This window comes from Euprymna scolopes, chromosome 10 (assembly GCF_053919585.1).
Source record: "Euprymna scolopes isolate OS-2025 chromosome 10, ASM5391958v1, whole genome shotgun sequence".
Classification (NCBI taxonomy): Eukaryota; Metazoa; Mollusca; class Cephalopoda; order Sepiida; family Sepiolidae; genus Euprymna; species Euprymna scolopes.
This window is the reverse complement of record NC_136491.1, coordinates 158220833-158292921: the sequence shown is the minus strand read 5'-3', so window position 1 is coordinate 158292921 and position 72089 is coordinate 158220833.

The following is a 72089-nucleotide window of genomic DNA, read 5'->3' as shown; positions in this document are numbered from 1 at the left end:
TACAGATATCGCGTTGATTTATGGGACACTGTCTTGTGTGATATGATCATGGCCCGGGAAATCACTCCACCCTCGCTGTATTGAAAGATCCACGAAACTTTGGTGTATTCAGCTATTGATTTTTATCTTAGAAACACAACTAATTCCAGGTTTTAGTTTTTTGACTATCAGCTGTTATTGTAACCCGTGTAGAATCTTAACTTGGCCTTTTAATCCGTTGAATTACGGCAATGGTCTTCAGTGTCACCCAGTGCGAAAGATGACCTTTTAAAATCAAGTCGTCACAAAAAATATTTTGTATGACAAATCTTAATTAATTTTCAATTAGATTTATTTTATAATTGAATTGAACTCATTTAATTTAAACAAGAGTTTCCCAACGTTTTTCGGCAAACGCCCCCACCCAAGAACACTCGGACACCTACTACTGTCTCTTCCCTACATGCGTCTTTAAATAATAATGCTAGTAGTGGTAGTAGAATATAATTAAATTGAAAATAAATAAATGAATATTCATACAGTTTATTCAACAAAATTGTACACTATCGATCGAATGGGAAGAGTAACAAGTATAAATCAAGTGCGTCTATTAATATATCACACCATTCCTAATACAAAATAAAAATCAATAATAATCACAGGAATCACCAATCAATGTAAAGATTGTTGTTGATGATCGGCAAGAGGTTGAAAAACACCTAGTACTAGCTCTCAGTCTTTTACCGCCCTCCAAAGTATCACAGGGACCCACTATACGATAAATTTGGCCTACGTTCATCTGAAGTCTTCTAACGCCATCTGGTGAGTGGTATGGACATTTGTGGCTATTAGTATATATATATATATATATATATATATATATATATATATATATATATATATATATCAAGGCCCGAAGGCCACTTAGGGATTAGGGTTATTGCGTGTACAGTAATCAATGAGATAGTATTGTAGTAATCATTAGTATTGGGGGTTTTGGTAGAGTGTCTTACTTAAGAGCGTTGTTTGTCAGGAGTTTGTTTATGTTGGACTTAAAGACGTCCAAGTTATAGTCAGTTGGGAAACAGGCAAGAGGCAGAGAATTCCACTGGCGTGCAGTTCTAAGAAAGAAGCTTTGCTCATGGAATCTATGCACACACACATACATATATATATACATACACACACATATATATATAACTACTTCATTTATTCACATAAATTTAACATACGAAAGTATAGATTTATGCGTAAACTTTAAGTATTTACTTCAAAAGTGCTCAATACGTAGGTAGAGCTAGTTAGTAATTTATAAAATATATATGGCGATTAAGCTACACTGAATATTCTGCGTTTCATCCAACTATAGGATTCGTCAGGCTTATGCGCGAATTCTGTGGTTGCTTCTTATTTTTATATATGTTGAGGATTTCTAGTTGGCCAATCAGCTTTCTAGTATCCACCGAGCCCCTTCCTATCAGCTAATGGGCATGCATTTTATCAAACAAAGGATCTGTTTTAGAACTAGGTTAGTGGTTTTAGGTAGACGTTCTCCTTTTTTTATACATATAAATATACCTATGTATACACATATACATTCACATATATATACATATATATACATATATATGTGTGATCGTTTATGTATATTCATGTTTATTTAATTTATTTATTTGTTTGTTTTCTATTGTTATTGTTAGTTTTAAAGCTATTTTGTATCGCTATCCTAGAGTAAGTTTTATTTTGTGAACACAGTTGTTTGCTATTTCCCGCCTACAGTTTAATAGATTTTGAGGTTCTTTAAATGATAGAAAATTTTTCATGGAGGCATAATTTACATGGGTCGTCTAAATGTCTGCATGTGGTAGCTTGTCTCATTATTTTCCATTCGACTACCGGCGAATGTCCGCTTTCTTTTAGTTCCCAGTATTTATTCGCTAGTGTTGTTTTTATACGGTGTTTTTTATTTTTGAATGTGCTTTTATGGTCATAGTATCGGGTTTTGAAATCTAAGGAAGTCATGCCTATGTAATATTTCTTGTTATTCGGGTTTTCTTTCGCAAATATTGTTGCTTGATAAACTACGCTTTTTGTTAGACATTTATTTTGGACTGGGCAAAGTATGCGGTGTCTACAATTGCATTTATCTTGTTCGTTATTAGTATTTTTATTTATGGTATGGTTGTTCTTGTCCGGGGTTGGTTTGTTATTATTATTATTATTATTATTATTATTATTATTATTATTATTATTATTATTATTATTATTTCTGCTAGTGTTGGTTTTATTTCTGTCATGGTGTCTACTTTTTTATTGTTTATTTTGTTGTTGTTTACATTGTTTTCATTTAGTATTTTGCTATTATGTGCCTTAATTATCATCTCTAAATTTTCGCAACAACTGTAAGATAACTTCAAGGTATTTTTATTGAAGATTTTGTGTAAGGGGTTGGTTGCGGGAAAGTGTTTTTCAATAAGGTCTAGAAATTTATTGCCAAGTTTTGTTTTTAACATTTGATTCTATGGGGCCGTATACCAAATTATAGTTCTTTTTCTTCTATTTTTAATTTTATTATAGTTGTTGGTGTTTTGTTGCTTATATTTGATATCGATATTTTTGTATCCACTCTTTTTTTTAGGGCTGTTTCGTAAATATTGGATGACCTGTTAAATGCATTTTCATCGCTTGAGTTATTACTGAGTCTACTTACGATCGAGTTAGGAATATGTTTTATAATTAATGGCGGGTGGTTGGACTTAGGGTTTACGTAAATTGGAGTAGCGTTATCTTTTAAGTATGGTTCATATGTGTTTTTATCTAAGTTTAACGTGACGTCCAGGAAGTTTGTTATTTTTATGTTAGCTGATACGTCCGCTTTTAGGCCTAATTTTTTCATTTCTTTGTGTATGATTTTCTTAAAGTTTTCTCCCTTGACTTTGTTGGAGTTTTTTTATTATAGCTAGTTCGTCATCTCTATATAGGCCGATATCCGTAGTATCGAATATGCTTGTGAGGGTATATAGAATAAAACTTACTCTAGGATAGCGATACAAAATAGCTTTAAAACTAACAATAACAATAGAAAACAAACAAATAAATAAATTAAATAAACATGAATATACATAAACGATCACACATATATATGTATATGTATATATGTATATATATGTGAATGTATATGTGTATACATAGGTATATTTATATGTATAAAAAAAAGGAGAACGTCTACCTAAAACCACTAACCTAGTTCTAAAACAGATCCTTTGTTTGATAAAATGCATGCCCATTAGCTGATAGGAAGGGGCGCGGTGGATACTAGAAAGCTGATTGGCCAACTAGAAATCCTCAACATATATAAAAACAAGAAGCAACCACAGAATTCGCGCATAAGCCTGACGAATCCTATAGTTGGATGAAACGCAGAATATTCAGTGTAGCTTAATCGCAATATATATTTTATAAATTACTATATATATATATATATATATATATATATATATATATATATATATATATATAAAGTTCGGTATACATATGTATAGCAATAAAGTATATTCAATTAAATAACAGTTTTACTAGATTCCGAAGTTCAGAATTCCATTTATCTTATCAATCAATTTTTCTAATCCCCGGACAATGACAGATGGACAACTGACATTTGAATGCAAATCCCGGATAATTTCTGCTTAGACTCATCACAAAAAACAGGAAGTTCTCTGACAGAAAAATACATAGCGATGCTATAAATTAAAACGCAAAAATCAAAACCACTTACATCGAATCGATTTCTTGTTAGCAATCGTTACGTGTAGAGACAAGCTATATTGTATGATGCAGTCTGCTGTCTAATACAATTCTTATAATAGTGTTTATTTAACTAGAAGTGCGCCCGGCGTTGTCCGGTCATAAAAATACGCTTAACAATGATACATTAGTTCAAATTTATTATTGTCAGGCCAATGTTTCCTCAATTATTTATTAAATCATTTCTCTCCAATAGGCTCATAAGAGTAGTTGATTATGGGCAGAAATTAGAGGCCCACAGTATTAATCCTGGGCCCAACTCTCTTCCTGATCTACATCAATGATCTCCCAAAACACATACATAAATCATTTGTCGACATCTATGCTGATGACACGACCATCTATATATGGCTATAAATGACAAAGTTATCTCTAATTCTCTCTCTCCTCTGATCTTGCGCGCGTGGTACAATGGGGGAAGAGGTTGCTGGTTCCTTTTAATGTATCTAGAACCAAGCTCATATCTTTACATCATCAACACTCTGATCCCCATCTGGCATCAATTGAAATGGGTGGCTCGCGTCTTGGGGAGGCTTTATGTTTTTACAAGCTTCTGGGATTGATCTTTACTCCTGATCTGAAATGGAACATGTACATCAAGTCTGTTGGCAAGGTCGCTGGAAAAATTGTGAGATCCTTCTACCGCTCCAGAAGATATCTCACTGCTGATGCAATTCTCTATCTATATAAAAGCCAAGTACGTCCAAGGATGGAGTACTGCTGCCACATCTGGACAGGAGCTGCTAAAAACAGCGTATCCTGCATTGACAGAGTACAAAATAGAATTCGAAGCTTAGTGGGGGATGCCCCTTTCTATTCCCTGCAACCTCTCTCCTACGGAAGAGGTTGCGAGCCTGTTTCAGTTTTATCGTTATTTCAATAGCAAGTGCTCGTCTGAGCTCCAATCTCTGGTTCCCCCTCGTCAATGTTTCACGAAAAACACCCGTCTAGCTGAAACCATTGTCAATAATTTTCCCCACTTTTTATCTGTGCCTACATCAAAACGTAGATTCCATGAACAAAGTTTCTTTCTTAGAAGTCCACACCTGTGGATCGATCTTCCGTTTGCCTGTTTCCCGCCTGACTACAACTTGGATGTCTTCAAGTCCAACATAAACAAATTCCTGATAAACTGCCCCCTTAGTAAGACACTTTATCAAATCTCCATTACTAACGATTACTTAAATTCGAAGCTGTCTCTTTGCAAACATTCCTTTTCATAACCTATCATACTTTAATAAATCAGAGTCCATTTTCTGTAGGCTGTTTTTGAACCCAGTCAACGACGGGTACTTTTGCTAGTATATATATATATATATATATATATATATATATATATATATATACAAAATTAGCTTTTTTATACCTACAGACACTAATGTTTCATTCTTTGCACGGTGACACGATTACTACTTCACAAGCAATCTCAATCACGAGCATATGTAAAAAATTAAACATTCAATGTAGCAGCAAGTCCTGGGAACATCAACCTGAAAGAACAGTTGAAAATTACTTATATACCATACATTACGACCCTACAGCCACCTACCTTGAAAATGCTGCTGTGAAACCTGACATAGTTATATGGAATAAGTCAGAGAGAGTTGCAAACTTGATTGAAGTGATTGTTCCTAATGATGGCGGTCTTAACAGAGCTGAAAGAGAGATACGGACCAAATATCAAGGTCTCGTGTATGATATGAAAAGAAACTGGAATCTTAAGGAGATATCAATCATACCAGTTATCATAGGTGCCACAAGGCTTATGAAGAAGAAGCTGAAGTCCTACCTAACTAATATTCCTGGTGAACCAAGTGCAAAAGACATTCAGACAATTGCACTTAAGGGAACAGCGAGGATACTAAAAAGAGCTCTCGGTTGGTTTCAATAAAAAAGCGGGGCAATGTTGGCAGCTAATTTGGCTGCCCCATACCCAGCATTACAATCTTCAAAGGAAGAAAAAAAAGAAGAATTATCGTTGAAATTAAATCTTTCTTTTTTAAAATGTCGTAACGTCCAGCCACAGTGGTCTAATGATTATAACATCATGATCCAGGCATGCGAGCTTAGGTGACAGACTTTCTGTTTCAAGTTTAAAGTTTTATATATATACTAGACTACCCGTGACCCGTTGGGTCAGTATGTTAATTAGCTATGGAATTTATGTGTTAGCGTGACACTTGTGACGTAAAGAAAATAGTTTTTGTGACATAACAGAAACATTCCTATGAAAATGAAAAAAAGAATATAGATAGATTTCTATGATTCGTTCTGTTTATAATTGTTTATTTTTGAAAAAAAATAACTTACAGTCATTGAATTATAAGTGGTTTGCCATACTTATAGGTAAATCTGCACTACTCAAATTTTGATATATCGTTTAATTTAAACGCGAAAAAAAAATTGGGACGCTGAAAACGTACACAGTAAAACAATACGTTGTAAAATGCTCTTATGTTTGTCAAAGGTTAAAGTAGATTTATTTGTAAGAAAATTGCGTTAAAATAACTTAAACGTAATATGGAAATGAACGATGTAAAAAAAATTGCGTTAAAATAACTTAAACGTAATATGGAAATGAACGATGTAAAAAAAATTGCGTTAAAATAACTTAAACGTAATATGGAAATGAACGATGTAAAAAAAATTGCGTTAAAATAACTTAAACGTAATATGGAAATGAACGATGTAAAAAAAATTGCGTTAAAATAACTTAAACGTAATATGGAAATGAACGATGTAAAAAAAATTGCGTTAAAATAACTTAAACGTAATATGGAAATGAACGATGTAAAAAAAATTGCGTTAAAATAACTTAAACGTAATATGGAAATGAACGATGTAAAAAAAATTGCGTTAAAATAACTTAAACATAATATGGAAATGAACGATGTAAAAAAAATTGCGTTAAAATAACTTAAACGTAATATGGAAATGAACGATGTAAAAAAAATTGCGTTAAAATAACTTAAACGTAATATGGAAATGAACGATGTAAAAAAAATTGCGTTAAAATAACTTAAACGTAATATGGAAATGAACGATGTAAAAAAAATTGCGTTAAAATAACTTAAACGTAATATGGAAATGAACGATGTAAAAAAAATTGCGTTAAAATAACTTAAACGTAATATGGAAATGAACGATGTAAAAAAAATTGCGTTAAAATAACTTAAACGTAATATGGAAATGAACGATGTAAAAAAAATTGCGTTAAAATAACTTAAACGTAATATGGAAATGAACGATGTAAAAAAAATTGCGTTAAAATAACTTAAACGTAATATGGAAATGAACGATGTAAAAAAAATTGCGTTAAAATAACTTAAACGTAATATGGAAATGAACGATGTAAAAAAAATTGTGTTAAAATAACTTAAACGTAATATGGAAATGAACGATGTAAAAAAAATTGCGTTAAAATAACTTAAACGTAATATGGAAATGAACGATGTAAAAAAAATTGCGTTAAAATAACTTAAACGTAATATGGAAATGAACGATGTAAAAAAAATTGCGTTAAAATAACTTAAACGTAATATGGAAATGAACGATGTAAAAAAAATTGCGTTAAAATAACTTAAACGTAATATGGAAATGAACGATGTAAAAAAAATTGCGTTAAAATAACTTAAACGTAATATGGAAATGAACGATGTAAAAAAAATTGCTTTAAAATAACTTAAACGTAATATGGAAATGAACGATGTAAAAAGAATTGCGTTAAAATAACTTAAACGTAATATGGAAATGAACGATGTAAAAAGAATTGCGTTAAAATAACTTAAACGTAATATGGAAATGAACGATGTAAAAAAACTTGCGTTAAAATAACTTAAACGTAATATGGAAATGAACGATGTAAAAAAAATTGCGTTAAAATAACTTAAACGTAATATGGAAATGAACGATGTAAAAAAAATTGCGTTAAAATAACTTAAACGTTATATGGAAATGAACGATGTAAAAAAATTGCGTTAAAATAACTTAAACGTAATATGGAAATGAACGATGTAAAAAAATTGCGTTAAAATAACTTAAACGTAATATGGAAATGAACGATGTAAAAAAAATTGCGTTAAAATAACTTAAACGTAATATGGAAATGAACGATGTAAAAAAAATTGCGTTAAAATAACTTAAACGTAATATGGAAATGAACGATGTAAAAAAATTGCGTTAAAATAACTTAAACGTAATATGGAAATGAACGATGTAAAAAAAATTGCGTTAAAATAACTTAAACGTAATATGGAAATGAACGATGTAAAAAAAATTGCGTTTAAAATAACTTAAACGTAATATGGAAATGAACGATGTAAAAAAAATTGCGTTAAAATAACTTAAACGTAATATGGAAATGAACGATGTAAAAAAAATTGCGTTAAAATAACTTAAACGTAATATGGAAATGAACGATGTAAAAAAAATTGCGTTAAAATAACTTAAACGTAATATGGAAATGAACGATGTAAAAAAAATTGCGTTAAAATAACTTAAACGTAATATGGAAATGAACGATGTAAAAAAAATTGCGTTAAAATAACTTAAACGTAATATGGAAATGAACGATGTAAAAAAAATTGCGTTAAAATAACTTAAACGTAATATGGAAATGAACGATGTAAAAAAAATTGCGTTAAAATAACTTAAACGTAATATGGAAATGAACGATGTAAAAAAAATTGCGTTAAAATAACTTAAACGTAATATGGAAATGAACGATGTAAAAAAAAATTGCGTTAAAATAACTTAAACGTAATATGGAAATGAACGATGTAAAAAAAATTGCGTTAAAATAACTTAAACGTAATATGGAAATGAACGATGTAAAAAAAATTGCGTTAAAATAACTTAAACGTAATATGGAAATGAACGATGTAAAAAAAATTGCGTTAAAATAACTTAAACGTAATATGGAAATGAACGATGTAAAAAAAATTGCGTTAAAATAACTTAAACGTAATATGGAAATGAACGATGTAAAAAAAATTGCGTTAAAATAACTTAAACGTAATATGGAAATGAACGATGTAAAAAAAATTGCGTTTAAAATAACTTAAACGTAATATGGAAATGAACGATGTAAAAAAAATTGCGTTAAAATAACTTAAACGTAATATGGAAATGAACGATGTAAAAAAAATTGCGTTAAAATAACTTAAACGTAATATGGAAATGAACGATGTAAAAAAAATTGCGTTAAAATAACTTAAACGTAATATGGAAATGAACGATGTAAAAAAAATTGCGTTAAAATAACTTAAACGTAATATGGAAATGAACGATGTAAAAAAAATTGCGTTAAAATAACTTAAACGTAATATGGAAATGAACGATGTAAAAAAAATTGCGTTAAAATAACTTAAACGTAATATGGAAATGAACGATGTAAAAAAAATTGCGTTAAAATAACTTAAACGTAATATGGAAATGAACGATGTAAAAAAAATTGCGTTTAAAATAACTTAAACGTAATATGGAAATGAACGATGTAAAAAAAATTGCTTTAAAATAACTTAAACGTAATATGGAAATGAACGATGTAAAAAGAATTGCGTTAAAATAACTTAAACGTAATATGGAAATGAACGATGTAAAAAGAATTACGTTAAAATAACTTAAACGTAATATGGAAATGAACGATGTAAAAAAAATTGCGTTAAAATAACTTAAACGTAATATGGAAATGAACGATGTAAAAAAAATTGCGTTAAAATAACTTAAACGTAATATGGAAATGAACGATGTAAAAAAAAATTGCGTTAAAATAACTTAAACGTAATATGGAAATGAACGATGTAAAAAAATTGCGTTAAAATAACTTAAACGTAATATGGAAATGAACGATGTAAAAAAATTGCGTTAAAATAACTTAAACGTAATATGGAAATGAACGATGTAAAAAAAATGCGTTAAAATAACTTAAACGTAATATGGAAATGAACGATGTAAAAAAAATTGCGTTAAAATAACTTAAACGTAATATGGAAATGAACGATGTAAAAATAATTGCGTTAAAATAACTTAAACGTAATATGGAAATGAACGATGTAAAAAAAATTGCGTTAAAATAACTTAAACGTAATATGGAAATGAACGATGTAAAAAAAATTGCGTTAAAATAACTTAAACGTAATATGGAAATGAACGATGTAAAAAAAATTGCGTTAAAATAACTTAAACGTAATATGGAAATGAACGATGTAAAAAAAATTGCGTTAAAATAACTTAAACGTAATATGGAAATGAACGATGTAAAAAAAATTGCGTTAAAATAACTTAAACGTAATATGGAAATGAACGATGTAAAAAAAATTGCGTTAAAATAACTTAAACGTAATATGGAAATGAACGATGTAAAAAAAATTGCGTTAAAATAACTTAAACGTAATATGGAAATGAACGATGTAAAAAAAATTGCGTTAAAATAACTTAAACGTAATATGGAAATGAACGATGTAAAAAAAATTGCGTTAAAATAACTTAAACGTAATATGGAAATGAACGATGTAAAAAAAATTGCGTTAAAATAACTTAAACGTAATATGGAAATGAACGATGTAAAAAAAATTGCGTTAAAATAACTTAAACGTAATATGGAAATGAACGATGTAAAAAAAAATTGCGTTAAAATAACTTAAACGTAATATGGAAATGAACGATGTAAAAAAAATTGCGTTAAAATAACTTAAACGTAATATGGAAATGAACGATGTAAAAAAAATTGCGTTAAAATAACTTAAACGTAATATGGAAATGAACGATGTAAAAAAAATTGCTTTAAAATAACTTAAACGTAATATGGAAATGAACGATGTAAAAAGAATTGCGTTAAAATAACTTAAACGTAATATGGAAATGAACGATGTAAAAAGAATTGCGTTAAAATAACTTAAACGTAATATGGAAATGAACGATGTAAAAAAAATTGCGTTAAAATAACTTAAACGTAATATGGAAATGAACGATGTAAAAAAAATTGCGTTAAAATAACTTAAACGTAATATGGAAATGAACGATGTAAAAAAAATTGCGTTAAAATAACTTAAACGTAATATGGAAATGAACGATGTAAAAAAAATTGCGTTAAAATAACTTAAACGTAATATGGAAATGAACGATGTAAAAAAAATTGCGTTAAAATAACTTAAACGTAATATGGAAATGAACGATGTAAAAAAAATTGCGTTAAAATAACTTAAACGTAATATGGAAATGAACGATGTAAAAAAAATTGCGTTAAAATAACTTAAACGTAATATGGAAATGAACGATGTAAAAAAAATTGCGTTAAAATAACTTAAACGTAATATGGAAATGAACGATGTAAAAAAACTTGCGTTAAAATAACTTAAACGTAATATGGAAATGAACGATGTAAAAAAACTTGCGTTAAAATAACTTAAACGTAATATGGAAATGAACGATGTAAAAAAAATTGCGTTAAAATAACTTAAACGTAATATGGAAATGAACGATGTAAAAAAAATTGCGTTAAAATAACTTAAACGTTATATGGAAATGAACGATGTAAAAAAAATTGCGTTAAAATAACTTAAACGTCATATGGAAATGAACGATGTAAAAAAATTGCGTTAAAATAACTTAAACGTAATATGGAAATGAACGATGTAAAAAAAATTGCGTTAAAATAACTTAAACGTAATATGGAAATGAACGATGTAAAAAAAATTGCGTTAAAATAACTTAAACGTAATATGGAAATGAACGATGTAAAAAAAATTGCGTTAAAATAACTTAAACGTAATATGGAAATGAACGATGTAAAAATAATTGCGTTAAAATAACTTAAACGTAATATGGAAATGAACGATGTAAAAAAAATTGCGTTTAAATAACTTAAACGTAATATGGAAATGAACGATGTAAAAAAAATTGCGTTAAAATAACTTAAACGTAATATGGAAATGAACGATGTAAAAAAAATTGCGTTAAAATAACTTAAACGTAATATGGAAATGAACGATGTAAAAAAAATTGCGTTAAAATAACTTAAACGTAATATGGAAATGAACGATGTAAAAAAAATTGCGTTAAAATAACTCAAACGTAATATGGAAATGAACGATGTAAAAAAAATTGCGTTAAAATAACTTAAACGTAATATGGAAATGAACGATGTAAAAAAATTGCGTTAAAATAACTTAAACGTAATATGGAAATGAACGATGTAAAAAAAAATGCGTTAAAATAACTTAAACGTAATATGGAAATGAACGATGTAAAAAAAATTGCGTTAAAATAACTTAAACGTAATATGGAAATGAACGATGTAAAAAAAATTGCGTTAAAATAACTTAAACGTAATATGGAAATGAACGATGTAAAAAAAATTGCGTTAAAATAACTTAAACGTAATATGGAAATGAACGATGTAAAAAAATTGCGTTAAAATAACTTAAACGTAATATGGAAATGAACGATGTAAAAAAAATTGCGTTAAAATAACTTAAACGTAATATGGAAATGAACGATGTAAAAAAAAATGCGTTAAAATAACTTAAACGTAATATGGAAATGAACGATGTAAAAAAAATTGCGTTAAAATAACTTAAACGTAATATGGAAATGAACGATGTAAAAAAATTGCGTTAAAATAACTTAAACGTAATATGGAAATGAACGATGTAAAAAAAATTGCGTTAAAATAACTTAAACGTAATATGGAAATGAACGATGTAAAAAAATTGCGTTAAAATAACTTAAACGTAATATGGAAATGAACGATGTAAAAAAAATTGCGTTAAAATAACTTAAACGTAATATGGAAATGAACGATGTAAAAAAAATTGCGTTAAAATAACTTAAACGTAATATGGAAATGAACGATGTAAAAAAAATTGCGTTAAAATAACTTAAACGTAATATGGAAATGAACGATGTAAAAAAATTGCGTTAAAATAACTTAAACGTAATATGGAAATGAACGATGTAAAAAAAATTGCGTTAAAATAACTTAAACGTAATATGGAAATGAACGATGTAAAAAAAATTGCGTTAAAATAACTTAAACGTAATATGGAAATGAACGATGTAAAAAAATTGCGTTAAAATAACTTAAACGTAATATGGAAATGAACGATGTAAAAAAATTGCGTTAAAATAACTTAAACGTAATATGGAAATGAACGATGTAAAAAAAATTGCGTTAAAATAACTTAAACGTAATATGGAAATGAACGATGTAAAAAAATTGCGTTAAAATAACTTAAACGTAATATGGAAATGAACGATGTAAAAAAAATTGCGTTAAAATAACTTAAACGTAATATGGAAATGAACGATGTAAAAAAAATTGCGTTAAAATAACTTAAACGTAATACGGAAATGAACGATGTGAAAAAAATTGCGTTAAAATAACTTAAACGTAATATGGAAATGAACGATGTAAAAAAATTGCGTTAAAATAACTTAAACGTAATATGGAAATGAACGATGTAAAAAAAATTGCGTTAAAATAACTTAAACGTAATATGGAAATGAACGATGTAAAAAAATTGCGTTAAAATAACTTAAACGTAATATGGAAATGAACGATGTAAAAAAAATTGCGTTAAAATAACTTAAACGTAATATGGAAATGAACGATGTAAAAAAAATTGCGTTAAAATAACTTAAACGTAATATGGAAATAAACGATGTAAAAAAAATTGCGTTAAAATAACTTAAACGTAATATGGAAATGAACGATGTAAAAAAAATTGCGTTAAAATAACTTAAACGTAATATGGAAATGAACGATGTAAAAAAAATTGCGTTAAAATAACTTAAACGTAATACGGAAATGAACGATGTAAAAAAAATGCAGAACGTATTAACAATTATTTAGATAATTTAAATGTGAACCAAAAACAATTGGGACGCTGAAAACGTACACAGTAAAATAATACGTTGTCAACGGGTCAAAGTTGATTTATTTGTAAGAAAATTGCGACAGTATAGTTGTAACACAGAATAGTTGCAAAACAACCCCACCCTTCCCATGTTAAATAATAATTTCTAAATAATAACATTAATATTTCAGTGCGTAGGTCAATTCGCATGCGCAACCGGAAGTCGTACACCGGATGTTGGGTTACTACACTCGTTACAAGGTCATTTGAGTTTTATAATTATATATATATATCTATAATATAAAGCTGAATGTCTGTGTGTGTGTCTGGTAACGAATAGGCTCCTATATGGTTGACTATTTTAAAAAACTGATTACATATAATGATAGAAGATGTATCGCGACACAAGAATGGGTATTCTTGATCTGGAAGAACGGTGGTTCATTAAAAGTGTGTGGTCTGCGTTTGCGCCTGGTCCGCAAAGTATGAAAATAAAAATTTTAAAAATTAAAAAAAAATGTTTACAAGTGTTTTTGATATAGATGTACATAAGAATACTTTGATAAGTATGTTTTAACGTAAATAAAATTGTGGGGTCTGCGTTCGCGCCTGGCCTCCACAGAATGGAAATAGGCACAAACTTTAATAAAGACTTTTCATATCTATCACGTAAGCATACTTTGATAATTATGTTTCAGTTTGAAGAAATATGATATAATAAAATTATGGGATGTTTGTTCGCACGTAACCTCCATAAAATGGAAATATGTCACAAAGTTTAACAAGGTTTTTTAATATAGATCCACAGAATATTGTGATAAGTGTTTCAGTGTGAACAGGTATGATATAATAAATTATGGGGTTTATCTATTTTATTTTTACTTTCATCATATTTTGCTTTGGTTTTGATACCCCCAACTCCAACCCAAATTTACAACCCTTCATTTTCATAACCTATCGTACATTCATAAATCAGAGTCCATTTTCTGTAGGCTGTTTTTGAACCCAGTCAACAACTGGTATTTTGCTAGTATATATAAATATATATATGTTGAATATGAAAAATATATAAATATATATATGTTGAATATGAAAACTAATGGCTACACATATGCAAATATGTTTCACTGACCACCCTGCTCGGGAAAATTACATCATCAGGCCAAGAATATTTCCCTATATATAGCGCATAAGCCTGACGAATCCTATAAGTGGATGAAACGCAGAATATTCAGTGTAGCTTAATCGCCATATATATTTTATAAAGTACTATATATATATATGTGTGTGTGTGTGTGTATTTGTGTGTGTATATATATGCTTATATATGTATATATGTATATATATGTATATATCTATATATGTATATATATGCATATGTATATATATATATGTATATGTATATATTTGTATAAGTATATATGTATATATATGTATATAAATATCATATATATATATGCATATGTATATATGCATATGTATATATTTGTATGTATATATGCATATAAATATCACATATATATGTATATATTTGTATAAGTTTGTATGTATAAATATCATATATATATATATATATATATATATATATATATATATATATATATATATATATATATATATATATATATATAGTCAGCGATTCTGATGAGTCGTAGACGATTTTCTTTTACACAGAGATCACCACTTATCAATGCCCGGAAGCAACTCAGGGATAAGGGTTATTGCAAGTACATTACGTTAGTGTGGAGATTTGATGAAGTGTTTACTTAAGGGGGCGGTTCATTAGGAATTTGTTAACATTGGACTTGAAGACATCCAAGTTGTAGTCAGGTGGAAAGCAGGCAGACGGAACAGAGTTCCACAGGCGTGCAGTTCTAAGAAAGAAGCTTTGTTCATGGAATCCGCGTTTTGATTTAGGCACAGATATAGTGGGGGAAATTTTTCACAGTGGATTCAGCTAGACGGGTGTTTTTCGTGAAAGATTGGCGAGGGGGACCAGGGATTGGAGTTCAGACGAGCACCTGCCATGAAAATAACGATAAAACAAGGATAGGCTCGCAACGTCTCTTCTGTGGGAGAGAGGTTGCAGGGTAGAGAAAAAGGCATCACCCACTAAACCACGAAGTCTATTTTGTACTCTGTCAAGGCATGATAGGCTGTTTTTGGCAGCTCCTGCCCAGATATGGCAGCAGTATTCCATCCTTGGACGTACTTGGCTTTTATATAGATAGAGAATTGCATCAGTAGTGAGATATCTTCTGGAGCGGTAGAAGGATGCCACCATCTTTCCAGCGACCTTGGCACCAGACTTGATGTGCATGTTCCATTTCAGATCAAGAGTAAAAGTCAAACCCAGAAGCTTGTCAAAACACGGGGCCTCACCCAGACGAGAGCCATCCATCACAATTGATGCCAGATGGGGATCAGAGCGTTGATGATGTAAGGATAGGAGTTTGGTTTTGGATGCATTAAAGGTAACCAGCCACATCTTCCCCCACTGAACCACGCGCTCGAGATCAGAGGAGAGAGAATCAGAGAGAACTTTGTCATTTACAGCCTTTGATGTGTTGCCGTAGATGGTCGTGTCATCAGCATAGATGTTAACGAATGATTTAAGTATGTGTTTAGGGAGGTCATTGATGTAGATCAGGAAGAGAGTTGGGCCCAGGATTGACCCCTGAGGGACTCCAGCATTTATATTGCAGGCCTCCGATTTTTGTCCATCGACCACTACTCTTATGAGCCTATCGGAGAGAAATGATTTAATGATTGAGAAAACATTTCCAGTTATACCGTAGCTGGAAATCTTGTGAAGTAGACCCTTATGCAATACCTTGTAGAAGGCCTTTGATATGTCAAGAGCAATTGCCCTAGAAAGGAAGCCTTTGTCAAGAGATTCACTAATCCTGTGGGATATAACCGTCAGCACATCCGCGGTAGATCTTGCAGAGCGGAAACCATATTGTGTGTCACTAAGAAGGTTATTCCTGCTGAGGTGGTGTACTATTTCTCTATTTAATATGGATTCCAGCAACTTAATCATAACACACAGGAGACTTATTGGTCTGTACTGAGAGGGAGAGGACTTATCACCTGAATTCTTAAATACAGGGCAAACTGATGAGGTCTTCCAGGGGGTCGGAAAGCACTTCTCTTTAAGGCAGCGCTTAAATAGTTTCGTAAGTATGGGAGCAAGTTCTGTTTGAAGCTTTTTTAACACTATAATTGGGATGCCATCAGGGCTAGTTGCTTTACTGGAATCTAGGTTTTTTATTAGCTTGGCGACCTCATGCACGGATATTTGTATGTTACCTAGCTTGTTCTGTGTTATAGGAGGAAATATGGGGAGTTGATGGCCTTCGTCGCATAGGGTAGAATTAGCTGCAAAGTTATTTGCAAATAGTTTGGCCTTGTCTGACGCTGACGAGATGACCTCTGGTCCATTGATAATGGTTGGGATAGAACGCACACTTCTGTTCAGGATCCTATTTGTTATTTGCCAAAACTGGTGGGATCCAAGCCGCTGATCAGCTACCTTGGATTTAACAGACTGGGCATATAGCTCTCTTGCATTTTTTATTACTCTTTTACAGTGGTTGCTGGCAGACCAGACGTGTCAGTGGATAATTAAATTGTAATATATATATATATATATATATATATATATATATATATGTACGTATATTTTTTCGGTTACTATTTACATAAGTTTCTTTTTATAAAACAGCTTAGTATATTGCTAAATAACAATTATTGTATAAAGCATGTAAATTAGAGTTACAGTGCGGAACATATAAAACGAATTTTTGAATATTACATGAGTTATTGAATGAAAACCCTTCTATTTTATGTCCCTTTTATTAAAAAAAATATCAAAATTGGAATTGAATGTTTATAGTCAAGGAAAGACAAAGAATAATCATATTATTTAAGTCCTACATTTATCTGTGAATATTACTTTCAAAATAAATGATAAGCTGCCTTTAGAGACTCGCAAAGAAAATAAAACGCTGATGCGAACTTTATAGGTAAAAGAAAAAGTTATTTGTAGTAGAGATTTAGAAGGCTGTCACAATGCGAGGAATGAAATATAGTCGTTGTTGGTAAGAGAAGACGAGGATAAGTGGCGATTTACAAATCAATAAGTACATACATATATTTTATATATACATATATTTATTCAGTTGTATTGGTAAAATGTCTTACTTGTTATGTCTGCGACAAATTCCATTATTAATTTCTGAAAAATTCCCTTTTCAAATGGTTGGCGTAACAGGTCGATTCAAAGCGTGCTAGATGATGAAGCGGAAGTTGGGTAGCTAAGTTATTTATTTTTGTTCCGTTTCACACGCAAGTCGTCGATACGTATTTAAAACGCAGCATATCATGTCATGTTTTTTTCTCTTTCCTATCAGATAGCTATTCGTTGTTTCTATTTAAAAACAGTCGTTGTGTTGCAGTAAATCTGTCTAGGACCTACATATCGACCGGCTCGCTTTCGAAAGGGTAGAATGCGAAGACTCATGGACTAGTCACACGTACTTTCTCAAATCGCCAAGCGTTGTTTTTTCTCCTCCGCAGTAGGCAGCCAAAATTCGCCTGTTGCAGCTCGTCGTTCTGCTTTCGCCCAGGGGAAATGTTCACTAAAAATCGGTTCCACGTCCCTTTTCTGCTTCCTCCTCTTTCGCTTCTTTTATATCTGGATGCTCATATATATATATATATATATATATATATATATATATATATATATATATATATATATATATATATATATATTAATAAATATGCAACAATTATATGCAAGTGATACAGTTGAAATTAAACATTTATTTTTTTAAAATGCTTTTTAACATCAATCAAAGTGATCTAGTCATTACATGAAGATCTACGCATATGACCGACTTATTTCAACTGAAAGTGCCGAACGATAAGGACCGAGTTTCTTCAAGGCCTGACATAATTATTTACTATAATAAATAAATACTCACTGACACAAGTGTTTCATCCTTTCGGGAGTCATCAGTGCAGGGTGACACGATTAACACACACACACACACACACACACACACACACACACACACACACACACACACACACACACACACACACACACACATATATATATATATAAATATATATGCATTTTATTCCATGACATCACACCTGCACCACGGCATTATTGATGACGCGACATTAAACGGCAAGTGAGCTGTTAATATGCGTATGTGTCCTGGCTTGTTCATTTAAATGACGGAGCCACCGACTACGTTAAATATCGTCTCTATGAGAGTTCTAGATAATGTTAATCATTAAAACATCAGTAAAACTTTCCGTATCTAGCTAATGGCTTTATAAATACAGACAGCACATCATTATGTACATATAGCCACCAGTTTATTGTTATATATAAGAAATTACATTACTTACTTTATCTCTATGGCTGATTGTATAACCTACCGCCAAATATATATATAAAATCAAAATTCTATATTTAAACATTTCAAGATTTTGATCATCTAACCGTTTATTTCTTTGACATGCAAAATCCTAGACAGCGCCTGTTTCGTAGCGCAGAATCATTCATGTAATTATTATGTCAATTTTTAAATTTATTTCTTCCTTAACTCATCAGAATAAAATGAACCTTATCAACTTTGAAAGAAAATAAAGAAATATAGTCATAATTACAAAATCCGAAAGTTGGAAGAGAACTTTCAGTTATTTTTCAATGTGTTACGCCATATTTCATTTTTAATGTAGAGTCGCCAACTATAAATTCACATAATTAAAAAATTGCATAACACACACACATACACGCACGCACACACACACACACACACACACACACACACACATATATATATATATATATATATATATATACGCATACGAGGTGCCTTCAATGAGTTTCCAGACTTTTTTGTATAGGAATTTAAAATTATTGTAGAAATTCAGTATGTTTTTGCTACATAATGAAATTACTGACTAATTTTTATGTTTTCAGGTTAAAATGAATAGCTAAAGGAGGAATTGGAATACACCCTACTAAAGCCTGATTATCACAGCTGTGGAATTTCAAAATTTAATCTGGACATGAGGATACTTTAGAAGAACGATATGCAATAAAATTCTGTATTAAACTCGAAAAAAATACCACAAAAACGTATGGAATGCTTCAGACTGCTTTTGGACCACCTTATATGAATGTTCATCAGTTTTCGAATAGCATGAGAGATTCATGGAAAGCAGTCAGTCTGCGAGGATCTTATTTTTAAGGAGACTAGAGTTTCATCCAACTAGTGTACCGAACGTCGTCGGTTGTCGCAGGAGCGCCACCCTCATCACACGTCACAATCCGCGCGAGAAATATGCCGTTTTTGTTGCGCAGAAGACACCTCAAAACGACGATTTTTTTTTTATTGTTCAATTCATGCGGCACCAATTTATCCAACTTCTCCATTTGTTTTAAATAGCAAACGAATGTTAAGTAGTCGACCTCGAGTTCAACATCAACTTCTCGTGTGGTTTTGCTAGGATCGGCTTCAATTAAGGCCTTCAAATGTTTGTTATCAACCGCAGTCGGTCGGCCGCTATCGTCTTTATCTTCGAGGCTCTCGTAACCATTGCGAAATTTATTGAACAACAGTTGTGCTACACGTTCGTTAGTTGTTCCTGCGCCAAACGCATCATTGATATCATGAACTGTACAGACAGTTTTTTGGCCTAGTTTGAACTGGAACAAGAAAATCGTACGGATTTAATTTTTTTACATTCTGTCGAAAAGCCCTAAAAAAATAAACGAAGGGAGTGAGAACTGTAACGTTCTCATTTATTCTAGTATTTATCACCTCCGTTTTTAGAAAACCTACATTTAAAATTTTAAAAGTCAATTTCGATTCGTTATAAAACAGCTATAATAAATAGATCGTTTCCCCAAACAAAAGTATTGTTTAACGAATTAAAAAATATACAACAGATTTTAGTCAATAATCAATTCCCAAACAATCTTGGAGATAAAGAAATAAAACTATAAACAACTTAAATCAATCTCATAACATCCAACAATTCTCAACCTATTTATATATATTACCATATCCAGCAGCACAAAAACTCCAAAACTGATGAAAATGTTCTAAAAAAATATAACCCGTCGATACGTGGTTCCCAAGGATAACAATGAAATAAAATTCATTGTCTATATAAAAAAAATGAAGGCGACTAGCCTCGTAATCAAAAACAACATTTCGCATACAAATAACTTTTTATATAAAAAAAAAACCCAGTGTAGTTTACCAATTTAACTGCCCATTAAGAAAGTGTATCTCTAACACTAATAACTACATAGACTATACTAAAAACACGTTGTCGCCAAGACTAACTCTCCGCCTCTCCGTCTCTAGCTCAATATCGCAGCATTTTGGAAAACATGGCTGCCATAATTCTGAATTCCGAAGAATCATAGTTGAGAATACTTGCAAAGCGAAAGTAATGTTAATTTTTTTTTTATTACATTTTCACCCAAACAAGGCATATTGCCACTTTGTTGTAGGGGGCTACTATCAGGGACATGGGAATCAGGGGTACTGTGTAGGGAGTTGGGCAGCAAGATGTCGGTTCACGTTGCACTTGAACTGTTATATAGTTATTATTATTATTATTAGACTATACCACTTGTGCGCATATGTTACGTGAGTTCTTATTAGTAATGATATGTGTCTTAGTGAGAGTTCTTGTCTTATTACATATGATGTTGTATCTTAGAGAGAGAGATGTTGTTTTAATGACATTTTATAACACAGACATATAATAACGATACAATTTACCTTTTTGTAGAAATCACAACACAAAGATGAGCTTTATCCAAAACACATGGTGAATTTATTTAATACGACCGGTCGGGATTTCCTCATTAAGAACTCAAAGTTTCACATCTTAGTTTCTGAAGTGACGTCTCGCTTCAGACGTCCGCCTGTCTGTCTCCCCTGACTGTCTCTCCTGACTGTCTCTCTGACTCTCTTTCGACCAACTAACTCCCACTTGCTATATTGAGAAATCCATGCATCCCGGCCACGTGAGCAAAATTCACGTGTTTCAACATGTGCGACTTTGCACGTTTTCGACATTGATTTCCCAATAACCTATTTTCCTTGTGTTGTTTCCACAAAGGAATTTAACCTACATATCTAATTTATTTAACTCATATTTTATTATCCACATTCTTTTAACAATTGAATAGTTTATTTATTATTTATTTCATCCGAATTAACAATTTACTGGGCATTCCATTTAAACCTATTGTTCTTTAAAACTTATGTCCAGGGTTCGATTTCTGCTTTCTCTTATTTCCATTTTAACTAATCTCTCTATTTTTATACTTACATGAACAGGGGACAGCCCTTATCATGTAACAGAACTTCTGCATGTCAGTACAGTTGGGGAAGCAGGGACCCGGCAGGGAATTCCAAAGTCTAGCTGTTCTGGGGAAGAAACTACTGGATTAAAAGGCTCTCTTTCATCTAGAGATCTCAACTGTGAAAGGGTGGGATTTTGCTGCTTTTCGGGTTTGTCGGGAGTATTTACGTCGAGGGGGCATAAGTACTTGCAGTTCGTCAGAGCATTCACCGTTAAAGTACTTGTAGAAAAGGCAGAGGGATGCAACATTTCGTCGATGGGACAGAGGCTGAAGTTTAGATGACAGTTCATGACCTATCAGATTTGCTACTCTCTTTTGAACATTGTCAAGGAGCGAGAGACTAGTGGTAGATGCACCAGCCCAAATATGACAACAATACTCCATACATGGTCGAATGGTGCCCTTATAGAGGTATAGGATACTTTCGGGAGTTGGTATCTTTCTAGTACGGTAGAGAGAACCTTCCTTCTTCACAGCGGTCCTGGCGATACTCTCGATGTAATTGTTCCAACTCATTTTTCCTGAGAGCGTTAGACCGAGGAGTTTAAAGGGTGTACTTTCAAATAAAGCTATTGCTATTGGTGGTAGAGAAGGTTTCTTGTAATTATTGAAGGAAACGAGTTTAGTCTTGGCAGCATTGAATGTGACCATCCATTTATGTCCCCATTCCACTACAGATCGGAGGTTATCCTCTAGTGCTTCTGCCATTTCTTTAGATATGTGTTCATTTGTTTTCCTGTCGTGTCTGTTATTAAGTGTCGTTTCGTCAGCATATATACCCATCTCACAGGCAATTTTGTCAGAGAGGTCATCTATGAATATTAGGAATAACAGAGGTCCTAGAATAGACCCTTGAGGCACTCCTGCATTTATATTGTATTGTTTAGATGTACGGCCGTCGAGGACAGTCTGCATTTTTCTCTTATCTCAGAAGGATTTAATTATGTTATGTATTCTTCCAGTGTTACCATATGATCTGATTTTCCTGAGAAGACCTTCATGCCATACCCTGTCAAAAGCCTTAGATATATCTAGAGCTACCGCTTTACCCTCCCCCGCTTTATCCAGTGACTGATATATACGTTCTGAGATTATAGTTAGGATGTTTGGTGTTGGACGGGCTTGTCTAAATCCATATTGTTGATCAGTCAGATGCTTAGCATCTGTAAGGTGATGGACTAGAGCATGGTTAATTATTGTCTCACATATTTTGGCGAAAATTGGGAGGAGGCTAATGGGGCGATAATTTATTGAGTCAGTTCTTTCGCCAGAATTCTTGAAAACTGGTACTAAAGAAGTAGTTTTCCAGCAGGCAGGAAAGCAAGAGTCATTACGACATTTGTTGTAAAGTTTGGAGAGAACTGGAGTTACTTCAACGGAGCACTGTTTTAATAGCATAGCCGGGATAAGATCAGGTAAACATGCTTTTGAAGTGTCAAGATTTCTTATGATAACATGCATCTGACAAGGGGTGATTTTCAGATCGTCTAGTGTGGCGTCTGTCTGAAAAGGAAAGTCAGGGATGGGGTGGTTGGCAGGGTCCAGGAGTTTTAGGCAAACCGACTGGCAAGCATGTTAGCCTTCTCAGTTGCAGAGCAAACAGCCTCATGGTTGTTGGATAGTGGAGGGATTATTGATTGCCCATTATTTACTACACTGTTGTAGATTTTCCAGAAGTCGTGGGTTCTTATTTCTGTGCTTCGATGCGTTTTTTGCTGGTTTCAGTAAATTCTCTCTTAGCTGTCGCCATTTCTTTCTTACAGTTATTTCTGGCATCTATATACTTCTGCCTGTTTGAACTGGACTTATGTTTGTTAAATCTGCAGTACGCATGCTGCCTTTACGCGATGGCGCCTGCAAAGTAGAAGTAAACAATTTGGAAGAGTGGGGCTTGCTATAAAATTTCCATGTGGGAACATGTTCTTTAATTGTTGCTTTGAACCATTCAGTGATCTCATTTGCGCACTGTTCAGCAGGAAGTAAAAAGGTATTTTTCATGGGGTGTTTGATGAGATCCCTAATGGCTTCCCAGTCAGCCTTTTTATAATATCTTGTTGTTTTGAGCAGTCGCTCTTCAGTTTTGGCTCTAAAGTTTAGGGCTATTTCAACTATTACCACTACATGACCGGCGTTCCCAAGTCGGCTGTGGGCATTAGTTACACAGTCATCGGGAACTGTGGTAAGAAACAGATCTAGAAGTGATGCGTGTTGTTCTTGCTGGTCTGTGAAAGGGGTTGGAAACGTAACCATCTGTGATAGGGAATGAGATATACAGAAGTTATGTGTTGTGGTACCAGCTTCGTCTGTGTTAGTAGAAACTCCATCCAGTTGCTGTGGTTGACATTGAAGTCACCAAATACATGTACTTGTGCGCTAGTGTCGAGGAAAAGTGCTGTATCTATGCTGTCAGAAACTTTGTTTATTAGGGTACAGTCCTGGGTCGAGGGAGAGCGGTAGAGAAAATAAAAGTAGCTAATGTTATGTTGCATGTTAAATCTAAAGCACATTAAGGTTTTAGTTTAGTTTCTCTAGTCAAGGGGAGGGTGTTCCGAATATATACTCCAAGCCCGTGCATGTCTGTCAGAGTCCTTACAGCAGAGTGGGAAATATCCAGGTATGTTAAGTTAGAGGGGATGGACGAGTGTAGGTTAGTCTTACTTAGTGCTAAGATATCCGGGGTGTTTGTTAGGAGAAATGCTTCGACATCATTTAAGTTAGTTGTAAGACCACGGATGTTCGTAAATGCAAGCCTCAAGGGAGAAGGCAGGTTGGCTTTGTTTGAGTTTAAGACAATGAGAAAAATTTTGAACACACCTGTTATTCTTAGGAGAGAGGAATGTTTGGTGTCTTTGTACCATTTGCCATCTTGAGCAAAAGAATATTTTACCTACTCGAGGACGGGTATTACATGTATGAATTAATTGTACCTTCCCTCGGACAGGAAATTTACAGTACTTATATGGAAAGATATTTTCTTACCTAGGGCGGGTAATGTACAACACATATTTAAAATAATTTACATAATTTTCTGTTGTGCTAACTTTTTCTGCATGTCACATGTAAGAGTTTGCTTTTACATCAGAGTGCTATCGTGAAGAAGCACCTTATTTCTTATATAAATGTCATATTACTCGAATATCCTACATGATTTTGGGTTTTGATAAATTATGTCACATTGTTTTTCATATGGGTTCTATGCTGTACAAGTACCTTATTTTCTGTATAGAATACTGTACGAGTAACGTTTTTTTAATTTAAAAATGAAAGAACTCGATACTTTAAAGAAATTTCTGTTATGCTGAATTTTCTGTGCGTCTAGAGTAAGAATTTGTGTGTTTTTTTTTCATCTGGATAATATAGTGAAGAAACACCTTATTTATCATTTTAAAGTCATACTACCCGACTATATAACATTATTTTAGGTTTTAATAACTTTCATACACGTCACAGGTAGAATTTTCTTTGTTTTTTTCATATGGGTACTACACTGCACAAGTATCTTATTTCTTGAGTAAGATACTGTACAAGTACCTTTTTTTCTAATTTAAAAATAAAAAAAAATCAATACCTATATGAAATTTTCTGTTGTGCTAAATTTTCTGTATTCTGGGTGCTATATTGAAGAAGCACATTATTCTCCATATGTAAGTCATACTACTCGAATATTTAAGGTGATTTACGGTTTTAGAAACTTGTATACGTCGTATATAAGATATTCTTTGTTTTTTCATGTGAGTACTATACTGCACAAGTACCTTATTTCTTGGGTAGGATACTGTGCACGTACCTTATTTCTTGGGTAGGATACTGTGCACGTACCTTATTTCTAATATAAAGATGAAACTACTCGATGATTTTACATAAGTTTTTCATGTGAGTACTATACTGTATGAGTACCTTATTACTTGGATATAATTTCTTGTACACATAAATACATTAACAAATAAGTGATCATTGTATATGGTTTTTGGAATATGACATATATAGAAATATACAAATGAATACATTACATATAATTCATAATGATCAGTTAATTAGTTTTGAAGCTGATTGAAGAAACAGAAATATATAATCATATACACATAATCAAATTCATAATGATCGGTTAATTAGTTTAGGAGTGAATCCAATACATATAAATATATAGACATATACAGATCCTTAAAATTCATAATGATCGGTTTACAATTAATGATTATTTTTTTCTCTATTTCAGATAATATTTTGGAAATGAATTATAGATTAGTATAGTATTGAACAACGTACACAAGTTGTAAAATTGTTTTACCAAAATCAGAGGTAAATTGTTTTGACACAGAGAACTTATCGACGGAATTTTCGTGTAAGAGATAGCCCAAATCACAACACAATTCGAATTACGCCGATTTAAAGACCAAAGAGCTTTACCTGATCTTACTGGAAACGTCATCACAAATGAAAATAGGGAAAGATTGCGAAGGAGTGTTGAACAGCATCCTGAAACATCGATTCGACGACGTTCAACAAAACTGGGGATATGTCCAAGTTCGCTACACGATATTTTGCACAGTTAAAACTCTTTCCTTATGAAGTGCTGCTTATTTAACACTTTAAGCCTGAAGATTTTCAAACAACGGTTCAATATGTAGTTCAAATACAAGAACATCTCCGAAATGACCCCAACTTTTAGCAAAAGTTAATTATGTCAGATGAAGAGCCAATTTTCATTTGCCCCATTAGCCTCCTCCCACTTACAGATTTGAGGGCTCTGAAAATCCATAGACGATTCATCAAAAGCAGTTGCACCCCATAAAGTGCAATGTATAGTGATGTGCAGTCACGGAAAAGAAGATTACTTGATCTTATTTTTTTTAAGATTAAGACGGAAATGCTTCCCGATTGCGTTGCTGACTCCATTTTTTTGGATTAATGACTACAAACCAAACTAAGGAAAAATAACTTCAGCTGAGCGAATTTGATTTTTTTTTATATTCCATTTTCACCCCAACCAAGGCGCAGTGCCACTTTGATATAGGGGGCTACAATCGGGGACATGAGTTGCAGGGATATTATTTAGGGAGATGAGCAGCAGGATGTCTGTTCACATTACACTTGAACTTCTGCATGTCAGTACAGTTGGGAAAACAGGAATCCGGAAGGAAGTTCAAAACCTAGCAGTTTTGGGGAAGAAACTATTGGACGAGGTTTTCTTACATCTAGGGATATCTACTTTGTAGGGGTGGGATTTTGCTGCTTGACGGGCTTGTCGGGGGTATTTACGTCGAGGGGTACAAGTGGTTGTGGTTCGTCGGAGCATTCACTATTAAAATACTTGTAGAACACGCAGAGGAATGCAGCATTCTGTCGATGACAGTTCAGGACCTATCAGGTGGCGACTCTTTTTTGAACCCTGACCAGGAGCGAGAGACTAGTAGCAGATGCACCAGCACAAATGTGACAATAATACTCCATACCTGGTCAAATGGTGACCTTATAGAGGCACAGGATGCTTTCAGGCGTAAGGAGCTTTCGAACACGGTAGAAAAAGTCCACTTTCTTTGCATCAGTCTTGGCAATGCAACTCGTTTTCCATTATATATGGATATATCTGTACTCGTATCCTAATTTAATATTGAAATACTCATATCTTTGATTCTATGGGACGAAACTACTTAAACATTTACAAATTTTGGGAGATACTATTCTACTAAAATTTTATGACAGTTGTTAAAAATGAATCCATATTTTCAAACCAATAAACTATGTCCAAATTTGCTTACATTTCTATAGTGTCCTGGGAAACTAGATTCAGTTTTGCTGCTTTGGGAAGGATTTTGCTTATAGGTTTTCTTTGCTTGATTATCTCCCCTGTGGCCTTACCAGACCACTAATATATATATATAAAGTTATGAAAATATATGAGGCAATTGTGCTACATACACAGAATAATCCGCGTTTCATTCTCGTCAGAATTCGTCAGGCTTATGAACTGTTGAAGTAAATATTAAATATTTACGTGTAAATTATATCTACGTATATTAAATTAGTTGAGTAAATGAAGTAATCATATGTATATAATATATATGTAGTGTGTGTGTGCATGTGCGTGTTCGTGTGTATGTGTGCGCGCGTGTTTATATATATATGTATATATATATGCGTGTGTGTATGCGTGTGTGTATGCGTGTATATGTATGCTTATATCACTACAAAATTAAGCCACGCAGAGCGACTAAAATACTATTTTAAATTTTAAGGCTGCAGCAAAACCGATCGACAGGGAAAATTCTAATGCTGCTTGGACGCATCTATAGAGAGTTTCCAATTACTAATCTCCCTTTTTCTTTTCAGTTTATTCTTAGATTTTTTTTTGTCGTTGAATGTTTTTGACTGTTTTGTTTCGTTTTTTTTTTGTTCGTTTTTTGTTTCTTTACAAATTATTTACCTCAGAAATCGCTTGATTCGACTTTACTTTCAATATCCTGTTTTAATTGAAAATGGAATAAGAGACCTTACTGAAATTATTCTGAAAGATAAGTTTTCTTTACGTGTTTTTTTTTCTATTTACTTTAACTTCGGCTTTTGTAATTTGATTTCCATCAGGAGGAAACCCGGCGTTCAAATGTCTATTTTATGGCATCGGCTTTATGATTCATTATGTGTTAAACGATAGCAATTTTCAAATGTGACTAAGCCGGTTTCAGATCACAATCATCATGTTGACATCTTCTTAATCATCATAGTTTAATAGCTCAGCTTATTCTATGTACAACTCAACATCCAACATCTCATGGTAGCTTATTCGAAAATAAAAAAAAACACTCTACACCCCACGATAGCTTATACTATACAACGTCTTAGTTATCAACGTAACATTCACTCCTTTCAACGCTCAAATGTAACACCACATCTGGAGAAGTACCCCACAGAACAATTTTTTTTTAGAGAGTGAAAAATTTATTTCGCAATCTAGTAGGGGACATTATGTTCTCTCCACTATAGCCGCTATCTCACAGAGATGATATTGCTCGAATTTCCTAACTCTATCGATATTACCATGGTAAGTGCTTGACTAAGCTTTATTCTTTTCTCGTCTTGTAAAAACCTTTTCTAACAAGAACACATCTTCTACGAACACTGCAAATAATTTTTATTTCTCCCTTTAACTAAACTCAAATGGCATTTCCATAAACAAAGTTTCTTTCCAAGAATGTCATAAATGTTGCGGTAATCTTTCTCTAAAGATGACAACATGGTGGTTTTAAAGTTTAATCCACACCAAGAGTTGTTAATTCTAATCTCAATAATACGCATCCTTGAGTTACTTTTGATCTTAGTAAGAAGACAATCATTAATATAAAATGGAAGGTAGAATTTGACACAGACACAATATTAAACTGCTGCGGACACGAAATGGTAAGGATATTATTTCCTATTCATTAATAATTCTAAACCTATGATTTTATAATTCTGCATATGCTTAAATGGTTTTGTGCCTTTATTAGTAGTTGCTCATTTGTTTTATAAAATGATCGCTTACTAAAGTTACAAATCGCATAAAATATTTTATATCGAGTTCAAAGATTGAAACAAGTTTTTTTTTAAAACATTTTTCACGTTCATAATCGTATCAGTTATAAATATGAAACATTAACATTCGTTTAGTATCCTGAGAATTGTTACCCCTTGGAAGTCACTAGGAATATGAATGAGTCAATTCTGCTTTAATAGTAGCGGTGTAGTCTATTTCTGTGCTCCTATTCCTTATGTATAGTCTATACAGCCTGAAGTTTTTTTTTTATTACTGTTGATTGTATAATGATTTTTTTCTGATATTTTAAGAGGAGAGTTAATAATTAGTATCATTTGGATTATTCAGACTATTGATTTCATCTTGAGTGTGATCATCACAATGTTTCGGTCAATGCATCCTCTGATCTTCTTAAGATGTATCTTGCCAAACTCAGCAATTTTTCTTACGAACTCAAATTTCGAGGATACCTTTTCATCTAATCCAGGTAACATTATCTCATTCACTCATTCTTTGCGTAACAAATAATGTTTTAGGTAAAATTATAACGTTGCACTCTTCGGAGAGTTAATCCATATTGCTGGTGATAATAAAAATACAATTGCGAATTACATAAGACTTTTTCTCCAAAAAAAGCTCGGAGATTAAATCGTCCTAAACTTTGCAAAAATACCACTCCAGATGAGAATAGTAGTGCGAAATATTTTCTTCTTTTTGTGAACAACTTCTATTTGAACACATACGCATATTTGTATAATATATACAGATAATCCCTATATCTATAAAATGAACTCATTTTCTCCCCTATGACTTTGACCTTAATAGGACTGAAAATCAAGACATTTCATGCAAATGTAATATGCACAAACTGCAGGACATTATCCGAGGTGTGTTATAGGCCTATTACCTCTACACTTCTTCGATAATCGTGGATTCCTATATTTTTTCTGGCGAGAGTTCACTGCCAAAATCGGTTAGAACCAATGGAAGTTGTAAAATCTTTTCTCTCTAACAAATTCCTCCTACCCCCGCTACTACTTACTCCGTTGAGGAATCGTTCACAAGGGACAGTACGAAGAAACACCAGTTTGGGTTTTCTTTACTTCGTAGTTGCTTTAAAAAACTGGAATGGCATTTTAACGTTCGTTTTCGTTCTATGTTTTCTACTGGGTCAAACGCACCATGGACTTAACCGATTCGAAGATTTATTTATGTCATTTTTTCTTTCGCTTTATTTCGTTTTTTTAGTTGACTTAAAAACTAGAATTGCATTTTAACGTTCATTTTCTACTGGGTGAAACGCACCATTGGATTTAAGCGAATCGAAGGTTTATTTATGCAATTTTTTCTTTCGCATTATTTCGTTTTGTAGTTGACTAAAAAAACTAGAATGGAATTTTATTGTTAATTTTCTAAAGGTGAAACACACCATTGAACTTAAGTGAATCGAAGGATTATTTATGCCATTTTTTCCGTTGTGTTTTTTTATTGTTTTTGTTTTTATTTTTCAAAACACGTTCATTTTCCACCTGATTTTCGCTTTTTGTTTTTTCGATTTATTTCTTAAATAAGTTATATGTTTGTTCGCTGTATTTTTTGTTTTGGTTGTTCTTTTTAAAATAGCTAACCAGGGTTATTACTCCGCTTATTCTTTACTTTACCCCCCCTTACACACACCTCCAAACAACCGGGCAACGCCGGGTACCCCCGCTTGTTTTATATATGACAAAATTAATTTTTAATGTCATAATTTTGACAGTATCCGTAAATTTACACAACTTAGAGATGAAGAGCAAACCATGTTAGTAAGATACAAATGAATACTGTGCTGGAGATAAGACTTTACGTTAACGGGAACACACACACACACACAAACACACAAACACACAGAGCATTGTACTTTAAGGCCTAATGCCGCTTCGTAGGACTAAAAATACAACAGATTTCATCCTGTAAGACACCATTTATATCTTGAATATGTAAGTTTTTTAATCAATCATATATCTGCTAAGAAACTGTTTCCATTTTCCCCAGATTTTATCTTTTATAATTAGGGAAATAAAAATTTGGAACGGTATAGGTTTTCCGAGGAAAATATTAACAGTCTCTGGTGAGTTGTTTGGTGTTCGTACGCCATTCAATGAAACCTGTGTATGACAACATAAAATAATAAATACGAATGCCTTAAATAACTTGCCAGACTTTTTCGTATGGGTACATTTATTGACAGTACACACATGAAACTCTAGTCCCCCTCGAATTAATCTCTGCCAGCTGCAATTCACTGCTTGTACCGTTCCAACAACGTTTTCATGGCCTCCATGGGCGTCCTCTTGTGTGAGTATGTCAATGACTATCATCACAGTCTTCTTTGTCTCCTCAATTATTTCAAACGACAGCCTCTAAGGGTTTCGTTGAGCTTAGGCAATAACAAAAAACCATAAGGATCAAGGCCTGAAATATATAGAGGGGGAGGAATTTTTTTTGATGTCGATCTTGTTCAAATAGTCCGTGACTAAGATGGACCACCTTTTGAAGTAACTTTTTGAAAATCTGCATATTCAGTGCCTCGCGAATAATTGTGTGGACAATTGTCACACTGACATCAAACAGTGTCAAATTCTTTATTTGGTCAACTAACTCTGGTGTTCTGATTTACTTACTCTTCCCACACCTCTCACAATCCCTCACAATCTCCTTGATATCCTTGAATATCTTATGCCACTCAAAAACTGATGATTCTTTTCCGCATGTAGTAGGGTTCCCGGCACGTGTGCTATCGGTTTCGTAGAACCATCGGGAATTTTATGAAGGATACACGCAACAATTCCATATGCGCTCGCATTAATGTCTAAATCTAGATTGTAATTAGTCAAGAATAGTTTCGATGTGAGCTTTTTGTAAACGATCTTGCATTCCGTGGTCCAGTTCCAAATCGTGTCCTTCCTAAGTAGTTAATTTAAAGGTGCGCACAATGTGTGCATATTAGGAATGAAGGCTTGATAGTAATTAGTTAAGCCTAAAAAAACCTTTGCAATTTTTTTATGCCGTGTAGCTAAGGCATATTTTTTTTATTGCTATATGCCTTTCTAGATCTACCATTTCTATCTATTATCTGCCCAAGGTATTTTATTTGGTCGAGGAAAAATTCTCATTTAGTGTTTTGAATTATGAAGCCGTTTATCTTTTTCGAATACCTGAAAAATGTGATTTTTATGTTGCTCTATAGATTTGCTTTTCATTAGAATATCGTTCAGGTATCCGATGGAAAAATCAATGCCGCTCAACATCGTGTCGATTATCTGTTAAAAGATAACTGATGCGCCTTGTATCCTGAAAGCTGTGAGTGGTGATGCAGAAAACTTTTCATCTTTCTTCTTCAACGGGAATCTGTAGAAACGCTTCGTTCAGATCTGTTTTGTAAAAAGTTCCTCGGGGCTGGGTGTGGCATTCAATTTGATTGAGAATTTGGCGCAGACTCTGATATCGTTTTATTTTTTTCCTTACATACACGGTGGGGGCAGCCCATTCATCGTAGTAGACTGGGTCCAAATTCCTGCTTTTGACCAGTCTGTCTAGTTCTACATCAATCTTTTGTATAGATCCAAACGGTAGGCTGCGTTTCTTTTTGGAGACTGAGGTGGCATTGTCTTGTACTTGGCTTCCATTTTTGTACAGTGGCCTAATTTGTCCCAAAAAATATTGGAGAACGACTCTGTTAGGTCTTTCTTAAGTTTTTCAGCTTCGGCTGTAATATTGTCGACATTTTGACAAACATCGTTAATATGCGAGTCCCAGAGTTCAAATGTTTGGACCCAGTCGATCCCCAAAAGGTTATTAATATTTTTAATACAAACACTTTGAGATTCGGTGTTTTTCCCTTCACCGTTACATTAGTGGTAAATTCACCTTCAAATCTAATTTTTCTCCAGTTATTGAACGAGCCACTTTCATTTTTCTCATCATTATACTGACAAATATATGTCAAACATTCTTGTGCTCCATTTTTGCCGTCACATACTTCTGTACATTTTCGTCCCCCGTTTGAGTCCTCATTGTTTTTACGTATCTCCTGCAATGTGAAGCTTTGTGTTCGTTGCGTCCGCATCGATCAAATTTCTGGGACCGGTATGGACAAACTTTCTGCCAGTAGAGTTCTCCACATCCTTGGACAAATGGGTAACGGGGTAACTCAGGTTTGTTTTGGGATTTTTCCCGAGGTTCATGTTTAGATTTCGCTTGACTGTTTGGAGAGTAAGAATTTTTTGTTACTTCGTACGTTTCTAATGTTTGCTACACCTGCCTCTTCTATATTTTTGGAATCTTGCTTCTCCGAGATGATTCTTTGTCATTCCTTAGCCAATTGTTGAAGGGTTATATTTGGCTCCTTTTCCAATCTGCTTAGTGCCTGGCGTCTGAGTTCGATACTAAGCCTTGAATGAAAATCAGTACTTAAAGTTGTCGGCCGTCAATGAGGATAGTCCGAAGTCATGATAGTGTCTATTTACGATTGAAGCAAGTGTGGTGTAATCTTGGTCTTCTTTGCAGGCCATGTTAATGCATCTTCATCTTTTATGGAATAAGCTGACTTTTGGACAGTATAATTCCATCAAAGATTTCACTGTCTCGTCGAAGGAGAATTCGCTCGTCTGTTTAGGGATGAGTATTCCACGAACTTAGTAATTAAAGACAAACATTCATATGCTCACTTCATGGCCTACAATCAATCCTGAATAGGAAACCAAAATAGGCTTCAAAAGTCCACTCCTCTTCAGGATGATACTAAAATGTTTCTAATGCTGACCAAATCGCGGTTTTTGAAAAACTAGTCTGACTCGTTGCTGTCTTCATTTGCTATTACTTTAGTTAATAGTTCCAATTTTTTCTTTGCCTGCGATTGCATTTCCAGTATTTTTCGCTGAATTTCCTTCTTTCCTCTTCTTTTTTCCCCTTATCTTTCTCTTCTTTCGTCTTCTCTTTCTCTTCTTTTTCTCTTCTTTCTCTTTCTTCTTCATTTCTTTCTTTCTCTACTTCTATTTGTTGGTGTAATTCCAAAGTCTGAGTTTGTTGTAAACATATTATTTCAACTATGAATGAATGCAATTTTAATCCTCCGTAGAGTTGCTATACTTTTTTCTTTTCTCATTGTTTTACCGAGAAAACAAAAATCACGCAGACTATCAACAGAGAAATATTTGGTTCCAGTAAAAAGTTTTTTTTCCCAAATATCCCCTAACACGAATATGGCTTCTTACAAAGAGGATAAATTAAGAGATTTGCACAAACGATATTTGCAAAATCGGTCAGCCTGCAAAAAAAAACAAAAACAAAAAAAAACTTCTTTTTCCTTTTTTATATGTGTGATAAAAACATAAAAGTTCACTTTTAAAACCATTCTAAAAATAAAGACTTTTGAATAAAGAAAAAGTTCCGGGGACACGTCTTATTTAAAAATTGAAACATTTGCACAAACCAAACGTTAGAAATGAAATAGGTCAATGACTTTTAGCAATAGACAACGTAATATATTTTTCTACTTACGGATTTTTTGAAAAATAAAAATTTCTGAGGTGAGGCCGATTTTTTTGTCGTTGAAACACGTTGTGGAGCCCATATTTACTTTGTAAAAATACGAGTTTTATTGAACAGAAGTTGGTTGTTTATCCAGAAGAGATCCTTGTGGATCTTTTTGGAATCCATACGTCACCAATTTTGTGGTTCTGGTTAAGGGTCACAATTTTAAGGTGGAAGAGTCCTAGTGTTCATTACGAGCGTTTAAACAGCATGTGCGCCCTTCCCCCGAGAGCAGAAATGTCTAGCTTACATAAAGCCAGAAGGATCCATATCATCATGAATATAGGGATGTAAACTACCCCAGAAGAGTTATCAAGAAATATTCTTCGATAGTAAATTCGACGCTAAAAATAATAAAGCATGCACTTACTGCGTGTTCTGTATAGAAAATGTCAAAGATATGTTGAACATAGTCACGAAAGCAAATAAAACAAATATATTAGTGAACTGATGCAGATAGGATCAATCCCGAGGTTAAATAAAAGAATTACCTTTCACTGTATGTGATATAGAATTCGTTTTGTTCACAATAAGAAAGTGGCGATTGCTGAAAACAAACTAAACAGAAAACGGAATTATCAAGGGCGAAAAGGAAAGAATCAAGGAGAATCGATGGTACAGTGTGTTATAAATAGCAATTACAACCCGTATCTTTGTGTCGAAACATATTTTAAGTATAAATAATCAAGAGAAGATGATTTCTCTGATTTTTTTTCGGTTTTAAAAGATGCACTAATCATGTTGTAGTGCATTCCTTATCTTTTGAATATTTCTTCTCTACTGAAATGTTTCTCATTTTGTCATTTGTTTCATTGTTTTATGTACTTTCACAGTTCTCCTTTTGTAAATTCGGTAGTTTTATTTAATCGTTTGTTACACAAACTAAGCACGTTGTTACTGAGGCGTAAAAGATAACTATAAATTATGAACCACGCACGAGTTCAGCAGTTCGTCGGAGGATATTCCATTAAAGTAAAAAAAAAAACATTGAAGTATAACACTAGTCCACAAATTCCAAAAATTCATCATGACAAGTTTCAAGAAAAAATACACGATTAAACCCGGTTCTCCAACTTCCAACGTAGACCCCTACTACCATGTCTCCTTCTCCAACATCAGGGTCTACGTTCTAACCTTCCAGAGGTTGAAACCCAATTACAGGAGACTAAACCAGACCTTTTATTTTTAAGTGAAACTGGCATTGGACAGGCTATTTCCCTAGAAGAGTTCGCAATTAAAGGATACTCTAACTTAACTTCTAAATCTGACCCCCAAGATCGCCATGGGCATGGAATATGTGCCTATATTAGGGATAACTTTCCATGTGGTAGGGACATCTCCAGGGAAGATCCTAACTTACCCTATATGTGCTTCCGGGTTGCTTTAGCTCACACTACGGCATTTATATTTACTCTCTATCGCCCCCACAACAGCGGAGTTACTATCTTTCAAAGCATATCTAAGAAAACTGACCAAGTCTTATCAGCGTATCCTTCAGCTAACATTCACGTATGTGGAGACTTCAATGTTCACAACGTCGAATGGTTAACCCACTCTAACAAGACCGATGATGAGGGAAGGTTCTGTCATGATTTCTCCATTGCCTATGACCTCACTCAGAATGTTCAGGAACCCACCCGTGTGCCCGACAATGATGGCCAGTATGCGAGCCTACTAGACCTTTTTCTCACAACTTGCCCTGAACTATGTTCAGTTTCTGTTCTGTCGCCTCTTGGCTCTTCCGACCACTCTGTTGTATCAGTTGAGATAAAAATGAAATGTAATAAGTCCCCAGACGTACCTCTCCATCGTACAGTATATCGATACACTAAGGCTGACTGGGATAGCTTCCGTACATTTATATCTGATCTACCTCTGCATTCCATGTTTAAAAAGGATGTGTCCTCTATAGTATTAGACCTGACGGAATGGTTAATTGTAGGTATTGACCGTTTCATACCCTCGAAAAAGTTTCAGCAAAAACCTAACAGCCAGCCATGGTTCTCTCCAGAATGTGCTGTTGCCATTGCGCACAGAAATCACTTTTTCCACTGTTTCCAACGTAATAGATGTATGAATACTAAAGCCGCTTTCAGGACTGCCAGCAACCATTGTAAGAAAGTAATAAAGAACGCAAGAGAGTTGTATGCTCAATCTGTTAAGTCCAAAGTAGCTGAGCAGCGGCTTGTTTCCCACCAGTTTTGGCAAATAGCAAACAGAATCCTGAACAGAAGCGTGTGCTCCATCCCAACTATTATCAATGGACCTTAGGTAATCTCGTCAGCATCAGACAAAGCCAAACTCCTTGTCAAGAACTTGCCGACCCCCAATATTTCCTCCTGTATCAGAAAACACTCTATGTGATATGCGTATATCTGTACGTGATGTTGCCAAGCTAATCAAAAACCTTGATTCCAGTAAAGCAACTGGCCCTGACGGTATTCCAATTATAGTACTCAAAAAACTTCAACTTGAACTAGCGCCCATACTTACAAAACTGTTTAAACGTTGTCTTAAGGAGAATAGTTTCCCATCTCCCTGGAAAATTTCATCAGTATGCCCTGTATTTAAGAATTCAGGTGATCGCTCATCCCCCTCTCAGTACAGGCCAATAAGTCTCCTGTGCGTCATGAGTAAGTTGCTGGAATCTGTGTTAAATACATAAGTAATCAACCATCTTAACAAAAATAACCTTCTTAGTGACACTCAATATGGTTTCCGTTCTGCTAGATCTACAGCAGATGTGCTTACAGTTATATCTCATAGGATTAGCAAATCTCTCGACGGAGGCAACCTTTCTAGGGCAATTGCTCTTGACATATCTAAGGCCTTTGATAGGGTATGGCATAAAGGTTTACTTCATAAGATCTCTAGCTATGGTATTGCTGGAAATGTCTTCTCAATTATTAAATCATTTCTTTCTGATAGGTTCATAAGAGTAGTAGTTGAGGGGCAAAAATCAGAAGCTCACAGTATTAATGCCGGTGTCCCTCAAGGGTCCATCCTGGGCCCAACTCTTTTTCTGATCTACTTTAATGATCTTCCAAATCACATCCTTACATCATTTGTAGACATTTATGCTGACGACACTACCATTTATGGTAGCACATCTAAGACAGTAAATGACCAAGTTCTCTCAAATTCTCTCTCCTCTGATCTTGAGCACGTAGTACAATGGGGTAAAAAATGTCTGGTTACTTTTAATGCATCTAAAACCAAGCTTCTCTCTTTACATCATCAACATTCTGATCCACATCTGGCATCAATTGAAATGAATGGCTCTCGTCTTCAGGAGGCCTCAAGTTTTGACAAACTTCTTGGCTTGACCATTACTCCTGATCTTAAATGGAACACGTACATCAAATCTGTTGCCAAGGCCGCTGCAAAAATGTTAGGATCTTTCTATCCGGTAGATATCTCACTGCTGATGCTATTCTCTATCTATATAAGAGCCAGGTACGTCCAAGGATGGAGTACTGTTGCCACATATGGGCAGGAGCTGCTAGAAAGGACTTGGCCTGCCTTGATAGAGTTCAAAATAGACTTCATAGCCTCGTGGGAGATGTCCTTTTCTCTTCCTTGCAACCTTTATCTCACAGAAGAGATGTTGCGAGTTTGTCTCTGATGTATCGTTATTTTCATGGAAAGTGTTCGAATGAGCTTCAATCTATGGTCCCCCCTCGCCAAACTTTCACAAGAAACACTCGTCTAGCTGTAAACACTATCAATAATTCCCCCACTCTTTATCTGTGCCTAAACCTAAACGTAGATTCCATGAACAAAGCTTCTTTCTTAGAACTGCACGCCTGTGGAATTGTCTTCCGTTTTCCTGCTTTCCGGCTGACTACAATATGGTTGTCTTCAAGTCTAACGTAAATAAGTTCTTGATGAGCCGTTCCATATAAGTTATCAACTTTACCAAATTTTCATTACTAATGATTACTATAATGTCCAATTTCTACTGTACACTCTTTAACCCTTATCCTTGAGTGGCCTCTTGGCCTTGATAATGTGGTGATGCCTATGTAAAAAAATAAATAAATAAAAAAAAATAACATCGCAGTGATGAGACAGGGTATGGTGCTTGGTAAACAGCATGAAAATTATTAGAGGCTTTGTTAGACTCTGTCTAAGTAATAGAGGCAGAAAGTTTATTCGAAATGAGAAAATAATACTCCATGCAAACTCAAATGGTGTGTTTGTAGAAATCTAGGACATTGGCAGAGCAAGCATTTTTCTGTCATGGTAAAGAGAGCCCAGCTTCTTTGCAACAGATTTGACAAGTAATTCTATGTATTTGTTCTAATTGTAAATAAACAGAAAAAATGCAGAAAGCAGCGGAAGTTACTATGCATCGCCTTCATCGACCTTACGAAAGCGTTCGATCTAGTGAGCCAATGTGGATTGTTTCAACTCCGTCCTAAGATAAGCTATGCACCTAAACTGCTAGCGCTCCTGAAATCCTTCCATACAAACACACAAGCTACAATCCAGCACGACGCAAATCTCTTCTTATTTTGACATTAAACGTGGTATGAAGCAAGGTTGCATCCTAGATCCCACACTATTCGGAATATTCTTCTTCCTCCTCTTGGAGAAAGCTTTTGGCTCATTAACAGAAGATGTCCACATGCACACTCGTGGAGATGGTGGGCTCTTTAACCTCGGTCGCCTTAAGACCAAAACAAAGACCTCAAACCTCACCGTTTGTGACATGTTATTTGCAGATGATGCCTCAACTACTACTCACTCAGAGGAAGGTATGCAAGATTTTTTCAATAGATTTGCCTGCACAAATTCTGGACTCACCATCAGTATCAAGAAAATTAATACCCTTACACAGAGCCAGGTAGATGCATCCCTAATTGATGACACCCTCTAGACTAAGTAGTCTATTGCTTCCAGTACCTTGGTTCGACCATTACAGCCAACACCTCACTAGACCTGGAACTAGAAAGACGTATTGGGAAAGCTACCTCTACCCTTTCCCAACTCACAACACGTGCTTGGTACAACTCTAAGCTTAACATAAAGACCAAAGATGCTATATACAAGGCCTTCTTTATGGCAGCGAGTCATGGCCTACCTATGCAAAGCACGAATAAAGACTAAATGCCTTCCACATACGGTGCCTACAACGGATCTTGGAATTAGCTGGAAGGACGGGGCCCATTAACAACGTTATCTTTTCTCGCTTCAATCCGCCAACAATGTACACACTTCTGAAACAGCGCCGGTTCTGCTGGCTGCGGTACGCCACCAGAATGAAAATGGCAGATTTCCAAAAGACATACTCTTCGGCGAACTAACTTCATGCAACAAAAGAACAGGCCGACCCCAGTTGTGCTAAAAGGACATTTGTGTTAGCGTGATCTAAAAATGCGAGGCATTAACACCAAAAACTGGAAAGAACTTGTCCAAGATCGTGACTTATTGCACTCCACTATAAGATCCGAACTGGAGCATGAGGAGAGAGAGAGAGAGAGAGAGAGAGAGAGAGAGAGAGTTTAGAAACAACCAAGAGCTCAGACGCCAACGAAGGATACAAGAAATGCCACGAAATAAGCCTAGCTTCCACTGTGACGGATGCGGTCGCCTATGCCGGCAAAAGATAAGCTTAATCTGCTATCAAAGAAGTTGTAGACCAACCTAGTGTGCAATTGGATATGGTTGTTTCGCAACTGCCAGCCATCATCATCATCATCATCATCAACGTTTTAATGATTAATTCTCAGGTAGTGTACTATTAGCAATAACAATCAGTAATTGAAAGGTTATCTTACGGGTGTTATGGAAAAGATCCTTGTCTCAGTACCATTAAATGTTACCGTCCATTTTTGTACCCATGTGAAACTATCGATTCCGGGGAGAGTTACTTGTTGAATCATTTCTATAAAACTCCCCTGGTATTTTTTCTCTAAGTGATACTAACCTATACTCCTCCATCCCCTCTAACTACTTTAACATGCCTGGTTATCTCCAATTTGCCGTAAGAACTCAGATAGATATATGCACGGACTTGGAGTCTATATTCGAAACACTCCGCCTTGATTAGAGAATCAAAATTAGAATAAGACGACGAGGCCTTTATGTGCTTTTGACTTGATCTGCAACATAGCGCTAGCTATTATATTTTCTCTACCGCTCTCCCTCAACCTCGGACTATACCCTAATCAATCAAGTATCTGGCAGCATAGATAAAGCACTCTCCCTCGATACTAGCGCACAAGTACATGTATTTGGTGACTTTAATTCCCACCACAGTAATCAGCTTCGTTTTTATATTACACAGACGTATCTGATAGCATAACATATAGCTTCTCTATATCTGATTCCCTATTACAGACGGTTAGGTTACCGACCCGTCTCTACGATCGACAAGATCGTCATGACTAACTCTTAGATCTTGTTTTGACTGCAGTTGCCGATGATTATGTTACGAATGCCAATAGCCACTCAGGTATGCTGATCATGCTGTGATAATAGTAGAAATCACCTTAAACTCTCAACATAAAGCTAAGGAGACATTGCTCAAAACGACAAGGTATTATAAGAAGGCTGACTAGAAAGCCATCAGGTCTTTTATCAGAGATGCCCCACGATGAAATATCTTTTCTCTTCCTGCAGAACAGTGCGCAAATAGGATCACTGAATGGTTCAAAGCGGCAACTGAAGCACACGTTCCCACATGGAATTTCTACAGCAAACCCCACTCTCCTCAATGTTTTACTGCTACTTGCGCAGATTTAGCCTCCTCCTACTTTCGCCAAATATTTGGGTCCATAATTAATCTAGCTCTAGTCCATAACCTTACAGATGCTAAACTTTTGTCAAACCAACAATATGGATTTAGGCAAGCCCGTTATACTGTAGATATCCTAAATGTAATCTCATGAACTGAATAAAGAAGGGGCTGTAGGGAAGTAGCCTAGATATATTTTAGGCTTTTGGCAAGGTATGGCATGATGATCTTCTTAGGGAAATTAGATGAAGGAATACTTAACATAATCAAATCCTTCTTAAATAAGAGAAGAATTCAGGTTGTTCTCGATGGTTGTACATCAAAACAATATGATATAAATTCAGGTGTTCCTCAAGGGTCGATTCTTGGAGCTTTACTATTCCTAATATTTATAAACGACTTCCCTGATAAAATTGCCTCTGAGATGGGTATATTTGCTGATGACACTACGCTCTATACAGGCACGTGGGGAAAACAAATGAACACATATCTAAGGTAATGACGGAAAACCTAGAGGAAGACCTCTAGTATTTAGTGGAATTGAGGCAAAAATGAATGGTCACATTCAATGCTGCCAAGACTAAGCTTGTTTCCTTTAATAATTACAAGAAACCTTCTACACCACGAGTAGCTATGGCCAATGATACACTACCTGAAAGTATTTCGTTCAAACTCCTTGGCTTAACGTTTACAGGGAACATGAGTTGAAATAAATACATCGAACGTATTGGCAAGCCTTCTGCGAAGAAGGTTGTCTCTCTATACCGTGCTAGAAATTTACTTACGTTTAAAGTATCGTGTACCTGTACAAGGCCACTATTCGATGTGTATGGCGTATTGTTGTCACATTTGGTGCATCTGCTACTAATATCTCACTCCGGGACAGGGTTCAAATGAGAATCGCAAACCTAATAGGTCCTGAACTGTCAGCTAGGCTTCAGCTTCTGTTCCATCGATGAAATACTGAATCCCTCTGCCTGTTCTACAAATATTTTAATGGTAGATGCTTCAACGAACTACAAGCCCTTGTCCTCCTTCGACAAACCCGACAATCAGAAAAACTCCACCCCTACACAGTAGAGATGCCCAGATGCCAAAAAGCCTTATACTCTAATACTTTATTCTCACAAACTGTTGGAATTTGGATTCCCCTCCGGGTTCTTGCTTCCCCAACTGTACTGACATGCAGAAGTTTAAGTGTAATGTGAACAGACATCTTTTTACTCAACTTCCCACATAGTACCCCTTCAATTATGTCCCAGATAATGGCGCCCTATATTATAGTGGCACTGTGGAAATCCAATAAAAATGTACATTTTAATTTCTGCTTATTAGTACAATCGAAGAAGCAAAAAATAGGGAGGAAATTCCAAAGTCTAGGGGTTTGAGTGAGGAAACGCACGGCGAAGAAAACCCTCCAGCATCCCCATCCTTTACTCTGAATGTGTAAGATTTTCTTGCTTGTCGGGTTAGTTGCGAGTATTTTTTGCATCAACGTCGCACCAGTATTATCAGTTCGTCGGAGCACATTGGATTAAAGTACTCGTAAAATAAATACGGGATGCAACATGGCAGCTATAGGGCGATGACTAGAGCTGGTTTACAATTGATTGGAGACTTTTTTTTAGAGATTATCAAATTATCGGTTCCACATCATTTCTCAGATTTTCAATAGTTCATAGCAATAAAAGAATGACTTTAGCATCTTCATAAGAACGTGGAATAATGCAATATGTCTGAACTTGTTATTGCATGTCCGAAAAATTTCGTGGACATGCCTTTATTCTTCTTCTTCTTCTTTTTCTTCTTCTTCTTCTTCTTATTATTATTATTATTAAAACGCATAATCTCAGCATAAATATAGAGTTAATGTATATGTTAAGGTAATAATCTTATGATGGAAAACATTGTGTCAACGCAAATGCATGCGCAATTTATTAAGCATCTTTAGCAAACGTAATACACATGAATTAGCTGACATTTTTTTTCTTGTTCATACTCTTTGTTTTGCGACAATCATTTTTTGTTCGTGTTAGCTCTTTACGTTAAATTGTTTCTCACATTGTCTGAAGCGATTTCCATTATAAAACATACAGTTGATTTATTGTTTGATTTTCTGTTTTGATCGCATTTATTTCACTGGTAATCTTTTTAGAATCAGATAATCACAATAATGATGAAGCGAAACTTGCTAATATCTGCATAAAAATTATTACTGCATACATGACATGGCTCGAACATGATACGATGAATATTTAGTCTATTCCAATCTAAACTTCGGGTGGCGGCGACAGTGACTTTTAAGAAAATCACAGGTGTGTGCGAAGAGATGATGAAAAACTAATGAATTTTTGTTTTGGAAGAAAAATAAATGTTCATTTGCACTTTTAAAAAATACCGAATTGTATTTATTTTTGTTTGTTTGCGATGGTACCAGATGTCGAGGGAGTCCGACAGAAGTTTGAAATGCAGTAACCCAGTTAAAATGTAACCACGCCATGTTACAGGCACTGCTAAAGTAATGGGGTGGGATTTTGTTGCTTCAGTTGGTGATATTTATCTCTGTTCCGTCTGCCTGCTTCCTTCCTGACTACAACTTGGATGTCTTCAAGTCCAACGTTAACAAATTCCTAATGAACCGCCCCCTTAAGTAAACACTTCATCAAATCTCCACACTAACGTAATGTACTTGCAATAACCCTTATCCCTGAGTGGCTTCCGGGCCTAGATAAGTGGTGATCACTGTGTAAAAAAAGAGGGTACTATTGTTATGAGTTCGTTAGAACACATTCTATTAAAGTACTTGCAAAACAGGCACAGAAATTCGACATTGCTGTGATGGGACAGAGTCTGGAGTTTGGTTGACAGTTCGGGGGCGTATTAGATTAGACACTCGTTTTTGAATCTACTCTAAGGGAGAGAGAGAGACTAGTAGCTTATTTGTTGGATTGTGTCCTAACCTGTATCTTCCTTGATCTCAACACAATAAAGACTTATCCATGGAATGTTTACTTTCGATATCCGATATGTCTGACGTCAGAGAAAAACGCTTCTGGATAAATATTTGTTTTTTTCTCCATCTTCTCATAGTATGAAGCATGTTCTCGGTAACACTACCAGTCCATTCGACACTGATTTGTGTATTTGCAACCTGCTTATCGGAATTGTCCTAAAGGGTATTTTTTTATTGCTTAGTTTCTTTTCCAACATGAAAATTATTCTGGCAAAATGTTACTGTCATCAAGTTCTCTCTTCGGCACATCACATCTAATCGGCCAATTGCCTCTCCCCCTTTTTTAACAAAAAATGTCGTAAGCTTCATTAAACGTATTGTAATTCGCAAGTTGTAAGATAATAATTCGAAAGTCATCGCCTGAAACAAAGTCTCCTATAAATAGCTACGTAACAAACGCTGATAAGAACTGGTATTTCTTTCCGCTAAATTTAATCTTCTGCTGTCTCATACAAAGCAACACGCAGAAGTCTCTATTTTCGTAAAGATTTTAATCACTGCTGTACACTTTGAGTTTTGCATGCTCAATTGAACTAACAATTATTGCTTTCCGAAGCATACGAATACATTCCCATGAATCGATACATTAAATAGCAAATAATCGACTAATTCGTAAAAGCATGTGAGTTTTCTGTTCGTATCAAAGCATATGAATAACAATGGTTTAACGCATGAACATGTGCATATTATGAAACCAATGGATCGGGTGAATGGATCAACAGTCTACGATTTACAAATGCATTTGAAATCAGCGATCAGGGCAACATCACAAATCGATCAGAAAAGAGACAAGAGAATTTTCTATATTTACCTTTCATAATTTGCTGTCCTAAAATTGTACGGGATGAATACGGCAGAATAACAAGAACATAATTTATTATATAATAAAACATTAATTAAATAACAAATCTATATCTCTTTCTTTTTAATCTGTATGCCTGTCAGTCTGTCTGTCTCTTCGTTCAATTTATCGTGGAAATTACTGGACCCATCTGATTGCAATCGTGGTCCTTTTTTATAACAAGGTGCAGCAGATTAAGCATTATTCTATCTGTTCAATTCAAAGTTGGGGGATGAATAGAGATTAATAGAGATCGGCATTTAATGAAGAAACGAACACGAATTAAGATACGTTCTACCACCCATTTGGCATAAAGTACTCATTCATATTCAACGTGCTATAACTTTTTTATTTAAAATCTAGTATAAATGTCATATAAAATATGTATGTAATATTTAAATATAAATGCCATATTAAAATATACATTTAATATTTAAATATAATTCTAATATTTAAATATAACATTTATATTTAAATATAAATGTAATATTTAAATATTACCGTACTATTTAAATATAACTGTAATATTTAAATATAAATGTAATATTAAATATAAATGCAATATTTAAATATTACACTTATATCTAAATATTACATTTATATTACAATATAGATGTAATATTTTAATATAAATGCAATATTAAATATAAATACAATATTTAAATATTGCACTTATATCTAAATATTACATTTATATTACAATATAGATATAATATTTAAATAAAAATGTAATATTAAATATAAGTGTAATATTAAATATAAATGTAATATTTAAATATAAATGTAATATTTAAATATAAATGTAATATATAAATATAAATGTAATATTTAAATATAAATGTAATATTTAAATATAAATGAAATATATAAATATAAATGTAATATAAAATATACATTTAATATTTAAATACAAATGTAATATTTAAATATAAATGTAATATTTAAATATAAATGTAATATTTAAATATAAATGTAATATTTAAATTTAAATGTAATATTTAACTCTGAATGTAATATTTAAATATTACGTTTATATTTAAATATAAATGTAATATTAAATATAAATGTAATATTTAAATATAAATGTAATATTTAAATATAAATGCAATATTTAAATATTACATTTATATTTAAATATAAATGTAATATTAAAATATTACGTTTATATTTAAATATAAATGTAACATTATATAAAAATGTAATATTTAAATATAAATGTAATATTTAAATATAAATGTAATATTTAAATATAAATGTAATATTTAAATATTACGTTTACATTTAAATATAAATGTAATAGTTAAATATAGATGTAATATTTAATTATTAATGTAATATTTAAATATAAATGTAATATTAAATATAAATATAATATTTAAATATAAATGTAATATTTAAATATAAATGTAATATTTAAATATTAATGTAATATTTAAATATAATTCTAATATTTAAATATAACATTTATATTTAAATATAAATGTAATATTTTTAATATAAATGTATATATTTTAATATTAATGTAATATTTAAATATAAATGTAATATTTAATTATAAATATAATATTTAAATAAAGATGTAATATTTGAATATAAATGTAATAATTGAATATAAGTGTAATATTTAAATATAAAATGTAATATTTAAATATTAATGTTATATTTAAATATAAATATTAATTTACAAATATTAATTAATTAATATTACATTTATATTTTCCTCCCACTTCTCCTCACTATTTTTGTTTTCTGATTTTTTACTTTTGGAGAATGACTGGATTTCTGAGTTACTGGAACTTCCTTGTTTGGAGGTTGTATATGGAAAGTGTCATATAGCACTTCCATTGGTAACTCTTGGTTTCTGACTGTTCCTATGCATCGGGGATCAGTTGTTTAATATGTTTTTTTTGTGGAAACAGGTCTGTCCTTTTCTAATGTAACCCATTCTCCCACTTCTTCTTGAGATTATGTCTTCTTCCCAAAAACTCTTCCCGGCCCGATAATTTTTTTAAGGAAAATTTATCACCGTCATTGTAAGTCTTGTACCTTGATACTATTTTTTAACTTTTTCTCTTGGGATTAACCGGTCGAACATAATTTCAGCTGGGGATAATTTATCATTTGTACTTGGATTTGGTGTTATCCTATATATTGCTAAGAATTTTTTAATGCTTTTTTTCTTCTGTGTCGATGCTATTCTTTTTTAAAGCTCGTTTAAAAGTATCGATAAATCTTTTCCGCTTGTCCGTTTGATCGAGGGTTAAAAGTTGGTGTTGTAATATGTTCAATGGCCAGTGCCCCACAGTAGTGCTTGAATTCTTGACCTGTGAACATAGTGCCATTATCACTAACAATTGTTTTTCAGAACTCCGAACCAACTAAATATCTCGTCCAGCGCTTTTATTATGTTTGCCACTGTAGGGTGTTTGTACTTAAAAATTTTCTGGACATTTTGACATACTATCTACGATTACTAGGTAATAATATTCCTTCAGAGGTCCTGCGTAATCGATATGTATGCGTGTCCAAGGTGCATCTGTTTTAGGCCAAGGTTACATCCGTATGGGGGGGATCTTGCGACTAGTTGGCAACCTCTACATAATTTCACCATTTCCGCAATGTTCTGATCCTCTCATTAGGGCTTTCATTCTGGAGATTCCAGGATGTCCCATGTGGAATTCCTTCAGGATTTTACTTGCGGTATTACCACTCTGTCTGCATACATCAGAGTTTCATCACACATAGAAAATAGGAACACTTTTAATCCTTTTCTATTCTGTTCGTCTTGTCCCACTTTTTTATCTTGTTAATATATTTATCTGTTTTCGCTGCTTTCTTTATTTCCTCAAGTATAATAGGAAGTTCCCTAACAGTATTTATTAATATATCTGTTAGTTCATTTTCTTCTTTTAGTGCTGCTATAACAGTTTCTTCGAATTCAGTTTTACTGGTGATCAATCTCGACAAACCATCTACATGTGCAATTTTACTAGATGCTAGGTGTTTCATTTTAAAATCGTAATCTAGCAAATAATACTCCATCTCTGTATGATTAGGAATCTCTTTTTTCGAACCAAAAATCGATAGTAATGGTTTATGATCCGTTTCCAAGACGAAAGATCTTCCATGAATGAATCTATGAAACTTTCTCACGGAATACAAAATCGCCAAACACTCTTTTTCGATCTGACTGTACTTTCTTTCAGCGGGTAATAAAACCCTCGAGGCGTGAGAAATTGGTTTAGTAGATCCATCTTCCATTCTGTGTAGAAACACCGCTCCTAAACCGTATTCGCTCGCATCTGCCGCTACAATTAGATCCTTTTTCGGATCGTAATGTGCTAAGACTAGATCCGATAACAAACATTATTTAATTTTTGTAATGCTTTCTCACATTCTTTTGTCCAGAGCCATGTTTTATTCTTCTTCAATAATTCATTTAATGGTGCTCTTAGTTCGTGCACATTTGGGATATAAGAATTATAGTAGTTTGCTAGATCCAAGATTGACTGACCTTTACTCCTGATCTGAAATAGAACACGTACATCAAGTCTGTTGCCAAGGTCGCTGGAAAGATGGTGGCATCCTTCTACCGCTCCAGAAGATATCTCACTACTGATGCAATTCTCTATCTATATAAAAGCCAAGTACGTCCAAGGATGGAATACTGTTGCCATATCTGGGCAGGAGCTGCTAAAAACTGCCTATCCTGCCTTGACAAAGTACAAAATAGACTTCGTGGCTTAGTGAGGGATGCCTTTTTCTCTACCCTGCAACCTCTCTCCCACAGAAGAGACGTTGCGAGCCTATCCTTGTTTTATCGTTATTTCCATGGCAGGTGCTCATCTGAACTCCAATCTCTGGTCCCCCCTCGCCAATCTTTCACGAAAAACACCCGTCTAGCTGAATCCACTGTGAAAAATTCCCCCCACTCTATCTGTGCCTAGATCAAAACGCGGATTCCATGAACAGAGCTTCTTTTTTAGAAATGCACGCCTGTGGAACTCTGTTCCGTCTGTCTGCTTCCCACCGGACTACAACTTGGATGTCTTCAAGTCCAATGTTAACAAATTCCTAATGAACCGCCCCCTTAAGTAAACACTTCATCAAATCTCCACACTAACGTAATGTACTTGCAATAACCCTTATCCCTGAGTGGCTTCCGGGTCTTGATAAGTGGTGATCACTGTGTAAAAAAAAACAAAAAAAACTTCATTACATTGTCTGGTCTAGGCATGTCTCTAATTGCTTCTTTCCAAATTGGGTTAGGTCTACTACCTTGCCAATCAATTATTTTCCGAAATATTAAATCTTGTCCATACCAAAATTACATTTTTCGAGAGCCACTTTAAATCCGTAGTCTTCTATTTTCTCGAATACCTTACGAATATGGTTTTTATGTTCTTAAACATTTTTGCTTCTTATCAAAATGTTGTTTAAATAAGCCATTGCAAAATCCAAGTCTGCTAGCATGGCATCCATAATTTGTTGGAACAAATTTGGTGCTACTTTCAGCCTAAACAGCAATCGTTTTAGGGAAATAATCCTTTATGAGTATTCATTGTCAGGTATTTAGAACTGCAAATATGCTTCTGACAGGTCAAGTTTTGTGAAAATATTTCCTCAATTTAACATAGAAAATATTTCCTCAGGAGTAGGGAGTGAATAGTTATGATCCTATAAGGAATCATTAAGTCCCGTCGAAAAATCTCCACATACCCTGATTTTTTTATTTTTATTTTTCACATAAACTGTGTGTGATGCCCATTCAGAGTAATCCACTTTTTTATTACAGACCTTCATAAAATACATTTTTAAAATCCTTCTTCGAATCCCCAAGAAATCTTCCTCGCAGTTTTGGACTTTCAGATCCTGTCCCATTTACTCTTGCAAAATGAGTTTATTGGTTTTCCCCATAAATTGAAAAGTATCATCAAAACTATACTGAATAGATTAGAATTTTTTCCAGGTATCACATACATTTTAGTTTTTAACGTCTTTTCATTCAGGGTCAAATTAGTATAAAATTCACCTTAAAATTTTAATCTATTTCCAGACATTCTTCTGGCAATTTTCTCTGTGTTTTGCAGCTTTGGAGAACTAATTTTCTTCCATGTTGTTTCATCAATTAAGGATATGTCACAAAAGACAGTTTACTTTCCGGCCATTGTTTTTAACTTCAATATATTTTCTTTTTTACCATACATGGACTCTTTTTTAGAACCAATGATTTTTATTTCAGGCTTACAGTATTTCTCCTTTTTGCATACTGTTGACTTGTGTCCTTTACGTCCGCATTTATAGCATATTTTGCTTTTGAAGTAGCACTCTTTTGTGAAGTGATTCTTTCCTCCACACGTCTTACATTATTTTTTACATAGTGGTCACCTTGCTTTACCCTTTGTATTTTGTCAAACTTTTTTCTCTTCGATACTAGTATTATCTTGTTTTAAATTTAACAGTTTCTGGCATTCCTCAGTAACTTTCTGTAAGGTTATTTCTATGTCTTGGTTCATAATGGATAATATCCTAGAACGAATCTCTTTATCCTTCAAGGATGCTAACTCTTGCACGAATATCAAGCATTTAAACATGTCCTCTTTTAGGTCTTTCAACTTAAATAACTGGCATTGGGCATTTACTCTCCCAGTATAGGCGATAAAGTCTTCATCATTTTGTTTCAAAATATTTAAAGACCTATAACGAGTATAAAATAAGCTATCCCGTTCCCCGAAAATGTTCGATAAAATTTGTATAGTCTCTTTAAAAGAAATATCTTCGGTTTTCCTTGGGAGTATAAAATTTGTATACTTGGTATTTTCATGGGAATTCAGTTTTTGCAACAGTAAAATAATTTTTTCTTCATCCGACCAGGCCTGATATCGTTTGGAAAAAATATTTTCTGGTCTACGATAATATGCTAAAAACGTTAAGCCATTCGTTGGTTTATATAACAATTCTATCAGCGAATTTGCAATTCCTTCCGGAGTGAACCGACAATCCTATTTTCTTCTTGTTTTATTAATATTGTTTTTAATACGCCACTTTGTTTTAACTGCTCTTTTTGTAAAAAATTCTATCTTACATTTAAGGGATAAAGGATGAAGAGTGAAATGAAAACAAGAAGAAACATAAAAAATAAAAAATAAAAATATAGTGTCGTTAACGCACAAAGCTATATATATATATATATATATATATATATATATATATATACATATATATATATGTATATATACATATATATATGTATATTATTTTTAAACTATAATTATCCACTGACACGTGTTTCGTCGTCCAAGACTCACCAGAGGTGCTGAATGGACTTGAGGTCATCTCATCAGCATCAGGCAAGGCCAAACTATTCGCCAAGAACTTTGCAGCTAACTCTACCCTTTGCGATGAAGGGCATCAACTCCCCGTATTTCCTCCTACAGAGACAACACCCTATCCAACATACAAATATCTGTGCACGAGGTCGCCAAACTAATCAAGAACCTTGATTCCAGTAAAGCAACTGGCCCAGACGGCATTCCAATTATAGTGTCGAAAAGGCTTCGACCAGAACTTGCCCCTATACTTACAAAACTGTTTAAGTGTTGCCTTAAGGAGAAGTGCTTTCCAACACCCTGGAAAACCTCGTCAGTTTGCCCTGTATTTAAGAACTCAGGTGATAAGTCATCTCCCTCTCAGTACAGACCAATAAGTCTCTTGTGTGTCATGAGTAACTAATATGGAATCCATATTAAATAAAGAAGTAGTCAACCACCTCAGCACAAATAACCTCCTCAGTGACATTCAATATGGTTTCCACTCTGCTAGATCTACAGCTGATGTGCTAACAGTTATATCCCATAGGATTAGTGAATCTCTTGACAAAGGCTTCCTTTCTAGGGCAATTGCTCTTGACATATCAAAGGCCTTTGATAAGGTTTGGTATAAGTGCCTACTTCACAAAATTTCCAGCTACGGTATAACTGGAAATGTTTTCTCAATAATTAACTCATTTCTCTCTGATAGGTTCATAAGAGTAGTGGTTGATGGGCAGAAATCAAAGGCCCACAGTATTAATGCTGGAGTCCTCCAGGGGTCTATCCTGGGCCCAACCCTCTTCCTGATCTACATCAATGATCTCCCAAAACACATACTAAATTCATTCGTTAACATCTATGCTGATGACACGACCATCTACGGCAACACATCAAAGGCCATAAATGACAAAGCTCTCTCTAATTCCCTCTCCTCTGATCTTGAGCGTGTGGTTCAGTGGGGAAAGAGATGGCTGGTTACTTTTAATGCATCTAAAAACCAAGCTCCTAACTTTACATCATCAACGCTCTGTTCCTCATCTAGCATCAATTGAAATGGATGGCTCTCGTCTTGGGGAGGCTTCATGTTTTGACAAGCTCCTGGGTTTGACCTTTACTCCCGCTCTGAAATAGAACACGTATATAAAGTCTGTTGCCCGGATCGCTGCAGAAGATATCTCACTACTGATGCAATTCTCTATCTCTATAAAAACCAAGTACGTCCAAAGATGGAGTACTGCTGCCACATCTGGGCTGGAACTTCAAAAATACAGCCTATCCTGCCTTGACAAAGTACAAAATAGACTTCGTGGCTTAGCGGGGGATGCTCTCTTCTCTTCCCTGTAACCTCTCTCCCAAAGAAGAGACGTTGCGAGCCTGTCTTTGTTTTATCGTTATTTCCATGGCAAGTGCTCGCCCGAGCTCCAGTCTCTGGTCCCACCTCGCCAATCCTTCATGATAAACATCCGTCTAGCTAAAACCACTGTCAGTAATTTCCCCCACTCTTTATCTGTGCCTAAATCAAAACGTAAATTCCATGAACATAGCTTTTTCTGAGAAATGCCCGCCTGTGGGATTCTCTTCCGTTTGCCTGTTTCCCACCTGACTACAACTTGGACGTCTTCAAGTCCAACATAAACAAATTCTTATTAATCGCCTCCTTAAGTAAGACGCTTTATCAAATCTCATATACCAACTATTACTACGATATTATCCCATTGATTATTGTACACAAAATAACCCTTATCCTCGAGTGGCTTATGGGCCTTGATAAGTGGTGATCCACATGTAAAAAAAAGTCCAGCGAGATTCAGAATTGGAACCACACGGTAATGAGTCTAAACTCTTTATCCACTCGCCCATCTCGCACGATTGTTTGGCTATATCGCGATTTACTTAGATCCTGTTTGTTTTTGTTTTTGCAATACGTGTTGAATGAATTAAATTATTTACGGAATTCCATTTCGTCTAAATGCGAGTTGTGAATAATTTTTCCGTTAACCAATTTGGTACCCCCACATAGGGAGCGGCATATATATTATTTTTAAATTATAATTAATTATCTACTGACACGTGTTTCGTCGTCTAAGACTCATCAGAGTGGCTGAAGCTAGCAAGATTCGAAATCGGGACCCCACGGTAATGAGCCTCCCCATAAGGAGGTACCAAATTGGTTAAAGGAAAATTATTCCCAACTACGAAGGGTGAGGTCTCAATGTAAGTGCCCTGTGTGTAACTTTATGCGGTGTAGAATGGGGTAGGTGGGAGGACTTAGTAATTAGGGGAAAATTGGGAACTACTTCTTCTGTAAATGATTGTGATGGTGATGATGTTACTTCTGGCATCAAATCTAGGGTTTATTATAACAAATGAGTGTGTCTAAAATGTCGTTCTATAGTTACATGAGATAGTGGCTGATAGTGTAGACATAATAAATTTGTATGTGGCATTTGTTGATGAAAGCCTACGGTATTTTGGTCCAGAAGGGGAAATTGCGACATTTTTATTATATATAGAATTATATTGGACCCAATGTATAGTAATGATTTTGAAAAGTTAAAAAATTGACAAGTGCACTACCACCGAGAATCGAAACAAAAACGTTTAGCCTACGATTTACTTTTCCTTTGACGTTAATGCCTGAACTATGAAGACATGTTTGCTTCATAGCTAAAAATTAAAACATAAACCAATAGCTATTACATTACGCATGCATATTCGTAATACCGTTCTTCGACTTTCACCTAACAAATTCCATTTGCTGAATTTTTCTCACTGCACTGATTTTCCCCGGCTAAAACCCAAACACATAGTTTCACATGGGTTCGAATACCCTATATATTAAGTTGATGACCAAAACTGATAGAGGAGTTTGGTAGGAAAAATTTGTTAAACAAATATAGATATACGCATACATAATATATATAGAAAGAGCTTTTTGTTTACTGTAACTTTTTTACGCAAATATTATGCAAGTATACATAATGTAGAATATCTGGATGAATGTAATTACACTTAATAATTAACTAAAGATGCTCATCTCCTAAGAAAGCAGAAAAACTATAAGGAGATGAATTAAAATAAATGTTTTTAAGGATATGCAAATTAGCTACATATTTTGCACGACCCATATATTACACAATTGTATTTTATTTTTTAATAAATAGAAAAAAGGGGTTAATATGAATATCAATACACAAACAAAACCCCAAATTGATATATCAACATTTTCAAGCATTCATAAACTACATTTAATATCCCAATGGATGCATTGACGATGATACGAGCTTTAAAAGGCTAACCATTAAAATATACTCTGCTCTTTATACTTTTGTTTTAATCGCATATATATATATATATATATATATATATATATATATATATATATATATATATATATATATATATATATATATATATTGCTGATTAAAAATTTAAGACCACTTAAAAATCTTTTTAAAAAAAACTTTTTTTAGGATAGATTTTAAACTCTTCCGACTTTAAGTTACCTATATTATAATCTAAAAGGTTATGGAAACAAAAAGCTACATTCAAAAGATTTATTTTTAAAATTTACATTTTTATTAAATTAGTCTTTTTACGCATGATACAAAAATATAAGACCAGAGACAAAAATTCTATTAAATTGTACAAAACGTGTACGAAAAGTGTATGAAAACATTAAACAATCAAACTTAATAATGAGTTCTACCTCAACTGCTTTGAATGACTTCAAAAATTCTTTGGGGCATGCTAGAAATAAGGGTTTCCATTAAGGTGCGGGAGATCCTGCTCCAGTTTCTGAAGATGGCTTCACGAAGTTCATTTTTGTTGAATATTGTTTGCCATTTCGATAAACCTCTCTTGTCATCCATTCCCAAACATTATCAATTAGGTTCAAGTCCGATGAGCATGCAGGATGTCCCAAGAGATGAACTCCATGTTATTGTAGAAAGCTCAAGGTCCGTCTTGCAGTGTGGACTGCAGCATTATCCTGTTGGAATAACCACCCAACCACACACAAACAATGACCTTCAATCATAAAAGATGCTTTTTGTAGCATGCTAACATAACCAGCTGCTGTCTGACGACTTTGCACCACTTGGAGTTCCATCGAAGGAAAAGGCAGCCCATACCAATACGGACCCTCTACCACTATGACGTGTGGAAAAAATTTCAAGGTGCATGTTTTGTCATGCCAATATCGCTGGAAGCCATCAGAGCCATCTAAATTGAATTTTTTTCTCATCAGAAAACGGGACTTTCTTCCATTTCTCAACGTCCTAGGTTTGGTATTCACGACCAAATCTTAATCTATTTTGTGACATGGAAGCAATCGAGGAATTTGTTTACGCTTTTTATACCTTTTTTGTTGTAAGTGTCGTTTGATGGTTATTGAACTGCAATCAGCATCTGTAACCGCCTTAATTTGACTAGAAGAAAGTCCTCTGTCATTCATAACAACCCGTCTGATTCTCCTACCCAATGCAGGAGAAATTTTGGGTGGCCTACCTAATGATTTTGCTTTTCCATAATCCTCAGGATTCTTTAGAAAGTTGCAAATGACAGTTTACTGCAATTTACCTTAGCTGCTATCGCTCGCTGTGACAAACCTTGCTTATGGAATCCTCGAATTCGAGAGCGCTCAGCGGTTAGTTTTCTTGCTTTAGGCATGGTAACACCGTTACACAGTGATTGCTAATCTCTAACTGAACTAAAACATTAGAATTACCATAAATCTAACAATTTATATCATGTGTGAAAAAGCTTAATTTAATCAAAATGCAAATTTTAAAATAAAATGTTTGGAATTTACATTTTTGTTTCCATAACCTTTTAGATTGTAGTATTAGTGTCGGAAGTGTTTAAAATCTATCCTAAAAACAGTTTCTTTTTAAAGATTTTTGAGTGATCTTAAATTTTTGATCAGCAGTGTTTATATATATATATATATATATATATATATATATATATATATATATATATATATGTATAGTTTAGTGGAGATGGTAATTAATAAAAACTGAAGAAAGTGCTCAATACTGTTGTAGAGCAAATATGCGTTTTATTTTTTATTACCGTATCTTTCTGTTAAGTTACATTATTGTTTCGGCTACACGGCTGTTTTTTTGCCGTCTGTAGCGTCCTCAGACTTTTATAGAAATGTTCGCTATTCTGGGATATATGCTAGGGTCGCACCTCAAGTAAAGTCTCATACATTTTATGCCGTCAGATGTGAGACACAAAGCAGACATGATGAACGATGGCTGTGCATGTTCAACCGAAGCGTACTTTGTCATATCTGAGTCGTTCCAACTCAAAAAGGTTTAGAGCTATGAATACGAGAATTATACCATTAAAACGAGCAGCCTTTGGAGCTCCAGAATATATTTTTCTACTTAGTACTTGCCCTTCTCAATGCTAGGAATTCAATGACACATATCTGCTTCTTACTCACTCCATGACAAGTGTTGCTTTCTTAAAGTTTCACGCCGTCAATATATGCAACAGAGAGATGACGCTTTAAAACACAGAATGCATGAGGTCAGTCATCAGCACAATGAAATTTGGAATAACCTCAGATCTATTCGAGGCGACATAAAAATAAAGGAGAAATTAATTTTGGAAGTGCCTCTCGTAAAAGTAAATTTTCCGGCATATCGATACCTCTACTGCGAAGAGGAATTCTGGTTATAGTTATATAGGGTCACAGATATTTCAGTTGAGTAGTTAAAAGGCAAAGCACATTCTGTAGAAACCGTGATAAAACAAACGAAGTGGTGCAAAACTGCTGCGGTGTGACAGATGCAGAAGCTTGGCAGACAGAACGGGACCTAATTGGTTAGAAACTCATATTTGCATCCTGTTAAAGAAAAGGTGGTTGGTGCTTGTTCTTCGGAATACATTGAAATTATTCTCGAATGAAAGCTTTATATAGTTTATAGTTTAGGGTGGAACGAGAAAAGTGTCGCTCTAAAGAAAACAACACTAAAACTTTATTTTAAAATTTTTATTGAAAAAATCAATTCAGGTAACTTTATTATGTAGTAGAGCTGATATCTAATCAATGTAGCCGGCTTCAGCCTCAATCGCTGCCTCACTACAGATCCGGAACTTGGAGCATGTCTTTTCCACAAGCGCCGGCGGAATCTCAGCGAATAATCGGCTGATTGCTGCGATCATGCTGGTTTTATGAGAAGTCACGTTAGTAAAGTTCTCAACGTATGATCAAACAAAGAAGTCAAGCGGGTTCAGGTCTGGCAAGGGGCAGTGTGAGAAAGGTACAAAGTCGTTGCACTCATTCTGAAGCTAAACCTGGGTCTCTTTGAACTTGTGGGGTGGCACTGAGTCCTGCTGCCACACCTGGGGTCTTCCAGCGGCCACCTGATAGCGCCATAGGATCACCACATTATTCAGCACATCTAGAAACACTTTGGTGTTGATTTTCAAGCCGACTTCGAAAATGTGAGGTGGCATGATATGGCTGTCACTTGACACCACACCAAAGACCATAACTGTAGCCGGAAACATTGTTTTCATTACCCTGGGCACGTCCAAATTATCGTGACAATCCAGCGGAAAACCTAGTAGATCGTTTGCAAAACAAACAAACAAAACAAAACAGTTTTCATCAAACAGACATAGAATCATGAGGTCTTTTCTAAAACATATTCCACCCTGTATTCTGGCAGGTGCTAAAAATTTTCTAGACCGATAGAGGTAGCCTACCGTCTTTGAAACGAACGTTTTTGTTGATCAAACGACCAAGATATTTTTTGTTTTGGATCGACTGTTGAGCTATTTTATATGAGCAATGCATGCGCAATCAAATTGCAGCCAGTATTAAGGTTGAATAATTGAGGACATCATGACAAGCTATCGTCATATTTGACAGATCTATCGTCCATGGATGTAACCTTGTGTGAATTTGATTGCATTATTTCAGGAATAAATTAAATTATGCACTTTTTTTAGGTGCTTAATGAAGTGAATATAATTTAGCTGTTTTAAATTGTATTATTTTTGTTGCTGATTTTATTTGAAATATAATATCGCGGGCTAGGATCTCATGGGAATTGGCTGTCAGATACACAAAGTGCAAATGTGAATTTAATAATAACATTTTAACACTTTACAAAAAAGAAAATCATAAACTTATGAAAACATTACATATATATATATATATATATATATATATGTGTGTGGGGGGGCGTGTGTGTGCGTGTGTGTATGTGTAGTTATGTATATATTACTTATATAGCTATATATATATATATAAGTAGATTTGCTCACCTACATATTATATAGCTATATATATAAGTATATTTGCTCACCTACACAAACACACATGTACACACACATATCTCTCTCTCTCTCTCTCTATATATATATATATATATATATATATATATATGTATATATATATATATATATATCGTTTCAAGATACCACATTAATAAAGACAGATAAGCTCATTATTGGAACGTTTTTCTTTTATTAGTCACAACATGGCAGAAAAATTGTTTCTCCCAACAGTATTGGCAAATAAGTATATAATTCGTCATACAATTAATTATAGCGTGCCAAAGTTTTATCAGCGCGTTAGGAAATAAAAACCAATATTTCAAAAGTTATTTTTTTGGTCCACAAATAGGAATTTTGTCGTTAATACAGTCAGCATTCAGCATATGTTTTTTTATTTTAATCAATAACAACAACAACACACACACACACACACACACACACACACACACACGCATATATAGTGAATAAATGACAAAAGTCTATATTCCAAAGTTGATCATGTTGACCATCTTACAATTTATTCCTTTAATTCAGTTCTGTTTCAAGAATTGTATAAGTCAACTTAATTAAAGGAATAAATTGTACGGTATTCCACATCATGAACTTCGGAATATAGACTATTCACTATATTGCTCTGTAATTACATTGAGCTTCGTAAATAAGGTTGCTATATGCTATACGGAAATAAAGTATATTTTCACAAATATATATATATATATATATATATACATATATATATTTATTTATATATATACATGTATATATATTACGGAGTGTAATAGACAGGGTCTAAATGAGCAAAGTCTCAGTATAATATATTTAAAGGTGTTGTGCGTGAGTATTGCAGTTATGATAGGCTCTTGAGGTGTAATTACCTAGAGCTATATTAATACAAAAGGGTTTAATAATTGTGGAATTATCAATCACGTTTTCATAGGAGGAAACAACATCGTGCGATCGTACATACAAATATGATTTTGTTATGTTACCGCCTCTGAAAATTTGATTTATAAGTTCATAGTTATTAAGCCCTCACCCTTCTCTCTCTCTCTCTCTCTCTCTCTCTCTCTCTCTCTCTCTCTCTATATATATATATATATATATATATATATATATATATATATATATAAAGCTGAATGTCTGTGTGTGTCTGTGTCTGATCACGAATAGATCCTATATGGTTGACTATTTTAAAAATTGATTACATATAATGATAGAAGATGTATCGAGACACAGGAATGGGTATGTTTGATCCTGAAGAACGATGATTCATTAAAATTGTAGGGTCTGCGTTCGCACCTGGTCCACAAAGTATAGAAATAAAAAATTAAAAAAAAAACGCTAGATGCCACATCTTCCCCATTCTACCTAGCATCTTCTCTACTCTTCTGATGAGAAGCATTAGGCTTCAAAATGCCCTGGCATAAAGAGTCCCTTCTATCCCCTAAATTTTGCCTGTATTCCATTATTAAATAAATGATCCATTCTATATCTACTAATATATAGTTTTGTGTCTTCATTTCATACTCTTGTTGTCCTACTGTATAAGTTCCAATAATTATTGTTGAGCTTGACATTATCCGGATAAGTTTCCTTTGTGGATTGGACTTTCACTTTTCCTTTTAAAATTAAGTTATATATATATATATATATATATATATATATATATATATATATATATATATATATATATATAACTTAATTTACTGCTTATCAAGGCCCAAATACTACTCGAGAATTAGGGTTAATGAGTGTCAAGTGGATAATGAGACAACACCATGATGATAAGTTTTCCCGGAAAATCCATTTTGTTACTTTTTTACTCATATCATGTTTAATGTTTGTGCAAAATTTAAAAATATTCCAAGGCGTAGTTATTGAGAACAGTGCAGACAGACGAACGGACAAGTGTGAATTTACATGTCCACCCTCCTTTTGTTGGGGGGGGACCAAAAATAAAAAAAACATAATAAATAGGAAATAAATGAAGAAAATGACAAGTAAATAAGAAATACTTATATGTACATACGTGCATGTGTTAAAAAGTTGAACTCCAAACAATTTAAATAAAAATTTATCGTAGCAATATATATATATATATATATATATATATATATATATATATATATATATATATATATACATATGTATATATATGTATATATATGTATATATATATATATATATATATATATATAAGTTTCGATCGGGTATTGTGGGTCTAAAAACTTTTGAAATAACGTTCAAAGTATTTTTCTAGTATTATCCACGAATCAGTTTCTTATATAATTTTTCTTTTCTAAGTCTTTTATAATCTCGAGTTACACTATATTAATTATTTGACATTGTAGGTTTATTCGATTATTTGTATTTTATAGACTGTATATTATCTTATATTCGCTCAAGTTTTAGTTGTTGAATTACGTTTCTTTACGTTTAAGCGATTATGATTCATTCGTAATTTCTTGATAATTCCACAATTTCTTACATTGATGTAATTTACTCTTTACCTACTGGGAATATGTTACATTGTGATAGTGCCATTTTTTTATTGTCATTTTATTTTAAAATCAATGTCAACAACTATCTGTCGGGTTGTTGAATGAATCATATTTCTTAACCATTCCTATTGTACTGTTTCATAATCCAAGCGAAAATCTCATTAACCTTATCCCGAGTGACCTTTGTAATATATATATATATATATATATATATATATATATATATATATATATATATATTTATATATATATATATATATTATATATATCCTCCCTATATATATATATAAATGAACTTATTTTTCCCCCTATGATTTTGAACTTAATAGGATTAAAAATGTAATATGCACAAACTGCAGCACAATATCTGAGGTGTGTTATAGGCATATTACCTCTACACTTCCTCGATAATCGTAGATTCCTATATTTTTTCTGCTGAGAGTTCAATGCCACAATCGGTTAAAATCAATGGAAGTAGTAAAATCTTATCTCTTTAATTAATTCCCCCTTTCCCCCGCCACCACTTACACCGTTTCCGGAATCGTTCACAAGAAACAGTTACGAAACGAAGGAACACCGGTTTGAGTTTTCTTCGTTGTTGCTTAAAAAACTGGAATGGAAATTTAACGTTCCTTTTCGTTCTATGCTTTCTACTGGGTTAAATGCACCATGGACTTAACCGAATCGAAGGGTTATTTATGCCATTTTTTTCGTTTTCGCTGTTTTATTTTTTGTTTTTGTTTTTTCCGAACACGTTCATCAGTTTTTCCCTTTATGTTTGTTTTTGTTTTTCGATTTTCTTTTTTAAAAAGTTTTACGCTTGTTCGCTGTTTTATTGTGTTTCAATTGTTCCGATTTTTTAAGAATTTAACATCGTTTTTTTATATTTAAACAGGGTTATTACTTCGCTTAATTTTACACTCCCCCAACACACACCTACAAATACTGGGCAACGCCGGGTACCCCCGCTAGTATATATATATATATATATATATATATATATATATATATATATATATATATATAAATTTCGATGATATCCAGTTTGTGACAATTATGCTATGGAGATTTTTGTGCATTCAGTTTTTTTCCATCGTTTTATCGATTGTTGTAGTTTGTCAAACATAAATTTTACTGTTTTGTGGACTCACCCATGCACTAAAGATGAACTCTTCCGAACTGTGTAAATTAACTGTGATTTACAACTAGGTGTGGTCAGTGTACTTTCAAACTGACTGCTCCGTCTGTCGTCGTTATTATGCCGCTCGTGAATCCCATCGTTATATCAAATTAACTTTTTTTTATTGATTGTTTAACGTGTTATCTGTTATATGTTATTTTTTTTGTCTGTCATTTTTTTTTTGTGTGCGTCGGATTATTTTTATCCTGGCTATGACTGTCGACTTTGGAAATGGAAAAATGGAAACGACAAACATTGTCGAACAGTCGGAATGGGTTAAACCATCCATCAAAATGAACGCAGAAGAATTCCTACAGAAACCTTTTGAATGTACCGATTTTTTTTCTTACACTGAAAACATTATTTAACTACAAAGATTTAAACAAGAGAACTATTCTTTTCTTTGTCATTGAGACAAAAACTAAAAAGAAATTAATAAAATCAATCAAGTATCAAAATTAATAGCAAGTCAACATTTGAACCAGAGCGGATTACGAAAGAAAATACTCCTAACGCTATTCTTTAAACCAAAAGAGTGTAAAGAACTGTTAAGAAAAGAAATTATGATCAAAGATTTTGTTTTAAGTATATAATATATGGAACACAGAAAAATGCCTTTATATATCTTCTTATTATACCTTATATCTTATATCTTATTATACCTTATATCTTATATCTTATTATACCTTATATCTTATATCTTATTATACCTTATATCTGCCTTTGAAGTGCCGGGTGTAGTACGAGGAGAGCATATTGCGGCCTTCCTTTAAAATATAGTGAAATTACAGTCATTGACGTCGATAATAAAAATGGCGTTTGGAGTTTTGAAATTTTATTAAGCAAAGAATTATTCAAAGAAAATTCCATATTAGATTGAAGCTGGGGGATGAAAACCTAATTTTTGTCGCGGGAAAACATCTAGCTTATTGGATTTGAGGAGAAATGGGTCATTTCACATTCACGTGTCCCAAAAGAAATCCCGTTGTACCAAGTTCAAAGAATCGTGCTCTGGAACATTTGACCCCTAAAGTTGGTTACCCAATTCCAACCAGCGGGGAAACCCCGAATGAAAACGAATACGCCACCTCCATCTGTAGCTATACCCACAACCCTTTCTCCAAAACGTCAGAGAAGCCCTTCATTATAGAGGAAACCCCGAAAAAAGCGCTCTGTATTTTATACTACAAGAACATATGTAAGGTTACCTCAAATGCGGGAAAACTATGACACCTCAACATAAAAAAGATTATAGGAATCTCGTCGCCTTTAAAAGTATAAGCAAACAAGACGATACCAAAATGAACAATTTCCTTAAAACACAAAGAATTTGGAATGTAGTTACATCCAGGGAAAAGGTAATCTGCGTGTGGAACCAAATGGAGGAGGATAATACGTTATTCAAAATAACGCCTCCTTTTAATTACCTGAGATTTGCTAGCTCTTATGGCCGAGAGAAAAGGGACACCTCTCGTAAACTTACCGTGACCTCCAACGCCTTGCCGAGAATATACAGACTTTATTCCAGGTGATCATCAAGGTGTGCTGTCCATCGACTTCCAGCTCCATTCACCAAATTTTGATATTCAGTCAAGGAGGCTATCCTGGATAAACTATTATCAATGGACCTGAGGTAATCTCGTCAGCATCAGACAAAGCCAAACTCTTTGTCAAGAACTTTGCAGCTAATTCTACCCTTTGCGGCCAAGGCCGCCAACCCCCAATATTTCCTCCTGTATCAGAAAACACGCTATGTGATATACAAATATCTGTACGTGATGTTGTCAAGCTAATCAAAAACCTTGATTCGAGTAAAGCAACTTGCCCTGACGGTATTCTAATTATAGTACTCAAAAAACTTCAACCTGAACTAGTGCCTATACTTACAAAACTGTTTAAACGTTGTCTTAAGGAGAATAGTTTCCCATCTTCCTGGAAAATCTCATCAGTATGCCTTGTATTTAAGAATTCAGGTGATCGCTCATCCCCCTCTCAGTACAGGCCAATAAGTCTCCTGTGCGTCATGAGTAAGTTTCTGGAATCTGTGTTAAATACAGAAGTAATCAACCATCTCAACAAAAATAATCTTCTTAGTGACACTCAATATGGTTTCCGTTCTGCTAGATCTACAGCAGATGTCCTTACAGTTATATCTCATAGGATTAGCGAATCTCTCGACGGAGGCAACCTTTCTAGGGCAATTGCTCTTGACATATCTAAGGCCTTTGGTAAGGTATGGCATAAAGGTTTACTTCATAAGATCTGTAGCTATGGTATAGCTGGAAATGTCTTCTCAATTATTAAATCATTTCTTTCTGATAGGTTCATAAGAGTAGTAGTTGAGGGGCAAAAATCAGAAGCTCACAGTATTAATGCCGGTGTCCATCAGGGGTCCATCCTGGGCCCAACTCTTTTCCTGATCTACATTAATGATCTTCCAAATCACATCCTTACATCATTTGTAGACATTTATGCTGACGACACTGCCATTTTTGGTAGCACATCTAAGACAGTAAACGACCAAGTTCTCTCCAATTCTCTCTCCTCTGATCTTGAGCACGTAGTACAATGGGGAAAGGAGTGGTTGGTTACTTTTAATGCATCTAAAACCAAGCTTCTCTCTTTACATCATCAACATTCTGATCCACATCTGGCATCAATTGAAATGAATGGCTCTCGTCTTGGGGAGGCCTCAAGTTTTGACAAGCTTCTGGGCTTGACCATTACTCCTGATCTTAAATGGAACACGTACATTAAATCTGTTGCCAAGGCCGCTGGAAAAATGGTGGGATCTTTCTATCGATCCAGTAGATATCTTACTGCTGATGCAATTCTCTACCTATATAAGAGCCAGGTACGTCCAAGGATCGAATACTGTTTCCACATCTGGGCAGGAGCTGCTAGAAAGGACTTGTCCTGCCTTGATAGAATTCAAAATAGACTTCGTAGCCTCGTAGGAGATGTCCTTTTCTCTTCCTTGCAACCTTTATCTCACAGAAGAGATGTTGCGAGTTTGTCTCTGATGTATCGTTATTTTCATGGAAAGTGTTCGAATGAGCTTCAATCTATGGTCCCCCCTCGCCAAACTTTCACAAGAAACACTCGTCTAGCTGTAAACACTATCAATAATTCCCCCCACTCTGTATCTGTGCCTAAACCTAAACGTAGATTCCATGAACAAAGCTTCTTTCTTAGAACTGCACGCCTGTGGAATTGTCTTCCGTTTTCCTGCTTTCCGGCTGACTACAATATGGTTGTCTTCAAGTCTAACGTAAATAAGTTCTTGATGGGCCGTTCCATATAAATTATCAAATTTACCAAATTTTTATTACTAATGATTACTATATTGTCCAATTTCTACTATACACTCTTTAACCCTTATTCTTGAGTGGCCTCTTGGCCTTGATAATGTGGTGATGCCTATGTAAAAAAAATCGCTCTTTGAATGCTGCATGTGACTCGTTACTTGACGACCCAGAGCAGGTCGCCCTTTTCGGCAGATCGAGTCCTTTATGAATACCTCTCGACGGATTATTCTAGCGGGGGACTGGAACGCTGTCCTTGATCCCGATTTACATCGCGGGGTAAAATTTTCTAGAGGTCCTAACATGGGTAGTGAAGTATTACCATTTTAAGATTTTTTCAAAAAATGTGATCTTATCGATAACTGTTGGAATGAAAAACCCTCTAATGTAGTATGGACTTGGAGGAATAGACGCGGCTTTTATTCGTTGCAACTCTCAAATTACATCGATCGGTTCTAAAGACAATGTAGGGCTTTTAGATTGTTCAAGTTTTCATAGTTTACTCAGATCATAGGCTTAGATAGTCCATAGCCTAGAATAGCTGAATACTGGACGTTTAACGCCTCGTTATTAGAGTTCGCGGACTACTGGGAACATCTTTTACTCACCATAAAGCAGGAATTGACGGAGTCAGTTAGTCGAGGTACGCAATGGGCAAAAGATTAGGTTCTTCGTTGCCGATTATAGTAGACGACTCAACCTTAATTCAGGGGCAACGAGAGCGATACTAGAAGCTAGATATGATCAATCAGTGGAGGTGGAGGTGGGCTGGATATATCGATGGTTTGCCTTACGAACTATATTTGAGGATGTCGTCCATTTTTGTTCCCTTACTGGCCGTCTTGTAAAACTTCTGGTTTAGAAATCGGTCCGTTCCACAATACTTTACTAGAGTTATCATTAAATTGCTTCGAAGAACAAAAATGATGGGGATGGGATAGATAATTTCCGGTCCTCTACTATGGAAAATACAAAGTTAAAGAATTTGGCGAAGATCTTATTTAACCGTCTGCAAATTGTTTTACATCGCCTAATAAGTTCCAAACAAACTTGTGCTGGACGATCCAAGATCATTTTCACATGGTACGCCTGATCATAGATAAAATCGATATTGAAACCGCGCTGATAAATTTAGATAATTCCAAAGCATTCGATGAGGTCAATCATCGATAATTAGAGGCTGTCATTTCTTCGACCGGATTTGGTCCTCAGTTTCGCTCCTGGATTGGTTTAAGATCAAGGCTATTCAATTTGTCCAGATCCATTCGTCAAGATTTTCCGCTCTTACCAGTGTGTTTGCGTTGGAACCGTTTCTTCGCAGGCTTAGAATGAACCTGGCCCTTCGCGGTATTACTTTGCCTAGTGCCTGCACCACTTTGAATACTTCGTCAATGCTGAAGAAGTGACCACGCTTGTAACAAGCAGTACCGAGATAAGAATCGTCGACCTAGAAATAAGATTGTATGAACAGGTGCCAGGGGCCATAATCAACTGCGACAAGTCGGTTGGCTTTCTCATTTGTGACTGGAGGGGAATGCCTCTTTAGGAGCCATTTGATTGGACGGATGGACCATGTAAGATACACGGCGTTTGATTGCGTCCAGATCTTGAGTTGGAGAAAAAGCGAAGACATAAGCTTCGTTTTACCTAAACCTGAATGTGTATAATGTGATATTAATATAAAAAGAATATAATGTGAGGAAAACGGTGACTTCTGCAGGGAAGACACAAAGAAAGCCTTCCCGGCTTTGGAAAGTGTACACTCGGGTGAGGGGATGCAACCAGGTTGCCCCGAGGTGATATCGCGAAATCGCGAATGTCGAAATGCCTCGAAGTTCTTGCTACTGGTGAAAGAAAGCCTCTCTGACAACCGACTGCTATCCCGTAAGGCACTATACCGTGCTATGGTGAGGGGATCTGCTCAAGACGATAGGATTGGGGAGCTCTGTGTAATAAATTGCGAACAGACGGGCTTACCTGACAAACGCTCGAGGTGTGCACTCTGCAAAGCGGGCACGTCCAAAGAAAAATGGCAAGATGGCGGCGGCCGGTTAATATTGCCAAGTAATCACGCAAAATCTCGTGTTCTCTCGCACACACGAGAGTTCAGCTTGGCATAAAAACGGGTCACTGTGAGCAAGAAGAGAGAAGGAAAAACGTAGTCAAGACAAAGACGACGCTTCTGACGACTGAGAAGAAAAAAAGAAGAAAAAGAGCAAGAAGTAGAAGAGGAAGAAGAGAACGATACATGAGAAGACGAGGTGTGTGCGGTTTTGAGTAAATCGAAACAGACAGAAAAAAACTCTGTTTACAAGCTATTTCGGCTTTGGTATGGAGAAATTTGACATCAGATTAATTCCGGAATTCGATGGCTCCCCCACTGGTCCCTCGGTGGTCGAATGGCTGAAAAGGCTGAGCGCGTTTGCCGGTTGTGCAAGATTTAAGACCCAACTATGGTTATCCCATTGAGACTCACTAAAGGGGCTTATGCCGTGTACCAACAGCTAGGGGAGGATCCGACCATGGAGCAGATTACACACGCGCTATACGGGGCATTTGGTACAGACACTTTTGTCGCCTGGAGGCAGTTTTCCGAACGCCGACTTGGGCCGGGGGAGACAGTGGATGTCTACATGGCCGACTTGAAAAAGCTTGCCACTCCCTTCGGCGGTGCAAGTGATCGCATATTGGCATGCACCTTTTTGTCGGGACTTCCGGATGAGGCAAGTCGACTGCTGCGAGCATCGTCAAGACTCACTGAGATTGGATTGGAGGAGTTATTGGCGAGAGCACGAAACATCTTGAAAGACGATCGAGAACTAGTCTCCGCAGCTGTTGACACTCTGGACTCGCCAACGAAGGGTCTACGATGCTATACCTGTGGTGGCCCCAACCACTTTTCCAGAGACTGCAAAGGCGGTACAAGGCGCACCCCTAATTATGGAGCACGACAAGTAATACGGTGTCACCAATGCAATAAGCCAGGCCACATAGCGCGGAATTGTCCGGGAAACGGGCCAGGGGAGGACGCCGCAGCGCTAGAACCCTCCCCAACGCGGCATTGAACAAAGCGCTGCCTGCAGTAACAGTTCAAGTTGATGGATGTGAACGTTCAGCGCTGGTTGACACCGGCTGTACCCAAACCCTTCTTCGAAAGGAATATTGCGCCACTTGGAAGAAACGAAGGATCCCTGTACTTACTGTCGGCCAAGGCTCATTGGTGTGTTGTGGGGTCAGCGTTGTTCATATCAGCATTGGCAATGGCTCTCCGGTTGCTGTGACGGTGTTAGTGGTCGATGGGGAGCTGCTCGGATATGACCTACTCCTTGGAATGGACGCTATCACACAGCTAGGCGGAATTACTGTGAACGGCGCCGGTGATGTGAGCTTCTCTCAACCAAACAAACAAATGTGTGCAGCAATCACTCTCGATGAGTCCGACTTCCATGCAGAATACTATAAGGGCACAAACACTTGGACAGCGTCCTGGAAATGGGCAGGCGACCAGCCACCAGTGTCATTGCGGAATCGACTTACAGAGTATCCCCCTCCTGCGTGGCGTAGGGGGCAGTACGAGGCAGAACTTCAAGTGTGGCTGGATAATGGCTGGTTAGTTCCATACCCAGAGGATGAGCTCGGGCCCCCGCGGGGGCTAATTCCCCTGATGGCTGTCAGACAAGAGAACAAGCAGAAAGTTCGACCTGTTCTTGATTACCGGGAACTTAATGAATACGTTGACCCACACACTGCGGGGGCTGATGTCTGTGCTCATAAACTACGGGAGTGGCGGCGGCAGGGTGCGGAAGCAGCCATACTGGACTTGCGAAGAGCGTACTTGCAAATACGTGTTGAGAAATCGCTGTGGCCGTCCAGACGGTGGTGATCAAAGGAACTCGCTATTGCTTGACCAGGCTAGGATTCGGCCTGAATGTAGCCCCTAACATCATGACAGCAATCATGCAGGCGATCCGGCGTCAAGATGAAGCGGTGCAACATGCGACATCGTCGTATATAGACGACATTTTTGTCAATGAGAGCCTCCTGTCTGCCCAGGCGGTCAAAGAACACTTCGAGCACTTCGGATTGTCGTGCAAGGAGCCGGAGCGGCTACAGGACGGGGCGAAAGTGCTCGGACTGCAGGTGAGCGGAAGTGCAGATGGCCTTCAATGGGGAAGGAGTGGTGAAATCCCGGAAATCCCATCTACCATCACACGTCGGAGCACGTTTTCCATTTGCGGAAAATTGGTGGGTCACTTTCCTGTGTGTGGGTGGCTCCGAGTGGCTGTAGCGACCATAAAGCGACGGGCAACTTCTATGTCAACTGGATGGGACGATGAGGTGCATGATCCTGCCCTGCGAAGCATGCTTGTGGAAGTTGTGGCCAGAGTGACCAATGATGACCCTGTACGGGGGAGCTGGTGCGTCGATGGGAGTGAATTTACAGTTTGGGTAGACGCCAGCTCACTTGCCCTTGGCGTTGCTCTGGCGGTAGACGGAAGGATAATAGAAGATGCCTGCTGGCTTCGGCCGGAGAATGACGCCAAGCATAAAAACCTAGCTGAACTCGAGGCTACACTGAAAGGAGTCAATCTAGCGCTTCAGTGGCAGGCTAGAATCCTTCACATCATCACGGATTCCACGTGTGTGCATCGGTGGATAACCAATGCCTTGAACGGAAAAGCACGTCTGACAACGAAGGCGTCGGCCGAAATGTTGATCCGGAGGCGGCTTGCTACCCTAACCGAAACCACTAAGGAATACGACTTGGTCATAGTTGTGACACTGGTGCAGTCCTGTTTGAATCAGGCGGATCGTCTGACCAGAGTGCCACGCCGTTGGCTAGACCTGCCAAAAGAAGTGAACGAGTCAGCACCTGTAAATTGCGCTGCAGTGGGACATAGACTCAGCCCGGAGCATATTAATGATGTCCATTGCCAAAGCGGGCACCCCGGTGTAAACCGAACGCTTTACTTCGCCAGATTGGTTGACCCCTCTGTGTCTCGGAGGGCTGTGAAATCTGTTGTGGGAAGCTGCAACACCTGCCGATCGATCGACCCAGCACCTGTCCGGTGGAAGAAGGGAATACTCAGTGTGAAGCGTAATTGGGATAGGATTGCGATGGACATAACGCACTACAACGGGAGGCATTTTTTGACGCTTATCGACTGTGGACCATCTAGATTTTCATTGTGGCGGCCCCTTCGCCGGCAGGATGCGGCTGCCATTATCCATGAGTTGGAAGGTGTGTTCCTCGAGCGTGGCCCTCCTTCTGAGATACTCACCGGCAATGGCCCCGCTTTTGTTAGTGAGCCGTTTAAACAGTTTGCAGATGGCTGGGGTGTCCATCTGCGTTTTCGGTGTGCCCATGTTCCCAGTGGAAACGGGATTATTGAGCGCAATCACAGAACTGTTAAGACAATCGCAGCGCGGAAGGGGTGTACGGTACCTGAAGCAGTCTATTGGTACAACGTCACCCCTAAGGACGATGTTTCACCCTCCACCGCGCCAGCCAACGCGCTACATACATACCGTGTCAGGGTGAGAGGTTTGGAGAGCAGCTCACTACCCGAACCGGAGCCACCACAAAAGAACATAAAAGAAGGAGATGTCGTCTGGGTTAAAAAAAACCCGGGGCCAGTGCACGACTCGCTACGGAACCGGTCATGTCACTGAAGTGATCAGCCCGCAGGCGGTGCGAGTTGATGGAGTACCTCGTCATATTAAAGACTTAAGATCAGTATTCCAAACGCAGTT